At 37.6% G+C, this 72,089-nt stretch overlaps 1 long non-coding RNA gene across 1 annotated transcript; it reads right to left on the bottom strand.

The window, feature by feature from the left end:
* Positions 1 to 46,808: 46,808 nt before the first annotated feature.
* On the bottom strand, positions 46,809 to 47,950 carry LOC145167034 (uncharacterized). The gene is made up of 3 exons (XR_013740857.1): positions 47,743 to 47,950; positions 47,128 to 47,645; positions 46,809 to 47,017 (listed from the first exon to the last, which is right to left on the bottom strand). It is a non-coding gene; the product is annotated as an uncharacterized LOC145167034 (long non-coding RNA).
* Positions 47,951 to 72,089: the final 24,139 nt, after the last annotated feature.

Genomic DNA, 72,089 nt, shown 5'->3' with positions numbered 1-72,089 from the left:
AGTTATTTTTGGTTGAAGATGTGATGAAGACATTTACGATCGGTGTATATGATACACTTCGTGCCATACAAGTAGTGTCGCCAGATCTTTAAGGAAAAAATTACAGCTCCCAATTCCAAGTCATGGGTGGTGTAATTATTCCCGTGAGTCTTGAGTTGGAGTGAAGCATAAACGGTAACTTTGTCTCTTTGCATAAGTACACCTTCTATGCCTTGGTGTGATGCGTCGCAATAGATAACAATGTCTTCGGTTCCTTCCGGAAGTGAAAGAATTGATGCACTACACAACATGTATGATAGGATTAAAATCCTTAATGATCGATAAGATTCAAACAGGTAAATAACAAACACAAAGATAATCAAGCAAAGGCTGAATGATTAAAAGTCACGCCTCAGATGAACGCGATGAAGAATTTCAACTGTAGAGGCGTGCTAGGGTTACAAGATCGATAAAACAGTTAACCAAAATAAGATGCGTGCATGCACCATATATACTCTAACCCTAGAATTAAATACGGGAGGACATGCCCAACCCGTTTACAAAAAGGACTAATAACAAAGCCCAATGACGCAACACTTAAATATTCAACAATCTCCCCCTTTGCGTCAATTGAGTCTGTAGCCCATCATCCAGTGATTCGCTTCTACACTTCGTAGATTTTCGGAATAAAGCTCAGCAGCATCTTGCGAACATGAATGTACCACAGTATCATATCAGAAAAGCACTTGACGTCGTCCTTGTGGTTGCCCTTGAACTTAGTGATCAGGTCCAATATAAATTCCAGACAAGCAGTGTTGTAGAGATGTTTGTCTTCGAGATAGAAGTAAGACCTGCGAAATTCAGCTTCTGTTCGTTCTCTGGAATGATACACTACGAACCATCCTTCCTTGTATATCTTCCCTGGCTTTAATTTCTCAAAGTCTTTCGGAGCTTCCTTAGGAACGGCCGTTGGCTTCCTCTTCAAAACAGTGGCAATATCCACATCCATCGATCCAACCTCTTGAATATAAGACTTGATCACAAGTTGGAGATGGGACATAACAGGCTCGTACTTATCTTTCTCTCGCAGCAACATATTGTAGAGAACGATCGAGTCATTAGGATTCAAACAAGGCAAGTCTGCGAGGGTGAATTCGTAGGCTTGAAAAGTTGATCCTCTCGCAACTTTAAACTTCACATTTGGGAAGCTCTCAGTCTCGATTAGCCCAGTGACCTTCACGACAACGATTTTGTGCGCACTCCAAGTTTCGTACTGGGGCTTCATGTGCTTTAAGTAAAAATGGAACAGCAGTTGATCGTCACTACTGTCTGTGAAAGGAGCATTCGCAACCTTCACAAAAGCACAGAACCTGAATGCTTTTGGAGTGATTGGAAGATCAAGTTGCGAATCTTGAGAATTTTGACGATCAAAAGAAGCAACAGGATCCAACCAATATTGACTAGGCAGCTCCACAGCATCATGTTGAATCTTCTTCAAGGTCCACTTAGGAAATAATAACATTTTGCTCTTGAGAGTGGCATGAGCTTCCTTTTCTTCCCTTCCCTTCTCTTCTGCCTCTTTGACGATTCGCTGAGTTTCATTCAGTTCAGCATCGCGAGCCTTCCGCCTTTTAAGTTCAGCTTCATCAGGCTCTTCGTCTTCATCGTCATCAATAATGGGCTCATCTTCGATCAAATTTTCCTTCCCCTAAGACCACAACGCCTCCAGCCAGCGCCACCGACAACCAACGTCGTCGCACGACCAAGATCAGTCCCTCTCGAACTAAAGCAGAGAAATCGATGGTGATCTGTTGAAGCGGACAATCGATAAGCATCAGTGAGCGATGGAATTGGAGGGTGACGATTGTTTCTGATTGAATGTGAAGCAGCGGAGATAAGTGAGGAAGAAACTGGATTTGTTTCTGGTGTTAGAGACGGAAGCGGAAAGCAAAATGAAGGCGGTGAAGGAAGTAGGTAAACGGTGTAAATTTGTTGTCGATTCGTAATTGGATGCTATGGGAGGTGGGAGGACAACATAACACGTAACAATCTTGTATATAACACGTATCAAAAGGAACAGAGTAACAATCTTATATATAACACGTATCAAAAGGAACAGATGAAATCACTATGTAGGAAAAGGGGAAATAATTAAACAAAAACCAACAAAAAAAAGAAAAAAAAAAAAAGAAATTTCAGCCAATGACAGCGAAGTCCTGTTCACCAAGGAGTTCAAAATTAGTATATTATATAATAAACTAGCTGGGAAACCCCGCTCCGTGGGGTTCGGTTAAGACTAGTAAAGTATGTTGCTATTGTCTACAATTCGCTCATTTACAAATATATAATAGTCAAATATGTTGTAGTATGGCTCCAGTTGTACGGTATTCCTTTGTAAAGTATGTTGTTGAATTGTTAAAGTACAATATGTTCAAAAGGAGAACATTTTCTTAGATCAAAAGAACATACTTTAACCGGACCATACCACTACTCAACTGATCCGTTAAATGTTCTTCCTGGATGTTTACATTGATCCAAAAAAAACCTTCAGCCTACAAGTGGGAAAAAAATGTGTTAATACAATAAATAGCAACATGCTTCCATTTCTTCCTATTGTATCATGGTACTTTGGAAATTTTATTCAATTATAGCAAGTGAAAGTCTATCTACAAAATATATGTTTGCTTTAACAAAAAAAAAGGTTATTAAAACCCAAATAGGAATATAACAATTTTAATTTTTATTAGTAATTAGCATTATTAAAACAACCACTATGGTTAAAATAGTATTTTGTTTTATGTGATAACTATTTATAAAACAAATTAATAAAATTGATAAGCAATTATGTTGATACCGAAATTGTGATGTAAATTGTGATGTTAAATATGAAAAAAGCATAGTATATCACTTGCACTTTCATGGTTGTATTCTTACCAGAAAAGCATAATTGAAAAACATAGTAAATCACTTTCATTGTGCTTTAGAAAACATACCCGATTATGATATTGTACCTTAAAAAAAGGAATTCTAATTACGACATTATACTCTAGAATTGAAGTCACCTGATATGGACGCTATCATCTGATGTTATGTGGGTGTATGTTACCCGACCATAAAGCTCATACCGGTGACATGCTGCAAAAGAAGTTGAACATAATAAATAATAAGTATTGTTAACTACATTTAACAGTTATAGTGTTGTAACATTTTTATATTTATAATTTATAAATAAAAGGGATTCCCAAGTTGCGGGATTAGAAGGTATTGCTTTTGTGTGAAATTATGATATAGTGTCGGAATTAGTATCCACAATAAAGTATCTTGCTATTCTGAATGTATGATATTTTCGTTTAAAACAATATTAGCTTCAATGTAAAGAAATCACAACAGAAGGGCAATTTCATCACAGTTAAAGGAATCACAACATATTTGATCATAAGTTGCATAAATCTTGAGTGTCCATTGTTAAAAGATCACATATTTAACTTGGAATCGGAACAGAAAGTCTGTAAAAATCATTTTAACAGGTACCTGTTTCATTCATCTTAAGTGTAGACTTTTAGTTGTTTTAACTATTTATATATCTTTTGGGTACTTTGCCTAGGATTTATAAGAACCCTTTGAGCTATACCAACACTTTTGAAAAGTAATTTGCAAAATTTACCCTAAAATAATACAAATCTTAAAAAAAAGTATTTCAGTCAAAGAAAAGAATGAAGAAATAGTGAACCATATACCTGCTTCTTCAATGCCTCCAATCCTCCCCATGTTTAAAAAAAATAAATCAAAAGGTTCAAACCCTCAATCGTAAAACTATTATAGAAAAACTCATTAAAATTACCAGATGTGAAAAAGGCAAAGCCAAAGAAGCGGGTCTCGGATATGTAAAATGATGTAATTACCATATGACATGTATAGTCTATCTAACACTATCATTTGGCAACTTGTTGCTAATCAGATGTGATGATAAAAGGAATAACCAGGAAAGAAAAAAAAAAGACTAATTCGTTAACCAAAATTCGTAAGTAAAGACAGATTTTACCATGAATCCATGTGTAGAGTGACAGTGCAATGTAAACAGAGCTTTACAACACCTTGTACAAAATACAATTCAGATTTAAAAATCAAATGTAGAAAAAAGGAAAAAAAAAATATATCCACATCTGTAAAGAAATCAGAGGCATAAAGAGGAGTCATTACCACCATTAACTTCTGACTACCGATATGTGATCAGTCATAGCTCTGAGATAACCTGTGGACATCCACTCTTGTACCTCCCAGATGAGTATGCAGTGGCAATCAATTCCATATGATCAAGTTAAACAAAAGTGATAATAAAAAAGAATCATAGCTTAAGTTTTTAAAAAATTCTAGCAGTCCTATGACTGAGTGAATAAGTATGCATTCAAAATATGAGTGTCTTACAGTTTGTGTGAAATGTAATGGATGTACGTAGTCGCTGTAACACCCCAAAAAAATTTCAAACTTTAATATGCTATGGTTTTAAAAACATTCGGGTGCTAACCCACATTTAACAAAAACCGGTCCCACAAAAACATTTACAAATTTAAAACAGTGGGTGTTACCATTAAGCATTAATACAACCATAGCAAGCAAATAAGAATTACATCAATACAATTAATAAGGAACTTAACAAGTTCCACTTCATTCTCTATGACTTGACTTCTAACTTCCATCTATCGTTCTCTCTCTTAAAGTGTAACCTGAGATACATGGCATTAAAAAGAGATACGTAAGACAATAATGTTTCGCGAGCTACGTGGGTTTGAGACCCAAAACATTTATCACATTTTCATCAAAAACGTTTCATCTTTTCAAAGCATAGTTTTAGACCATAAAACATTTCAAGCATTTTCAAGGAAAACTCATTTCATTCATGTCATAAATATCATTTCATATATTCTCATTCCATTTCCTTTTATTTCATTTCAAAAGCCATATTTCCATATTTCATTTTCTTTTATCATTAAGGGCTAATTCTGATATTATACCGTTGCCATTTTTATACTTAGGGTCTACGTCCAATAAAGGAACCACTCTCAAGTCTAGACCAAGGTGGAAAGAACAAATCAATCCACCAAGGTATCATTTCCAAGGCCAAGGTGGAAAGAACAAATCAATCCACCAAGGTATCATAATAGGACATCTATCTCGCGAAGGGGAGGCGCCACCCCGATAGATTCCTCTAGTGCCTCTTACGAGGTATCATGGCCCGGGTAATTTTTATTTCATTACTTTCCAATTCCTTTCATTACTTTCCATTCCTTTTCATTACTTTACATTTCTTTTCATTACTTTCCATGCTTTACACATTTCATACATTAGTATCATAAAATCATTTCAAAAGTAAAGCATATATATTTCAAAACATTTCAATCATATTTTCAAAACATTCGATCTTCCAAAACGTTAATTCTTTTCTTTCAAAAACATTGTTTCCTTTAAGGCACTCTTTCAAAATACCCTTTCCAAAAACATTTGACGCTTTCGTTTCAAAACATATCATATATCAAAGCATTGCATTTCATTATCATAAAATCATTTTGCCATGCACCCCAAAGTGGGAAAAATGCCAACACGTACTCACCTCAATCACACGTAGGATAGCTAGTCTTCTTCTAGTTCCTTTCCTTATTGAAGCACTCTCATTCAACACCTATATAACATGGACACAAGTCATTAAAAAGACCGAAATACCGCTCAAAGGTTCCATTACTAAATTTTATTGTTTCATCTCATTCCTTATGCAAAAATATGAATGTAGGCGAAAATCGCGCGTAAATCCGTGTCCGTATGCAAAAGTTATGAAGAAAATAAGAAAATCTCCAAATCAGGGGACTACACGGGCCGTGTTAATTAAGCCTGTATTAACACGGGCCGTGTTTCCTTGTCTGTACACACACAAAACTCGTTTTTTCTCAATATAGCACTATACTTTGCATAGTTCTTGAAGGCCATTTTCCAAATCACTTTGTACCATTTGTATAGGTTCTCACACATGTTTTGGAGGTGTTTTATCATCTTAAAACACTCCACTTAATCCATTAAGTGTTCATTGAAACCTTAAGATCATGATGATCCTCAAGTGTTTAGAAGAAGAGTAAACTAGTCCATTTTTCACTTGAACATTCCAAAGCTCACAAGGTTTGTTCCCAACTTATTGAGCACTCAAGTAAATGTTGTCAAGCATATAAAACCCCCATTAATCTCATTGAAAATTCCCAATCCAACTATGGAATTCTCAATTCCATTCCATGTTCCAAAATTGCCCTTGGGTCATAACAATCACTAGAGATGCATATTTGCTAACATTCCTTCATGTTTATGTTTCACTATCACCTCTTGAGTGTCAATTCATGTTCATGAATATCATTCACCTCTTATATGAGATTCATTATGAAATTATCAATAAATTTCCCAAAATGCCCTTATGGCCAATTATTCCATAAATTCAACTATAGACCACCCAATCCTTCATGTTATTGCATTCAAATCATATTGTTAGTATCAACTCATGATTATGAGTATCATATACTCATCAAATGCTCACATTCCAAGAATTTCCTTGTATTCATCATAATTTCTCTCATAACCATCTAAAACCCATCTTTATGTTTGCTTCTACCATCATTGATGAATTTGATCATTCCAATTGGTTTTATTGCTATTAAATATCATCTAGGTCATAGAATCCAGTCTCATTTAGCCATTAATTGCAATATCCCCGATTTGGGTTTTCTAGGGTTCATGAGGGTTTGCACCCAAATCCTCAAATCCATCAATGGGATGATTGGATTGAGGTTGGGATCATCAAAAAACCTAAATGGAGGTTATAAAACCAAACCCTAATCATTTATTAAATCCAAATTCGACTTTGGGGTTAAACCCTAACCCATGAATTCGAAAATAGAGCTAGAGGAGGGGAAATTATACCTAGCAAGCCTTTGATTCCTCTTCCTTTTGCTTGGATGTTCAATTCCTCACTTGAATCAACCTTAGGAGCCCTTGAGAATAAAAATCGCCATCGGAGAAGTCTCAAGGATAAAGAACACGAATCTGGGAAATGAAATGAGAGGTTTTGCATCTTATTTTCCCATTTTTTTCACATTTGGTCCCTCTAGTTTGAGCATTTTGGCCAAAACCCACAAACTTCATTATTTATGATTTTAACATAAGTTTTGGAATACTAAGCACTTCCCCATCCTTTATATAACTTTTGTAGTCCTTTCCACTAACTAAGTCAACCCTTTTGGTCAACTCACTTTGCTAAGTTGACACTTTTGCCCCTTTAACTTCTAAAATGTTATTATTTTCCCTTCTAAACTTCCAAACTTCATATCAACTAACGATATGATTATCCCTTGATGATTTAATTATATAAATCATTTTTCATTTATTTATTTTATTAATTTAAGAACATGGTCTTAAATTTTAGGATGTTACAATTATCTACCCCTTAAAAGGATTCTGTCCCCGGAATCTCTTCATGAACCATCTCATTGGAATTTCACCCCATCACTTTTCAATTTATTTGATGACCGTATCTCATTGGTCATTTGTTCACAATTGTAATCTATTATAATGATTAATGATACATCATTATAGGTTATCAACCCTCTTAGACACTTGTACCCTTTTGTCCCTTTTTAAACTTTTGACAACATCATACAATAAGCTTATCAAACCTTAACTCAACATTTGTCTATTTCCTTTTTAGGTATTCTATATTGCCAAGGTATACCCTTTCGTGCCCAAGCACACCACTATTATTTCTTTATTTTCTATACTTATCATTCTCAATACTGTTGAGTCTTATTGTGTTGCGTCATGGGCCTATGTTTTGTATCCGGATTGGGCCTGTCCATCCGTGATTAGCTTGTAGGGTTAGACTATAAATAATGCATGCATGTATGCATTAAAGGGTTAACGTTCCTAATTATTATCGATTATTGTTTTGTAACCCTAAACACTTCTACAGTCGAAGTTCTTAATCGGGCTCTTCTGATGTGTTAAAGCATTAATCATACGACACATTCAAAGCCATTCTTGTGTTCATAATTACATTCTTAATTGTTTGTCTGCATAGAATCTATCGATCCTAATTGAACTTTGTTTCAAGAATTGGTATCAGAGCAGGAGACTGTGTGATCAATACACATTCCTTCTGTATTCAGAATTCTTTAGGGTTTTCGCTTTTATCGTATAAATAGAAGTTGTCTTCTTCTTATCGACGGCAACTCTGTTTCTGATAAAACCCTAATCTCAAGTTTACAGGTCTGATTCTAGCAGCTCACCATGTCTCACGAAGATTCGCAAACAAATCACATCAACATCTCAAACAGCATTGGATCCACTACCAGGATTCCCATTCTTTACACTCAAGATTATGAAGTATGGGCGCATCACTTTGAAGATTACGTGGTTGGATCTGAAGACAATGGCTATCTCATCTGGGAAGCTATCACACTTGGGCCATTTGTTCACTCAGAAATGAACACGACAGTTAAGTCCCAAAAGGAATATAACAAGTTGGTGGCGGATGTAGACAAGATGCCACAGGATGAGAAGGATAAGTTGCTGTGTAATGTGAAGGCCATGAGAATGATCAGATTCGCCTTGCAGTCTGACACTTTTCGGTTAGTTGGTTAATGCACGACGGCCAAAGAAATCTGGGATAGGTTGAAAGAACTTTATTCAACCGATGAAGATCTAGAACACTCTATTCAAACCTTGCTGCTGTCAGAATTTGGAGTTTTCGAACAGAAACCAGAAGAAAAACTGATACAAACTTTCGATCGGTTCAATCATCTCCTTAGTAAGATGATCAAGCATGGAATAGAAAGAAAGTTGATCGAATAGAAGGTAACCTTCATGAACGGTCTGAGACCAGAATGGATGGTTGTGGTTTCAATAGTGAAAGCACATGAACAGTTTAAATCTTACTCACTAGCGAAACTTGTGGGAATACTTAAGTCCCATGAAAGTGTAGTAACTAAAGAGGCGAAGGTAGTTTCTGGTGTGGGATCGTTGGCTCTTGTCTCAAAAGGAAAAAGCATTGCAGAAGAAGAAGAAGAGTCGGATATGTCTGAGTGTGACCTTACAAGCGAGGAGTATGCTATGATGGTCACCAATCCAAAGAAGTTTGCACGAAGAAAATTTCCTGTCAACAAGAACCGAAACTGGCAGGGAAGTTACAGTTCTGAGAAGGTAAAGGATGAAGCGAAAAATTCTTCTCAACAAGTTGAAGACAAGAAGGAGAGCAAGCTTGCAGGAGACTCTGGGTTCGACTGCAATTACTATCACGACAAGAACCACTTTACCAAAGATTGCATGCTGAGGAAAATGGCTGAGAAAAGGGATGGTGAAGACGATGAGGCGTACTACATGCGCAAGTTGGAAGAGATCAAGAAAAAGAAGGCAACTAACAGTTTCTATGACTGCCTTGATTGTGCAGGAGAATGCAGATGAAGATGAGTTCGGTGGCGTTGAAGTCTGGTCAACCGATTCTGAAGATGAAGAGGTGAGAAAGCCCACTCATGGAAGAGCTTATGTGGCAAAGGATGCAGGTTCGGCTGGAAAATGTTTGATGGTCACAGCTGGTGTATCAACTGAAAGTGCAAGTAAGGAGCCGAACCTAACTGAGGACAAATGCTTTGCAGCCAAGCCCGTGAGCGAGAAGATCAACGACTGTGATCGACTGATCAAAAAGGTACAATCAATCCTTGAATCACTTAAAATTCCAGTAACAGATTATGAAGAAGAATTAAATGAATTAAAATTTAAATTTTCTAACTTAAGTGGTAGTCTCATGCAAACTCGCTTAGCGAATTCTAACCTAACTGACCAACTCAGCAGGGTGTCTTTAAAAAGTGAGGAGAGAAGGATGTGGATTGAGCTGAAGGAGGCGGATTTAAATAGGGCTAGGGATGAAAGTATTTATTTGCAAAGAGATAATTTAAAGTTTTTAAAACAATGGAATGTTTTTTATTTATTTGCTAAGCACTTATATACTAATATTGCTCAATTGCATTTAAGTTGTGAGATAGGGAAAAAGATTCATAAGATGATCTTACCCTTCCTTGAATTTAAGGAGGATGAGGTCATTGCTGAGTGTGAATCAATAGTGTCCTCAGAAGAGACATCCATCCATTACAAAATCGGACTGGACAAGATAGAGACATTCATTGACTCTAAGGAACATAAATGTATGCTCAAAAATCTTTTAGATGAAAATGATAGGTTAAAAATAAAGTCCGAAACTATTCAATCATTTGACTCGTGTAACGCTAAATTAATTTCAGAAAATAAAATAAACTTAGAAAATACGTCTGAATTTGATGAGGAAAGTGAGATGAGCGAAATCTCAGTAGAAGACGTAGTTGATTGCTCTGAGTTTATGAAAAGCCAAACCGAGAATAAGAAACCCCTCATATCTGAAAATTCGGTTGAATTCGCTCGCTTGTCAAGAGACAAGTCACAGAAACTCAAAGAGAAATCCATGGTTTATCAAAAGGTTCAAACTGTGCTGAATCAAGTCTATGCAGTTACCGGTGTCACTGCAAAACAAACAGCATAATTGAAAATCTTGGTCGACAAAGACAATGCTGAAGGGTGTGACGAGTACTTCTGGTCAGCCCCTATTGACAACGCAGATGAAACCATAGGCTTATCTGAGCAAACATCATGGAGGGTTAAAGGAAGATATGTTGCTGAACCCATCAACAAACCCTCGAGTTTCGACAAACCAAGCACAAGTGGAACAAAAGAAATCCCTGAAGAACCAATGAAAGAACCGACTGTTCCAACTAAGACAACCGAAACTCAGAAGGAGAAGCCAAAGGCTAGATTTAATATCCACAAATCTCAGAAGGAGTTAGCTGAGCAGAAACGACAAAGAAATCAAAGATACATGAAGAATCTGAACGAGCGAAAATGCCATTGGCAATCTCAAAATCCCAACTACGTACCTCCTAAGAAAGAATCACTTGACAAAGGAAAGGAAAAGCTAAATGGAAAAGAAAATTTCAGTCTAAATTCCTACTATTCCAAATCTCAGAACCGAACATCTACTTTCGGTCCCAAGACTAGAGCTCAGAACCGAAAGTCAAGTTTCGGTCCAAACGTCAAGACCAACAGCTAAACGCCTACTTTCTGGTATCAAACATCTACTTTCGGTCCCAACAAAGGCACTCAGAACCGAAAGTCAAGTTTCGGTCCCAAGTCTAGTTTCGGTCCTTCCAACTCACAAAGCAAATCAAATTTAGTAAAGGACATCAAAGGAAAGGGAAAGCTTAAATCTGATTCTAATTTCAATAATAAGAAAAAGTCAGGTAACCCTAGAATTCTAAAGAAAACACGAAAACCATCTAACAACACACCATCAAAAACATCAAAAATTAAACAAGATAAAACCAAAATCAAGGTGTACACCATCAAAAGAAAAGATCAATCAACTCTAGTTAAACGAACTTATTTGGTTGATATTTCTACTGCAATTCCTTTTTCTGTAAAAGACTCACCAGGACCCAAGAAACTTTGGGTTCCTAAATCCGCTTGAATTTGCAGGTGATCAATGAAGAGCAGTTCGATGATGAATGGTATATAGACAGTGGCTTCTCGCGTCACATGACAGGAAGGAAGGAAGAGTTGAGGGAGTTTCGGTCCCTAAAGGATGGTGGATGTGTGAAGTATGGCAATAACTCGTATGGAACAATCAAAGGATATGGTATGATAACCAACGGAGACTTCTCGATTCGAAAAGTTGCGTATGTTGAAGGATTGCAGCATAACCTCATCAGTGTGTCACAATTAGTTGTGGGAACAGGTTTGAAGGTTTCATTTGATGATGACGGCTCTGAGATAATTGAGAAGAAATCCAAAAAGGTTCTGTTAAAGTCTGAACGCAAGGGAGAGATGTATCCTTTAAATCTCAAGCCAATTCAAGGAAAACCAGCAATATGTCTGCTATCAAAGGCGAATACTGATGAAAGGTGGTTGTGGCATCGTCGTCTATCGCACCTGAACTTCAAAGACATTAATAAGTTGGTGCTTGGTGATCACGTTCGAGGCCTTCCTCTTCTCAAGTTTGACAAGGAACATCTGTGTGCAGCGTGTGAGATGGGCAAACAAAGCAGAAAGAGCCATTCTACACGAATCAATACAAAGATTGTTGAAGCTCTTGAACTTCTGCACATTGACTTATGTGGACCTTCGGCTATCGAAAGCTTCGATGGTAGCAAGTTCATTCTTGTCATAGTAGATGATTTTTCTCGCTTCACCTGGGTTTTCTTTCTTAAACAGAAATCAGATGCAACTCCACAATAGAATAGGATTGTTGAAAGACGAAACCGTTCTTTATGTGAAGCAGCCAGGACTATGCCCAGCTTCGCCTCTCTTCCACTATACTTTTGGGCTGATGCAGTTGCAACCGCGTGCTACACTCAGAACCGATCTTTACTCAACAAAAGATTCTCAATCACTCCATATGAGATCTTAAGCAATCGAAAGCCCAACGTCAAATTTTTCCACGTGTTCGGTTCAAGGTGTTTCATCTTTAATTCAAAGGAGAACCGAAACAAGTTTGACGTCAAAGCAGATGAGGGAATTTTTCTTGGTTATTCACTCACTTCAAAAGCTTACAGAGTTTTGAACAAACGCTCCAAACGAATTGAAGAAACATATTATGTAACCTTTGACGATAATTACATGAAGAAAGTTCAAAGGAGTGAAAGTGCCTTAGGTGAAATATTTCCTGAATCAGGACAAGTCTCGGTTCCAATATCCAACTTGTTTGATGAGTACATTCGGTTATTTGATGAACCAGAGAAAGCAGCACACTCAGAGGCGAAAGCAGCAGACAACAAAATTGACAATCTTAAAAAGATCATAGATGAAGCTGCCAAAGAAATGGAAAGTGAACCTCCTAAACCGACAGGTGGTCAACCCTCAACTGACTCTCCAAACAATGGCTCAATGTTCAAGGGGGAGAGTTCATCAGCACCAAAGACAACCGAAATGTCTTTCGAGGGGGAGAATCCTATTTAATCCCCAACTCATAAAGGTCCAGGCGAGGGGGAGCATACAGCTCCAAACCCACCCCATAATAGTCCAATCGAGGGGGAGAATCCGACGTCCACAAAGGATGACAACTCTGGCCCTGACACAGGTTACACTTCGCCAGTCGAGGGGGAGAAAGAGAATACAACTGACGAAGGTGATCAATCAGAACTTGAAGAGGAAGTAAATGCAGAGTTGGATCTAGCCTATGACCCAAATTATCCTCCATTAGTGAAATGGACCAAGGATCATCCCAAAGCACAAATCATTGGTGAATCATCTGAGAAAGTTCTCACTCGTTCTCAATTGAAAGCGAAACAAACTTCATTATTCTCTAAAGTTGAATTATGTATGTTTAATTCGTTTGTCTCCAAAGTCGAACCAAAAACAGTTAATGTTGCACTTGATCATTCTGATTGGGTTCAAGCAATGCAAGATGAGCTTCATGAGTTCGAACGAAATCGAGTTTGGAGGCTGATTCCCACACCAAAGGATGCTTCAGTGGTTGGCTTGAAATGGGTCTTCAGGAATAAATTGGACAAAGAGGGGAACGTTATTAGAAACAAGGCTCGGTTGGTAGTTAAAGGATATTGCCAAGAGGAAGGGATAGATTATGAGGAAACCTTCGCTCCAGCAGCTAGGTTGGAATCAGTTAGAATCTTCCTGGCATATGCTGCTCATAAAAACTTCGGAGTTTTCCAAATGGATGTAAAATGCGCTTTCTTGAATGGAGAAATAGAAGAAACAGTGTATGTTGAGCAACCTCCCGGGTTCGTGAACGAGAAATTCCCTGATCATTGCTATGTGCTGGATAAAGTTGTATATGGTTTAAAGCAAGCACCGAGGGCCTAGTATGAAACTTTAACTCGCTTTCTGAAAATGTCAAAATTTAAGCAAGGTTCAGTTGACTCAACCTTCTTCCGAAAGAAAGAAGGCGAACATCTAATGATAGTTCAAATTTATGTCGATGATATCATCTTCGGCTCCACGAATCCTTGCTTGACAGCTGAATTCGAAGTTGATGGAGACTAAATTTGAAATGAGCGCAATGGGTCCGATTAATTTTTTCCTTGGTTTGAATATTAGACAGGGACCAGAAGGTATCTTTATCAACCACGAGGCATACACAAAGAATTTGCTGAAAAAATTTGGTATGACGGGAGATTCAAAAGTGAAGGGTCCTATGGCGTTTGGCACTAAGTTAACACCTTCTCTGGAAAAACCTACTATTGACATAACACTATATCGACAAATGATAGGGTCCCTTATGTATCTAACAGCTAGTAAACCGGACATTATGTTTTCTGTTTGTTATTGTGCCAGGTTTCAAGCTAATCCAAGAGAACCTCACATGGTGGCGGTGAAAAATATTTTCCGTTACCTGAAGCGAACTTCATCTCTCGGTCTCTGGTACCCTGCTAGATCTGGATTCTTCATTTAAGCTTTTTCTGATGCTGATCTTGGAGGATGTGGTCTAGACCGAAAGAGCACCACAGGTGGATGCCAATTCCTTGACGGTAAACTTGTTAGCTGGCAGTCCAAGAAGCAAACCTGTGTGTCACTTTCAATAGCCGAAGCTGAGTATATAGCTGCAACATCTTGTACCTCTCAGGTAATATGGATTCAAAGTCAACTAAGAGATTATGGGCTGAGTATGAAGAAGATTCCTCTCTATTGTGACTCAGAAAGTGCAATAAGGATTTGTCACAATCCAGTGCAACACTCTAAGACTAAGCATATTCCACTTAGATATCATTTCATCAAGGACCACGTAGAAGATGGGAACGTGGAAGTACATTTCGTTCGGTCCTCTGATCAACTGGCTGACATATTCACTAAAGCCTTACCTGAAGCGAGTTTCAATAAAATTTTACAAGACTTGGGAATGATGGAAGCAGAGTCGGTACCGAATCCTCAAATCTCTTACTAAAAATTAGACAAGCGAAATAAAGCGAACGCTCGGTCTATTTCGGTTCCGGATTTTTCGGGAACCGAAATGAACCGAACGCTCGGTCTATTTCAGCTCCATAATTTTCGGGAACCGAAATGAGCCGAACACTCGGTCTATTTCGGCTCTGGAATTTTAAGGAACCGAAATGAACCAAACGATCGGCTTATTTCGCTTCATTCTTTTAAGATAAGGTTTCGGTTGTACATTTTGTTTATTATTTTAACTTTTTTAGGGTGTTTTGTGCTACTTTATTTTTCTTTTTCTGTTTTTATTATTTTTTAGAAAACTTCAAAAATCCAAAAATATTTTCTTTTTCTGTTTTTATTATTTTTCAGAAAACTTCAAAAATCCAAAAATATTTTCTTTTTCTGTTTTTATTATTTTTCAGAAAACTTCAACAATCCAAAAATATTTTCTTTTTCTGTTTGATTATTTTTCAGAAAATCTCAAATCTTCAAAAATATTTTTTTTCTTTGTTTGGTTTGTTTGTTTGTTTTGTTTGTGTGGTGTGTTTGTTTGCTTGTTCTTTTAATTAGGTCACAAGTATACCAGTACAACAGAATTTGGAGCTAAGGTAGGTATGATCATTTCCATCTGAACTAGTTAAGAGTCCCTAGAAACATGCTGCTCCATGTTGACCAAAGCCTCTATGACTTAGAGCAAGGCCTTAATGATTAGATCTATACCTATCGTTTCTTCCCAATCAGGCTGATAAAATCAACTCAAGTCAAGAGCTACCTTACTCTTCTCAAATGAGTTATGAGTTTTCCTGCTTAGTCATGTCTTTATAGCAGAAGGTACTTTCGGTTCTTTAGCCACCCTCCTTATATTCTCCATCAACTTTCGGTTCACCACTGTAACCCTTGAGACTCTCGGTCTTTACCACTGAGGTTTATGGTTGCATTAATTTTGTGTTTGTGATCTTAGATACGTACACCACGTGCTGAGTGAAACCCACAATCCAACACCAACAATGAATTGACGGTGAATTATAATATTCAAGATCTTACTGGTTACCTAATGAAATCTCATTTTTATTTTTGAGTGATCTTTTATGAAATTGTCTAACACCAAGGCTTTTCTTCCCAAAAATATTCAGTTTATTTTTGTTTTTGAGATTTCCATCACTTGTATAGTCACTAACTCTTATATCCCACCTACTTGTTCAACAGACCACATCGGTCTCACAAGTACTTCTTCTAATGTTCGGTCTTATGTTAAGAATCGATGTTCGGTTGAAGATAAGCCACCCTAAGCCTATAAATTAAAAAGAAGCCTTTCAATGTTTCTCTACAAACACTTGATCGTTATTTCTCGGGAACCCACCCAAGCACTTCAAGTCTCTCTTGACTTTGAAGGAAGCGATTCTTGCCCGGAATCACCTACTTTCTGTCTTCTAATAGACATCACTCACATCCAATACACATTTTGCTGTATTTCTTTATCTTTTGTCACACTATTGCACGAAAATTTTTATTTTCCAACATTTTGGTTACTGTTGGTTCAATTTTTGTTTCTCTTTTGGAGCAACAGGGGTTATCCTAAATCTTGGTTTCAAACGACGAATTGAGGATAAGATTTTGGGCGCGTGAATTTGAACGGTCTTTATACCCATGCGTGCTGACGTATACCTAGGAGTAACCAACCTGTCACATCGCGCTTTTTCAGGCAACGTTTTAGTGATCGCGTCATTGTCATGATGATTTTTCTCTCTCATGGCAACGGTATATAAAGGGTTTCTAATCTTATTTGTCTTTTACCAGCAACAAATTCTCTCAAATTACAAGGCAATTTGAAACTGTTCATCTTCTTTCTTCAATCAACAATGGCGACTTCTTCATCGGCTCACGATCAAACTGCTTCATCCACATTGCTCTCGATCAAGCCAAATCAGAATATGATCATTGAACTCAATCCTTTTCTGTACGATGCATATATGTTGCAAGTGGTTGAGTGTTTAAAGTATTCACCTTTGGTTCTAGCCCTAACGCAGGTGGAATCCGTTCCTATGTCACTCCTCTCGCAAGTCTACACTACCGCTTCGTATGATAAAAACAAGGAACGAATTTACTTTCAAATCTTCTCTCATAAGGCGTCGATTTCGAAAGGAAGATTTTGTTCGCTGTTACAACTTGCTGTGGATTCCTCTGTAATCTCACCGGACTTCATTACCATAACTCAGTTGTTCTCAATGCTCTACGAGATGAGCTATACCGATGTACTAACTACGGTTACAAAGGTTAAGAAGTCATGCTTACCGCCCCAATGGAATGGTTTACTTACTCTTCTCATCAAGAGTTTGGCAGAGAGGAGTGGTGGGTCTGATGGTACCAGTAAGGGTTTCCTAACCCTTCTCTACGGCCTTTACAATGGTCTCAATCTCGATTATGGGACGATTATCTGGTCTCAAGTGGTGCAAAGCCTCAACACATCAATGAGGCACTCTGAAATCTCGTGTGCACACTTATGGACTCTCATTACACGAAGGGCGATTGATTCTTTGCAGATTCCGGTCATGAAGGATGCCCTAATTGCGTCTGTGGCCACGTTCCACACCAAGAAAATCATTATCTCTGATCCTAGAAAGTTTCCACATATTGGCTCTATCCCAGAGACAATGTACAGATGTGTCACCACTGAGAGCAAGGTCATGGCTGATTATCGCCAAATTCCTCCTAAGGAACCGAGAGTCTTATCTCCTGAACAACAGGCTGCCTTGGAAGCTGTGGAAAAGCCTGGCAATCGTGGAAAAAGGGCTACTACCAAGACAGGGACAACTGAGGATGATAAGTCTAAACCTGCTAAATCAAGGAAGCGAAAGTCTAAGAAAGGGGATTCTTCCAAGCCTAAGAAGTTCAAGAAGATGGCCAAGAAACCCAAGAGTCCCTCTCCTTCCGGTTCAGAAAACGATGAAGAGGAGGAAGAAGAAGAAATTCATCATGAATCACCGAGAGGTAACACTCCTCCCCGATCTCCTACTCCAACTGAATCTCTTCATAACAAACTTCCCTCACCACCTCCATCACCGAAACAGACAGTTCCAGTTTCGGTTGCTCCTATTCCACCACCTACCACATCTCCAACAACACCTTCTCTATCACCACCACCACCAGTTCATTCTATTCCTATTTCTACAACTCCCTTATCAACTCCTATAATTTCCCAATCCACTTCCACTACAATCCCTGAACCGACAGTAAGAGTCAACGTATCTGATACGGGGGCGACTACTGAAACAGAACCTCCAGTTACTTCCACACCACTTTCACCCTCACCTTCAACCGATTCTGGTGCTACTCTCGGTGGTGCTAATGATGAGTTTGATTCAACATACTACAGTCCCTATAGGCTTCCTACAGATGATGATGATGAAGCTCCAGTCACACGACAACAACTGCAAAGCATTAATGAGAAGCTTGATAAATTGCTTGATGACAACAAGTCCTACAGTGGTGTTATGCTAAAAGATTTCATGGATACTGCTCTTGAGCAATATACTGAGTCAATTGACAAATCCACATAGGCTGTTAATGAGTCTACTTCTTCTTGTAAGAAGGCCACTACTGACGCTGTTGAACTTGTTCATAGTACTCAAATCTTTTTTGAGTCACTCAAAGGGCATGCTGATAACAATGCAGCTAAGGTGAATGTCTCTGTGGATTCCTTATCCCAGTCCCTTCAAGAAGATCACACAAAGTTTGAGGCTGTACGTTCTTCAATACAAGCAGAGAACACTTCACTTATCAGTTCTGTGAATTCTCGGCTTGAATCTCTTCACGCTGATTTAGCAAAAGAAAGTGCTTTAAAGGAAGATCTTGCTCGTCAAGCCTCCACAATTGAAGTTCAGAAGGTGCAGCTTGCTCAAGCTGAAAAGGAAATTTCTTTGTTGAAGAGTGAAAGAGCTGTCTTTCGTAGTTGTGATGGAGATGTCAAGGATATGCTTACCAATATTCTTGGTGCTCATAATCCTATCCTTACTCTCACAATCAGAAATCATCTGACATCAAACCTTCTTCCTGCCCTTGCAATGTTACACGAGATGAAGGGTGTTTCGGAGAGATTCGGTGCTCCAAAACAAGGGGAGAAGGTGCTCAACCGAAAGTTAAAACCGAAACCGAATCTGCTCAACCGAAAGTCAAAGTTACAACCGAACTGAAGGGTAATGAAGCTTCAGGTTCTGGTTCTCAAGCTAAGAAGAAGGAGATTGATGATAACAGTAGTGACGAATCTGATGAGACTATTGCTGAGGCCTTTAAACGAAAGAAGAGGGATAAAGAGTTGGATGAAACCTTGAGGGTTGCAAGGGAAGAAGATGAGAGGGAAAGGAGGAACAAGGAAGAAGAAGAAGCTTTAAACTGCAAGAAATCCTTGTTTCCCCTGTGGACAAAAGAAGCACTTATCAATCAGGCTATAGAGTTTCCAAGTGTTTACTGGTTGGAACCTGTTGCTTCGTTTGATTGTGTCAATTCTAAGGACTCACAGTTCGACATGCCAATAACACAAAAGGCATTCACGTTTCATTGTTTTGATTTGATTGTTGAAGTTCCTTTCCCTCATCCAAAAGTTGATCGTGAGCTTATCGACTTTTATCTTAAGTATGGTCAACCGCAGTACTTGACATGGAGCGCACAGATGATAGTTACTGTCAAGGTACTAAAACCTACGCCTGCGGGGAAGTTCATAAATGTTAATTTTCAAATCACACGAGGATCAGCAAACTCGGTGTCGATTATTTCCCTGGCAGACCTTCCAAATCTAAATCCTCATGACTGGATCCTATTGTTTAACATTCTGCTCACCAATCCGAAGGAATATGAGCCGATACTGGATCACTTGAAGAGGATGTTGGCTTCTTACATCCATGAGGTTGCTGCTATGGATCAGGAGATAGCGAAAGTAATGAACAAGAAACCGACTATCAAGCCAACACCGAAACCAGGAGATGTGAATAAGATGAAGATGGGCCAAATCGATTCTACACATCTTACTGTGATGTTTACAAAAGGCGAAGCACACAGATTTTTATTCGCTCTTGTTGATAAACATCTGTTTTCAACAGACTGCTTGGAGCACATTATCAACATTATTCATCGGTGCAAGCAGAACTCGGAGACAGACAAGAAGAACTTCACAGACATGCTTCGGTGGTACATAACGTTTCGTCATCATCTATTAGCTATCATACCGAAGGTGTTCAAGACAATCAAGAAGTCTTCTGCAGCTCAACCAAAGTGAGCTTTCTGCTCCATTGATGCAAAGGGGGAGATTGTTGAGTCTTATTGTGTTGCGTCATGGGCCTGTGTTTTGTATCCGGATTGGGCCTGTCCATCCGTGATTAGCTTGTAGGGTTAGACTATAAATAATGCATGCATGTATGCATTAAAGGGTTAACGTTCCTGATTATTATCGATTATTGTTTTGTAACCCTAAACACTTCTACAGTCGAAGTTCTTAATCAAGCTCTTCTGAGGTGTTAAAGCATTAATCATACGACACATTCAAAGCCATTCTTGTGTTCATAATTACGTTCTTAATTGTTTGTCTGCATAGAATCTATCGATCCTAATTAAACTTTGTTTCAACAAATACATTACACTTAATTATGCCCTTAAGCATAAAACTATCCTTTAAACTTTCATGCAATAATGATTTATCAGTTTAGCTCCTGCTAATACATCTACCTTTCTTCCCAAAGGCCTTACTTTAAATTCATAAGAATGAAACTTTACACTCAACCAGGTCTGCAAGTCAATTTATACAATTCATCAAGATAATCCAATCATGTATATCATTCGTTGTGTACTACCTATATACCAACATGTACTATACTATCTGAGTCTATATATATATTTCCCATACAATGTCACTATCCTTCTTCATTCACTTTAACTTACATTTCAAACAAAGATTTCATCATAAGTTAGCACATTTCTTAGGTCAACAAGTCTAATCGTACCATAACAAGAAGTTCTAAATCACTTGGCGTTGCTTCAACTCAACTCTCAAAATTTTGTTGGTTCCAATTATCTCATCACTTGTAACTTGGTTCTTCCCAGCTATCTACCCCTTAAAAGAAATGAAGGCATTTCTTTTAAGGTTAATTCACAAGATGATCCTCATCATGTATCAGGATGTTTCTTTTATCTACTTGCATAAATTTTGTTGCCTCGCATTTACTCCTTCTGGTATTCAAATTCCACCTTCTCTTTACATGATTAATCACCTATAGCTTCTATCTAAATTTCATCATTTGTGTGCTCTTCATTAAATCTATTTGAGTACTCGGATCTTCCATTCATCACTTAGCCAGTTTAACTTCTCAAGTATCATGATACTTTACTTCTTTCTATTTCTTGTCCCTTTCCTATGATTTCACAACCAACTTTTATATCAATAAATTTTCGTCCTTTGGTCATAGTTCGAGTGGCCCATAGTGATGTAAGGCAAAGTCATGTCTTCTATATTTACTCATAATAAAAGCTCCCATTATCATAAATCCATCTGCTCGTTGCCTGGTTTTCGATTCCAATTAGCAACAAAACTCAACCCTAGTACTAAATTGTACTTGAGTGTGCTTGGTCCGCATCATTAGGTTGCATAACTTGGTAGCTCTAAATCTTGTATCATTGGTTTGTTTTTGTCACTTATAATTTCAAGCGCCATGTGTTGTTCTTATTCAACCCCTATAGTACTGTGAGATCTTGTAACATCACATCATCACATTTCCATATCCTTCTTACCATCTACCCCTTAAAAGAAATGAGGTCATTTCTTTTAAGGTCCAAATTACCCTTTTGATTCTCACGTAGTTGTAGTTCTTCTTTCTTACTTATTCATGGAAATTTCAAAAATTTCCTTTGCTCAAATCTTCTTATTGACAACCGTTTTCAATAAACTTCAAGTGTTTATTCTTGCCCGCACATTCTTAGTACTATAAAATTCTTGAATTTCAATTTGCATTCTCCAATAGTCTGTCATGTGAAATTGTCTTCCTATTTCTTGATCACATAATACCTTCCAAATACTGCTCCTTCATCATCAAACTATTACACATTGGAGTCTTATTTCTTCTTTCATCCTCATCACATTCTATGTGTAAATTTTAACTTCTCATAAAAATTTATAGGACTTGTAAGTAGAACTTACAAAGTTTCTCCTATAATTTTTTTTATCACAGTAGTCTAGTACCTTAGGTTAAGGTACTCTCATAGACTCGTCATCATCACTTTTAGTTTCCATTATTGGCATGGTTCAAGGCAGTCTTCATCTAGGTTGTCTTCCTTTAAGGCTAGAGAAATACCCCCACGTATCTTACACTATTCTTCTTTCCATGTAGTGATTTCACTCACGAGTCTAGTGCATTAGGTTAATGCACCACTGCTTGCCTTTTACTAGTGTCCAGGTGTCACCAGGACACTCTTCTTCCATAGCTACTATCACACTTGAAGTTTGATAATGTTGTCATCTAGTCGCCAACTCCTTAGGATCCCAAAAAATCTCATCGAGTCAACATTATCATGCTCCTTCCCAAGGTATCTTGTTCGCACTTTCTTGCATCATCTCGCTTTCGTCGTCATATCATCCTTTTGCCAACTAGCCATTGGCTCGCCTTCCCGTATCAACAATCACATCAAGTCATCATCTTTCATCTAAGAATGGAATTCATGATTCCATTTCGTTCATTTCTCAATCAATTTACTTGTAACTTGAAGTTATCACTCTCATGCTGTAACATAAGCTCGTTCCCAATTACCAACTCCAAATAATTTTCTTAATCATGACTTTGGAGTTCCAGTTCTTGTCCCATTTTAGACTTTTTCCAAAAGTCAACAATGTCCCTTTTGAGTTAAATGTTTGTTAACGATTTAAATAGATCAATTCAATTCCTTCCTTGGTGTTTCTAACTCATTGCCAATGATTCTAAAAGGGTATAACTCAATTCAACCATATATCAAATTTATCCCAAGTAATTTCTCATTTTCATGCTAGTTGTTTGACTTTGATAGAAAAGTCAAAGCTGTCAAAATTTTCCATTATCCATTAACATGTATTAATCTCCTTCATGACTCTTATTTAATACAAGGCACGTGTTCATTAAGACCCTAACTCATTGAAATCCTTACCATATTTCACAAAACCCCTTCATGTTTCCACCAAGTACGGGTATGTATCATGTGTGTATAATAGTACGGGCCCTATACTATTATACCCACATCATACATAACCGACCTTGACTTCACCACTAAAAGGTTTTGATCCACTAGTTGAGATTGTCCATACACTAGTCTTACTTCCATTGCTCACTATAGAATCACTCAATGTAGCACTCTATGATTTCATATAGACTTAGCCAAAGTGTCATAAGCATCTAACCAAGGCAATTCTTATCATCATTCATTGCATAGGATACTACCTACATTAAGGCGTAACAATCCTATGTATCATTCACACATTTCATAACCAAAGTCTAAGCCTAGGAGTGGAATGATCCAATCCTAATTCGCTTAAACTATAGCTCTGATACCAAACTGTAACACCCTAAAAAAATTCAAACTTTAATATGCTATGGTTTTAAAAACATTCGGGTGCTAACCCACATTTAACAAAAACCGGTCCCACAAAAACATTTATAAATTTAAAACAGTGGGTGTTACCATTAAGCATCAATACAACCATAGCAAGCAAATAAGAATTACATCAATACAATTAATAAGGAACTTAACAAGTTCCACTCCATTCTCTATCACTTGACTTCTAACTTCCATCTATCATTCTCTCTCTTAAAGTGTACCCTGAGATACATGGCATTAAAAAGAGATATGTAAGACAATAATGTCTCGTGAGCTACGTGGGTTTGAGACCCAAAACATTTATCACATTTTCATCAAAAACGTTTCATCTTTTCAAAGCATAGTTTTAGACCATAAAACATTTTCAAGCATTTTCAAGGAAAACTCATTTCATTCATGTCATAAATATCATTTCATATATTCTCATTCCATTTCCTTTTATTTCATTTCCAAATCCATATTTCCATATTTCATTTTCTTTTATCATTAAGGGCTAATTTTGGTATTATACCGTTGCCATTTTTATACTAGGGTCTACATCCAATAAAGGAACCACTCCCAAGTCTAGACCAAGGTGGAAAGAACAAATCAATCCACCAAGGCATCATTTCCAAGGCCAAGGTGGAAAGAACAAATCAATCCACGAAGGTATCATAATAGGACATCTATCTCGCGAAGGGGAGGCACCACCCCGATAGATTCCTCTAGTGCCTCTTACGAGGTATCATGGCCCGGGCAATTTTCATTTCATTACTTTCCAATTCCTTTCATTACTTTCCATTCCTTTTCATTACTTTACATTTCTTTTCATTACTTTCCATGCTTTACACATTTCATACATTAGTATCATAAAATCATTTCAAAAGTAAAGCATCTATATTTCAAAGCATTTCAATCATATTTTCAAAACATTCGATCTTCCAAAACGTTCTTTTCTTTCAAAAACATTCTTGCCTTTAAGGCACTCTTTCAAAATACCCTTTCCAAAAACATTTGACGCTTTCATTTCAAAACATATCATATATCAAAGCATTGCATTTCATTATCATAAAATCATTTTGCCATGCACCCCAAAGTGGGAAAAATGCCAACACGTACTCACCTCAATCACACGTAGGATAGCTAGTCTTCTTCTACTTCCTTTCCTTATTGAAGCACTCTCATTCAACACCTATATAACATGGACACAAGTCATTAAAAAGACCGAAATACCGCTCAAAGGTTCCATTACTAAATTTTATTGTTTCATCTCATTCCTTATGCAAAAATATGAATGTAGGCGAAAACCGCGCGTAAATCCGAGTCCGTATGCAAAAGTTATGAAGAAAATAAGAAAATCTCCAAATCAGGGGACTACACGGGCCGTGTTAATTAAGCCTGTATTAACACGGGCCGTGTTTCCTTGTCTGTACACACACAAAACTCGTTTTTTCTCAATATAGCACTATACTTCGCATAGTTCTTGAAGACCATTTTCCAAATCACTTTGTACCATTTGTATAGGTTCTCACACATGTTTAGGAGGTGTTTTATCATCTTAAAACACTCCACTTAATCCATTAAGTGTTCATTGAAACCTTAAGATCATGATGATCCTCAAGTGTTTAGAAGAAGAGTAAACTAGTCCATTTTTCACTTGAACATTCCAAAGCTCACAAGGTTTGTTCCCAACTTATTGAGCACTCAAGTAAATGTTGTCAAGCATATAAAACCCCCATTAATCTCATTGAAAATTCCCAATCCAACTATGGAATTCTCAATTCCATTCCATGTTCCAAAATTGCCCTTGGGTCATAACAATCACTAGAGATGCATATTTGTTAACATTCCTTCATGTTTATGTTTCACTATCACCTCTTGAGTGTCAATTCATGTTCATGAATATCATTCACCTCTTATATGAGATTCATTATGAAATTATCAATAGATTTCCCAAAATGCCCTTATGGCCAATTATTCCATAAATTCAACTATAGACCACCCAATCCTTCATGTTATTGCATTCAAATCATATTGTTAGTATCAACTCATGATTATGAGTATCATATACTCATCAAATGCTCACATTCCAAGAATTTCATTGTATTCATCACAATTTCTCACATAACCATCTAAAACCCATCTTTATGCTTGCTTCTACCATCATTGATGAATTTGATCATTCCAATTGGTTTTATTGCTATCAAATATCATCTAGGTCATAGAATCCAGTCTCATTTAGCCATTAATTGCAATATCCCCGATTTGGGTTTTCTAGGGTTCATGAGGGTTTGCACCCAAATCCTCAAATCCATCAATGGGATGATTGGATTGAGGTTGGGATCATCAAAAAACCTAAATGGAGGTTATAAAACCAAACCCTAATCATTTATTAAATCCAAATTCGACTTTGGGGTTAAACCCTAACCCATGAATTCGAAAATAGAGCTAGAGGAGGGGAAATTATACCTAGCAAGCCTTTGATTCCTCTTTCTTTTGCCTGGATGTTCAATTCCTCACTTGAATTAACCTTAGGAGCCCTTGAGAATAAAAATCGCCATTGGTGAAGTCTCTAGGATGAAGAACATGAATCTGGGAAATGAAATGAGAGGTTTTGCATCTTATTTTCCCATTTTTTTCATATTTGGTCCCTCTAGTTTGAGCTTTTTGGCCAAAACCCACAAACTTCATTATTTATGATTTTAAAATAAGTTTTGGAATACTAAGCACTTCCCCATCCTTTATATAACTTTTGTAGTCCTTTCCACTAACTAAGTCAACCCTTTTGGTCAACTCACTTTGCTAATTTGACACTTTTGCCCCTTTAACTTCTAAAATGTTATTATTTTCCCTTCTAAACTTTCAAACTTCATATCAACTAACGGTATGATTATCCCTTGATGATTTAATTATATAAATCATTTTTGATTTATTTACTTTATTAATTTAAGAACCTGGTCTTAAATTTTTGGATGTTACAGTCGCTAGTAACAAAACTAATGAACTGAGAAACGCATTCCTGAATTGTGTCTTTAGCGTCTTTAGCTATCTTCCCGTTACCAGGCAATGCCTTTTTCATAATGCAGCTTATGTTAGAAATCGGGAGGAACCTGTCCTGCTCCCTGATGTTCGAGTTCAACTGTGGACTCTGTTCGCCACCGCTTTCGTGACTCCCACCGGCGGGACTCCCTGGACCATCCGCCATTACAGCCGATGAAAATCCTAAACATATCAGCAATCATCACCACAAACAAAGAAAGAGCACAAAAAACGTCAATTAAAGAAGAAATCAACGGAAATAATCCGATAGTGTAAGGATTCGTTGCGCAACAAAAGGTTTGTAAAATTGGGGATTTCGACATACCCGGAGAGACACAAAATTGGAGGGAGGTTGGAGATTTGACTCTTCAAAAAGAAGAACATTGATTCTTCTTCTTCTTTGTGAAGAGTCAAATGAAACAAACCCAAACAGCTCCATGTTTCAGTTCCAGTCAACAACACAAGAAAAAACACCCATGAAACCCCATTCACTTACCTGGTATCGAACTATGAAGAGGTATGTCCTAATCATAATCGAATTTTGAGAACGCAACATATATAGAATTTCCTTATGTTGAACCATTCCAACATAACATTCTTATATATCCTGGACTAAAGTAGATTAAAATCTCAATCTAAGCTTGTAGAATTGGAATGAAGTATAAAATCCTCTCCCTTAATTATAGCAAAACAACTTTTTCAAGGCGAATTGAAACTTTTGTTTTCTATAATTAACATTGCTAACTTGCAACATAATCATCATACTCCCACTAGCACAATGATTATTATCTTACTAGCATAACACTTATGATGCCACTAGCTTTGACATGTATTCAGAAATCAGCTGGACCTCTAGAAAAACAATACTTTATTAACTTTCTTACCAAAGTTCAGATTCCTGATACGAGATGCTTTGATAAGACTTTATCAAAATCATACACCTTTCCTTAGATAGATCACTTGTGTTTCTAAACAATTATGAAGAGGGATGTCGTAATCATAATGTTTAGACCTTTTGTCATTCTCACAACTGCTATCTACTTAAAATCTACTTAGTGAAAGAGTTTCCTCACCATCATTTTCATGAATCGGATAGAAACCTTATGACACTTAGATTTAATGGTGTATGTGTTCCTATCCATGTGAATTTTTCAAAACCATAATCCCAAGACAAGGTTAGTGGCAAATCCAAACACATATGGACTGAACTTGTTCAATCTTAATTTCTTGCCACCCGGCAGCACAAGAGCCTACCATTGCTTCCAGGTTGTTATGCAAACAATTGAGAACTCATAGAACTCACAAGCATAGTCAACTTTTAACTGGAATAGACACAGAAATAAGAATATGTCAACACGATAGGTTACAAACCTCAAGTCGTGGGCTAGTGATTAACAAAACTCTTGATTAGTTCTTGAAACTATTTCAGGATCTTTTAAACTCCTACTGTCCTCTTGACATATAAGACTCTCTTGCCTAATATTCAAGAGATAGTGCGGATTCTTTTACAAACACTTCACACAATTGGCCTTAGTTGGTCTTTGTTTTATCCAAAACATCACAACTTACCAATTTCAAATGTACAAGAGTAAGAAAACATTTTACTCTACATTTGACAAGTGTTTTAAACATTTCTTAAGATTATGTCACTCAAGGCTCAATCTTGGAGTATGACTCTAAGATATTATTTTGGAACGAAGTATGATTTATCCTTTGATTTAACCATTTCCACAATTCACGGTTCCTCTCCTTAGCCAACAAATGCACTAAGGTGTCCTTAGAGGATCAATTGTGATATGGTTCCATAATCACTAAGATAATCATAAAACAAGATACACAAGTACTCTCCCATCTCTTCAGATTGGAGAAACTTTTATCTTTCTGCCTTATTTGATTCTTCTTATTCATTCTGCCATATATTGAAACTTTTCCAATGTTTCAGCATTACACTTAACTTGCAAGCATAATCATATTTACTAAACTTTTAGTAAATCATAACGAATAATCTTATCACCCTTTGTGGTGGACCTGACTAGTGCACAACCTGATGTACCCGATCCTTTAGTCCTTCGCTTGACTCACATGTGAATGTGAACAAGGAATTAGTCTTAATTTACCAAAGATGAAAAATCTCATTCATCACACAATACAACTTGCATGATTCCAAGTTTCTATCCAACTGAAACTTGGGTGATGAGAATCTTTCCTTATTTGACAAATTATGACACTACCACAAACGAAAGAATCAAATTCATTTTCCAATATTACTTATCAATGGAAACATATAAATAACAATTTTTCACAAATGCCTTTGTAAGGATACTTAAAATAAATAAAATCAAAACTTTTCTTTTATTTTAAAACTTGCGGAAAAACTTATCCTTACAATGCAAATTCATATGAAAACTTTGTTGTTATCTATTCCTAAGCAATATCTCATAACTCTTATGCAGTGGCTTAAAATTCTGGTCATCGAACCATATGATCAGAATCAGCACACTTTTTCTTTAAGCTTCCTTTGATTCTTCAAAACATCAAAATGTAATTACATTACATCATGTATTAAGAATCTCCAAAAGAGACTTAATAGAGTTAGATAATGGACTTTACCTGAAGTAGAGTCAAACTTTTGACTTTACCATCCTTATGAGGTTTCAGGTAAATTTGGCAGCTTCGCAACCAATGCCCCTTTCCTTTGGCAATAGGCACATATGGACTCTTTGGTAATGGTACATGGGACTATCTCAGACTTAGCCTTTCTCTTTACCATTTGGTCAACCGAGTTGACTATAGCCGATCCCTTTCCTTTGGGAAGAGAAAGTTTTTCTGGATTTCCAGTGTTACCATTGTCAATGTCCATGAAGTTATGGGAAGTCGATCTTCTAATCGAATTTGCTTTACCAGTGTTCCAAATCATTGCTGATTCAATAGCACCAAGCAAATAGATAAGATCATTAAAAGGGTCATGTCGTGATCTGTCATCAGGGAGTGACTGAAGAACCAAGTCAACAGCCAGCTACCTCGAGACTTCGACACCCGACTCTCCCGGCTTGTCAATATGTGACTTAATCTCCAAGACCTAAGCACATAGACTTTGTTTGCTAATAGGGATTGAGTGACTTAGAACTTATCAAGTCTTGAAACGTGTGGGATAGGGAGATTTATTGGAGGAGGTGGAGGAAATGAAGTATGATTTCCAGTCCCATTAGTGCTCAATAAAGGGATTAGTCTTTCACCTTGATTGCCTTTTGGGATATCATCTTCATTAGGAAGCTTATTCCTAAAGATATGGGAAGACCATAGTTGTCTAAACTAGACATCTATAAGGGAGAAATTCAAGTTAGTTGATTTAAAGTCCTTAATATAACACCCAATATGAAATATTAAGGCTAGGACCCAACAACCTATTTATAACTGGAAGAGGGATCTCGTAATCCAAATTATAAAATAGTTGAAGGTAGGTAAATGATGATTTACCAATTTCCACCATGAAAACGAAATATAATTAAGTTTTAATTGGATTTGAAACTCCTAGATCTTTTGAGATACATTGAACTTTCAATGGCATGTTTGAATCTCGATTGTGCCCTCTCAAGTTTGTGACTGGGATGCCGAGGATCACAAACAAGGTGTGAATAACCATGAAAATTGACTTGGTACCCTTAACTTTATCACCTAATCGGTGTGCCGGTTAGCCACACAGCTCCACCGATCTATAATAAGGTCAAGTTACCCTTTGTCACTCTTACTAGTCCTTATTAGCATGCCGGTTAACCACACACGCTCCACTAATCGACTTGGTAAGGTACAAAGTGTAATTTCATGGGTTAGCACCTATTTCACATTTTCCTAAGTAACTAAGATTGGGAATTTATAAGTGTTTAGTTACTTTGTATTTTTCATTATACTTTTAATGAAGGGAGAATTATAGTCCTTTCCTACCCGTTCGGCTAACGACCCTCCACCAGTCAAGGAAGCGGTGGGTGAGAGTGGACACCCATTAAACTGCCATTTTATAGGCAGTAACCTTATATCCCCCTTATAGACCGGCTTCGTGAATGAGGCCTACCAATGGTAAGATTGACTTTATCTTATACATATCTATATAATTAAAATTATAATAATAGTATAAGGGTGTATTTTAAACATTTAAAATACTTGGTGGTTTAATCTATTAATTAAACTATACTCTTAATTTAATTAAACTTAAACCGTGCCTTTATGGAATTATTAACTCTTTTAATTAAACACTTTAATTAATTTAATGAAGTCCATAAAGTTTGAATTTTAACTTTTAAAATTGTAGAGTTTGGAATTAAAGCATTAATGTGTGTGTGACTTTACAAATTCCAAAACTTGAGGGCAAGTTTTGAAACTATTCAAAACCTTTCATTTCATAACTTATGAGTTTAATGGTTCATTAAAATGAAGACTCTTCATTTTTATATAACTTCTTATTCATTAATAACAATTTTAAAGAAGTGACTCTTAAACATCCATAACTTGAAGACAAGTTATGGAGTCATGAAATAATTAAATGAAAAAAGACTCTTCATTTTTATTTAACCTATGGCACTTTTATGATTTTTAAGATTCATAAATGTGACGTTTTATGTAACTTGAGGACAAGTTACAAAAACATATTTTATGAACTAACTCTAGATTAATTTGGATTGAAAACAACTAAAACACAAATTTTTCATTAATCTAAACGAACTCATAAATCAAGGAAACATAAAACTCTTGGTAATCCATAATTTGAGGACAAGTTATGGACTCCATACAATTTCATTGAGATCAAGAATTATACTAACAAACAATTTGCACATAATTCCTATGATCTACCAAAACTCAGAAGCATGAACATTCATAATCAACATTTTTCAAGAATTACATAAACACATAAAACTTGAAACTTTGATTATAGCATTGAAATTGGTTTAGCATAATCATTACCACTTAAAAAATAGGTTTTATAAGTCCAAAACAGTCAAAGGTAATGATTCTAGACCAATTCCAGCACCAAAACTCGAAGATATGCTGTTTAGGGGTCCAACTCGTCGAGTGCATGAACCAACTCGGTGAGTTGGATGCATTTTGTATTGGACTCGTCAAGTCCATCAGTGAACTCGGCGAGTCCACTGTCCCAGTAGCAAAAAAACTTCGATTTTAAGCAGTTTGCATCAAGTATAAGTGAAAACAAGCCTAGGCTCTGATACCACTGTTGGGTTTTGAGCATTCTAACACTCCTATGGTGTACATGCAACCCTAAATACCTTGGATCTATGTTTTCTCTATTATACATGCAAATATCAATTTTCCAAGGTATTGTTCTAACTAGCATAATATAAAGTACACATAATATAAATTCTAGTAGAATTACATACCTCTTGTTTGGTGCTTCATTCCATGGAGCTCAAGATCCTAGTGCCCCAAGTGTGACACCTCAAATGGTTCACACAACATCATAAACACTTGGAATAACTTGAGAGAAAGTACACACTTCATGAAATCGGTTTGCCCTCCACACATAGACTTAGTGGCCGATTTTGATAAGAATGATATGTTTGTATAGTGTCACACTATTAGGGTAAACCCTAATTGTCATGGCTTTCCATTTCCTTGGATCCATGGGTTCAAATACACCATGGATTATCCTATGGGTTTTAGCCCAACTTGGTAATCCATGGAGTCTTAGCCCACTATACAAGTATGGATGATTTACACAATCAACCCATATATTTAATTAGTCTTCTTTTGATCACTTAATTAATTCTAGATTAATTCTTGATCAATACTAATTAAATAATCTTATTAATATATTAGAACTTATAATATATTAATAAACCTTAAGTGTTATTTCTCTCATTTCAGTCTATCCAAATGCATGATGACATGCAACCCAAATGGACCATGTCGAGTCGGGTCAAGTATATACCAATTATAGTTATGGACTTAGACACTAATCCAATAGTCTCCCACTTAGATAAGTCTAATAACTATTATTGCAAGTACGCCTTCACAACCTGACCAGCAATCGTAGCTCTTAAAAGTTTATGTCGAACTCTGAACAAATCAATGACGCGTCCATTAGATAAGTGATCATATATTCCTCCATTCTAGATATCATATGGACTGAGACATGGATTATAATCATTCTCTCTGTCCATTTGTTGTTTCCTGATTTCCGATTTATGATAACTAACTAATTGAACAAATCAAATCAGTCCAGGCCCGGCGGAGCACTTACATTTTTCATCACTAAATCATCGAGGGGCCCACAGATATCGCTTTTATCCCTTTGAGGGTAAAAGGAATGGATAAACTTCGACTCATATGCTTGTACTGACTACTTGTTGAATCATACACAAAGGCACGTTTTATAACATCGAGTTACCAATGCGTTTACGTGCAATCAATGTATAACCAACTCGTAGTCAACAACTCATATCTCTAGGTTTGAAGAATATAAGATATTATCGTCTCACGATTCACTCGTGATAAAATCCATGAAGTGAATCCAAATGAGTGTGGGTTGAATCCAATACTCAGAACTTATGAGCACTCATGAATGTTGTAGCAACCACTGCTATGTCTAATACACATTAGACAAATCATACAAGTCAAATTCATGACAGTATTGATTCATATATACTTCCAACATATGACCGACTGTGGATGATTTGAATAACTTAGTCATTCGGGAAGAATGGCCTAGTTATTCTGGAAGTCAAAACATGCAAAGTGAAACACAAAAATAATACTAAACCTGTATGGCCCCAACACTTTGAGTGTAAATAAAAACACCTTTTATCTAAGCACCATATTGATTACTCATTATTCATGTTTCGATTAATCAACTTCATGCTTGAATTGAAACAATAGTCATGCCATGCACCAAGCATACATACTATGTTTACTAATGGTCTTTTCTTTTGTGAAATAGATCAATTGAACACGACTCCAACGATGCTCATTTCACAATCCCAATCCTCTTGTCATTTACTGTAATATGTTAGATTCTAAACTTATATGTAATGATCCTCTTGTAATGACTATACCCAAAAGTCACAAAGACTTGGCAACAAACATTACAAAGAATTCCAATGGAGATCAATTCCATGGAAACGAAGTCTCAAATTCAAAGTACATTCCTTTGAACATCCTTCTTGCATTAAGTTCTCTAATCTTACACAGATTCAAAGAATAACTTCCACCTATGGAAACAATTCCATATTACCATTTTGACCATCACTTCTGAACAAGAGTTGCCTCTTTTCAAAATATGTCAATATGGTCCTTCTAATTGTCCATGAGCAACCAATCTTTGGTAAACCTCAGATTGTCCTCGACAATTTGCTTAATCATTTTAGTCATTTCCAGTTCTATTCCTTTTCCCCTCTTAATGTCCTAAGCATTAGGAAAATTTAGAATGGATGAATATTATAGCACATGCAGTCGATCCTATATCCGAAGCATATGGGACACGATTCATGCTAGAAAAATTTTTATTTGCCATGTTCTCACAATTCAAACTATGAAGAGGTATGCTGTAATCATAATCGAATTTTGAGAACGCAACATATATAGAATTTCCTTATGTTGAACCATTCCAACATAACATTCTTATATATCCTGGACTAAAGTAGATTAAAATCTCAATCTAAGCTTGTAGAATTGGAATGAAGTATAAAATCCTCTCCCTTAATTATAGCAAAACAACTTTTTCAAGGCGAATTGAAACTTTTGTTTTCTATAATTAACATTGCTAACTTGCAACATAATCATCATACTCCCACTAGCACAATGATTATTATCTTACTAGCATAACACTTATGCTGCCACTAGCTTTGACATGTATTCAGAAATCAGCTGGACTTCTAGAAAAACAATACTTTATTGACTTTCTTACCAAAGTTCAGATTCCTGATACGAGATGCTTTGATAAGACTTTACCAAAATCATACACCTTTCCTTAGATAGCTCACTTGTGTGTCTACACAATTATGAAGAGGGATGCCATAATCATAATGTTTAGAGCTTTTGTCATTCTCACAACTGTTATCTACTTAAAATCTACTTAGTGAAAGAGTTTCCTCACCATCATTTTCATGAATCGGAGAGAAACCTTATGACACTTAGATTTAGTGGTGTATGTGTTCCTATCCATGTGAATTTGTCATAACCATAATCACAAGACAAGGTTAGTGGCAAATCCAAACACATATGGACTGAACGTGTTCAATCTTAATTTCTTGCCACCCGGCAGCACAAGAGCCTACCATTGCTTCCAGGTTGTTATGCAAACAATTGAGAACTCAAAGAACTCACAAGCATAGTCAACTTTTAACTGGAATAGACACAGAAATAAGAATATGTCAACACGATAGGTTACAAACCTCAAGTCGTGGGCTAGTGATTAACAAAACTCTTGATTAGTTCTTGAAACTATTTCAGGATCTTTTAAACTCCTACTGTCCTCTTGACATATAAGACTCTCTTGCCTAATATTCAAGAGATAGTGCGGATTCTTTTACAAACACTTCACACAATTGGCCTTAGTTGGTCTTTGTTTTATCCAAAACATCACAACTTACCAATTTCAAATGTACAAGAGTAAGAAAACATTTTACTCTACATTTGACAAGTGTTTTAAACCTTTCTTAAGATTATGTCACTCAAGGCTCAATCTTGGAGTATGACTCTAAGATATTATTTTGGAACGAAGTATGATTTATCCTTTGATTTAACCATTTCCACAATTCACGATTCCTCTCCTTAGCCAACAAATGCACTAAGGTGTCCTTAGAGGATCAATTGTGATATGGTTCCATAATCACTAAGATAATCATAAAACAAGATACACAAGTACTCTCCCATCTCTTCAGATTGGAGAAACTTTTATCTTTCTGCCTTATTTGATTCTTCTTATTCATTCTGCCATATATTGAAACTTTTCCAATGTTTCAGCATTACACTTAACTTGCAAGCATAATCATATTTACTAAACTTTTAGTAAATCATAACGAATAATCTTATCACCCTTTGTGGTGGACCTGACTAGTGCACAACCTGATGTACCCGATCCTTTAGTCCTTCGCTTGACTCACATGTGAATGTGAACAAGGAATTAGTCTTAATTTACCAAAGATGAAAAATCTCATTCATCACACAATACAACTTGCATGATTCCAAGTTTCTATCCAACTGAAACTTGGGTGATGAGAATCTTTCCTTATTTGACAAATTATGACACTACCACAAACGAAAGAATCAAATTCATTTTCCAATATTACTTATCAATGGAAACATATAAATAACAATTTTTCACAAATACCTTTGTAAGGATACTTAAAATAAATAAAATCAAAACTTTTCTTTTATTTTAAAACTTGCGGAAAAACTTATCCTTACAATGCAAATTCATATGAAAACTTTGTTGTTATCTATTCCTAAGCAATATCTCATAACTCTTATGCAGTGGCTTAAAATTCTGGTCATCGAACCATACGATCCGAATCAGCACACTTTTTCTTTAAGCTTCTTTTGATTCTTCAAAACATCAAAATGTAATTACATTACATCATGTATTAAGAATCTCCAAAAGAGACTTAATAGAGTTAGATAACGGACTTTACCTGAAGTAGAGTCAAACTTTTGACTTTACCATCCTTATGAGGTTTCAGGTAAATTTGGCAGCTTCGCAACCAATGCCCCTTTCCTTTGGCAATAGGCACATATGGACTCTTTGGTAATGGTACATGGGACTATCTCAGACTTAGCCTTTCTCTTTACCATTTGGTCAACCGAGTTGACTATAGCCGATCCCTTTCCTTTGGGAAGAGAAAGTTTTTCTGGATTTCCAGTGTTACCATTGTCAATGTCCATGAAGTTATGGGAAGTCGATCTTCTAATCGAATTTGCTTTACCAGTGTTCCAAATCATTGCTGATTCAATAGCACCAAGCAAATAGATAAGATCATTAAAAGGGTCATGTCGTGATCTGTCATCAGGGAGTGACTGAAGAACCAAGTCAACAGCCAGCTACCTCGAGACTTCGACACCCGACTCTCCCGGCTTGTCAATATGTGACTTAATCTCCAAGACCTAAGCACATATAGACTTTGTTTGCTAATATGGATTGAGTGACTTAGAACTTATCAAGTCTTGAAACTTGTGGGATAGGGAGATTTATTGGAGGAGGTGGAGGAAATGAAGTATGATTTCCAGTCCCATTAGTGCTCAATAAAGGGATTAGTCTTTCACCTTGATTGCCTTTTGGGATATCATCTTCATTAGGAAGCTTATTCCTAAAGATATGGGAAGACCATAGTTGTCTAAACTAGACATCTATAAGGGAGAAATTCAAGTTAGTTGATTTAAAGTCCTTAATATAACACCCAATATGAAATATTAAGGCTAGGACCCAACAACCTATTTATAACTGGAAGAGGGATCTCGTAATCCAAATTATAAAATAGTTGAAGGTAGGTAAATGATGATTTACCAATTTCCACCATGAAAACGAAATATAATTAAGTTTTAATTGGATTTGAAACTCCTAGATCTTTTGAGATACATTGAACTTTCAATGGCATGTTTGAATCTCGATTGTGCCCTCTCAAGTTTGTGACTGGGATGCCGAGGATCACAAACATGGTGTGAATAACCATGAAAATTGACTTGGTACCCTTAACTTTATCACCTAATCGATGTGCCGGTTAGCCACACAGCTCCACCGATCTATAATAAGGTCAAGTTACCCTTTGCCACTCTTACTAGTCCTTATTAGCATGCCGGTTAACCACACACGCTCCACTAATCGACTTGGTAAGGTACAAAGTGTAATTTCATGGGTTAGCACCTATTTCACATTTTCCTAAGTAACTAAGATTGGGAATTTATAAGTGTTTAGTTACTTTGTATTTTTCATTATACTTTTAATGAAGTGAGAATTATAGTCATTTCCTACCCGTTCGGCTAACGACCCTCCACCAGTCAAGGAAGCGGTGGGTGAGAGTGGACACCCATTAAACTGCCATTTTATAGGCAGTAACCTTATACCCCCCTTATAGACCGGCTTCGTGAATGAGGCCTACCAATGGTAAGATTGACTTTATCTTATACATATCTATATAATTAAAATTATAATAATAGTATAAGGGTGTATTTTAAACATTTAAAATACTTGGTGGTTTAATCTATTAATTAAACTATACTCTTAATTTAATTAAACTTAAACCGTGCCTTTATGGAATTATTAACTCTTTTAATTTAACACTTTAATTAATTTAATGAAGTCCATAAAGTTTGAATTTTAACTTTTAAAATTGTAGAGTTTGGAATTAAAGCATTAATGTGTGTGTGACTTTACAAATTCCAAAACTTGAGGGCAAGTTTTGAAACTATTCAAAACCTTTCATTTCATAACTTATGAGTTTAATGGTTCATTAAAATGAAGACTCTTCATTTTTATATAACTTCTTATTCATTAATAACAATTTTAAAGAAGTGACTCTTAAACATCCATAACTTGAAGACAAGTTATGGAGTCATGAAATAATTAAATGAAAAAAGACTCTTCATTTTTATTTAACCTATGGCACTTTTATGATTTTTAAGATTCATAAATGTGACGTTTTATGTAACTTGAGGACAAGTTACAAAAACATATTTTATGAACTAACTCTAGATTAATTTGGATTGAAAACAACTAAAACACAAATTTTTCATTAATCTAAACGAACTCATAAATCAAGGAAACATAAAACTCTTGGTAATCCATAATTTGAGGACAAGTTATGGACTCCATACAATTTCATTGAGATCAAGAATTATACTAACAAACAATTTGCACATAATTCCTATGATCTACCAAAACTCAGAAGCATGAACATTCATAATCAACATTTTTCAAGAATTACATAAACACATAAAACTTGAAACTTTGATTATAGCATTGAAATTGGTTTAGCATAATCATTACCACTTAAAAAATAGGTTTTATAAGTCCAAAACAGTCAAAGGTAATGATTCTAGACCAATTCCAGCACCAAAACTCGAAGATATGCTGTTTGGGGGTCCAACTCGTCGAGTGCATGAACCAACTCGGCGAGTTGGATGCATTTTGTATTGGACTCGTCGAGTCCATCAGTGAACTCGGTGAGTCCACTGTCCCAGCAGCAAAAAAAATTCGATTTTAAGCAGTTTGCATCAAGTATAAGTGAAAACAAGCCTAGGCTCTGATACCACTGTTGGGTTTTGAGCATTCTAACACTCCTATGGTGTACATGCAACCTTAAATACCTTGGATCTATGTTTTCTCTATTATACATGCAAATATCAATTTTCCAAGGTATTGTTCTAACTAGCATAATATAAAGTACACATAATATAAATTCTAGTAGAATTACATACCTCTTGTTTGGTGCTTGATTCCATGGAGCTCAAGAGCCTAGTGCCCCAAATGTGACACCTCAAATGGTTCACACAACATCATAAACACTTGGAATAACTTGAGAGAAAGTACACACTTCATCAAATCGGTTTGCCCTCCACACATAGACTTAGTGGCCGATTTTGACAAGAATGATATGTTTATATAGTGTGACACTATTAGGGTAAACCCTAATTGTCATGGCTTTCCATTTCCTTGGATCCATGGGTTCAAATACACCATGGAGTATCCTATGGGTTTTAGCCCAACTTGGTAATCCATGGAGTCTTAGCCCACCATACAAGTATGGATGATTTACACAATCAACCCATATATTTAATTAGTCTTCTTTTGATCACTTAATTAATTCTAGATTAATTCTTGATCAATACTAATTAAATAATCTTATTAATATATTAGAACTTATAATATATTAATAAACCTTAAGTGTTATTTCTCTCATTTGAGTCTATCCAAATGCATGATGTCATGCAACCCAAATGGACCATGCCGGGTCGGGTCAAGTATATACCAATTATAGTTATGGACTTAGACACTAATCCAACACAACCGTCAAACATAAAGGATGAGGCAGTGGTTGGCGGTGCAGGGAGCAAAGAGTAGAAGAAGAGAGGAGAGTCGATCTGGGAGGTGGTGGAAGGATCGTGAATCAAAACAAATAAACATCAAATACTGAGAGACCGGCGACGATGACCAACACGTGGACAGACAATACCATACTTTCCATAAAATACCCGTATACCAAAAATAATCCCAAAATGCAATATAACCTATAATCAACGGACCATTTCTGCCAAAAAATGGACAGTTCACTATTCATGTTGGTGCACAAATGAATACAACTATGACATTTGAGTGAGATATATAAAGGTAACCGTAAAAATATCATCACCAAACTAATCCTAAATAAAGGCACCACTATACTTTGTTCTAATACTAACTACGTGTAAGATCCATGTGTTACATGGGTTAATTAAAAAAATTAAATATAAATGTCTAAATATTTATAATTTTAGATTTATAAGAAAATAAGAAAAATAATGAATTATTAAAATTGATTTTTTTATCTTTTAAATTTAAATAAATAAACAAAATAAACTAATGAACTTTAATTTGGGAATTTTGAAATAAGAAGGTAAGTCATTCGTTTATTACTACATTTATTGTAATTATTACATTAAAGTATTATGTGAAATTTATTAAAATAGAAAACCCCATAAAATGTCATGTGGAAAAGAAATTAATTTAAAATAAAAACAAAATGACATTTGGCATATTGAATGAGAGTGTGACATGGGCAAAAAAACCTTCGTTTATTAGAATTGTAACATCCCAAAATTGAGGCCAAAAATTTCATTTTTGAATTAAGTAAATCATAAAATATGTTACCAAAACATTGTCGATATTACATCTTTTATAAAATCATAAAGTCATGTCTCAAAACCATATCATCAGGAACAATGAAAATCAGAGTACAATCCCAGAAAATCCGATGCGGAAACCATGTGTGTGATGCACAGCTACACCGCCGGCTCTTTCCCCTTAGACGAAGAAGTACCTGAAACCAAAACTGAAACTGTAAGCACAAAGCTTAGTGAGTTCCCCCATCATACCACATACCATATAACATCATCGGTATCTTTCAACCGGTAACTGCCATCGGTATCTTTCAACCGGTAACCATCATCGGTATCTTCCAACCAGTACATGCCATCGGTATCTTTCAACCGGTAACTGGGGACTATTTCACCCCTAGCACTAGCATACAGTAACAAGAGATAATCATACAGTCAGACATAACTGGGTACTGACCTGCCCTTCGATCCTAACGACCGATGTCAGGGACAAGTAATCCCTTCTACACACATAGCATATCGCACAAGCATATCTCATGACCAAAACACATAACCACACCAAGATAATTATCACAAAGACAATCATCTACCAATTACCCCTGTTGGTGGGCCGGCATTATGGCCGTAGACCCACCCCTACTGGAAGGTAACTCACCTCGTAGTAGTAGCTGCTGATCTGTGCGGGAACTCTCTGTCTGCTGCTGCTGCTCCGGAAATCCTCCGGCTATAAATCCCACTCAATTAGAGTCTGATAACTACTCTTAGGGTAAGATGACTATTTTACCCCTGACCAAGTCAAAGCCGAAGTCAAAGTCAACTTCCAGTTGACCTGACTCGCCGATTTGGGCCGCCAACTCGTCGAGTCCCTATCCTTTCAACTGTCCTCAATCTACTCCTCTACTCGTCGAGTTTGGCGATGACTCGACGAGTTCTCTCCTATACGAACAACGAATGGTCCTTCATCCGACTCGACGAGTTGTATGAACAACTCGTCGAGTTCACCTTCATCAGATGAACTAGTCCTGCCTTGACTCGCCGAGTTGTATGAACAACTCGTCGAGTTCACCTTCATCAGATGAAATAGTCCTGCCTTGACTCGCCGAGTTGTATGAACAACTCGTCGAGTTCACCTTCATCAGATGAACTAGTCCTGCCTTGACTCGCCGAGTTGTATGAACAACTCGTCGAGTTCATCTTCAAATATTGGGAGATTGCCTTGGACTCGCCGAGTCTGTTCTAGCACTCGTCGAGTGCCATGAACTCCAGCTCTCCCAACACATCTAAACAGCTATGGGACTCCCTTTTCTAACAACTGACCATTACAGAAGGGTTTGGGGTGGTCGAAAGCTCACTAACTCGCCAAGTCCCAAGAACGACTCGTCGAGTCTATACTATCCAAGTCCATTTCTTCGATTTCTGGCGTACAACCCCTGATCAAAAGGTGGATCTAGGTCCCTAAAATCGTTCTAGCATGTAAAGTTACAAACTTTACGTGCATGCATGGAAGAATGAGCCCAAATGGCTCAAAAAGGGACTCCCAAGATGCATGAGGCTTTCCATGGGTTCTAAAACAGTTGCTTTCTGCCTTAGGGTCCTTCAAGAACCCTGGATCCGAAACCCTAGCCCCCAACCATTCTTGCAATCATGGTTGGTTGCCAAAATGGCTCTTAGAAGCCCTAACTTCCTTCAAGAATAGATCTATGATAATAATGAGCAAGGTATAAGCTTTATACCTCAAATGGACTGTGGAAGATGTTCAAACTCGGATCCCTCTAGCCTCTTCTTGTTTCTTCAAGCATTTCCTTCCTTTCTTAGATCACAAAAGCACCAAAATCACTCAAAAGCCTTAGATCTTCACTCACACGATTAGGGTTTGTTATGGGGGGTCTTCTGGGAGCAAATGGGACGAAGGGTGGCTGAATGAGATGTTTAAATAGGGTGCAAACCCTTAGATTAGGGTTTTGTCCAGTCAGAGTCTACTTGCCAAGTCTGACCGCCGACTCGACGAGTCCACCATTTAAACCCTTAGTCTAAACCGCTTCTACTCGACGAGTTGGGCCACCAACTCGCCGAGTCCCAGGCCAAAATGCAAAACTCTTAAATAAAAAATACATACCAGAATAGATTACATTCGATGGACATTAAACTAACCAGCTGCATTTGACAAAATAGAACAAAAAAAAAAAACACAATACCTTCATTCAAGAAAGTCATCAAGACTATTTCAAAAAAAATATCAACAACATGAGCTTGTTATTTTTTTATAACTTCACTAGGTTACAACCCGCGGAAACCATGGATAAAAGATCTATAAAAAACAATTTAAATTAATAAGATATAAGTTTTATTTGGAATTTTATATTGATTATTTAAAGTTAATCCCTAATATAATAAAAAGTCATTTTGTCACGTGTCTATTCTACATCCATGTGACAACCCGATATTTCAAACCAACGTAATGGCCTAAAGTCAAGTATTGTAGCTTATATTTTGTAATAATAGATTTATATCGTCAAAAATAAAATGTTCTGGAATCTTAAATGGATGGTATTAAGTGGTAAATATCGTTTCAATGTTTTCAAAAACATAAAGTACGCTAAAATCCGAGTTATAACGAGGAAGTTATGACCAATCGAAGTTTCGCAACAAAACCGATAAAATACTGTAAGTGTAAAACGCGAAATCCCAATAAAATACTTTTTAGTCTTAGGTATCTAAATGAGAGTCGTAGAAAACATTAAATCGCGAATATACATAAAAAGAACGTCCAAATCTGACTTCGTATGGAGAAGTTACGATTTTCCTAAGTTTCGGATATAGCACTAGCCAGCTAAAAACTCGAAATAGAGATCGAGCGACTTTTAGCCAACACAACCTAAACGAGAGTTGAAGATATCGACAATAATATCACAACGGTAAAAAGACAGACGAAAAAGGTCGTCGGACGAAGAAGTTATGGATTTTTAACGGACTTTTCCAGTCCCGGCCTGTTAAAAATATATTATTAAAAATAAAGTCAAAACTAGCCGACAGAGTCTAAATAAAGTTGTAGAGTACAGTCTCACCTACGCGTGGATATAAAGAACGTCGAAAACGCAGCTTGTATGCGAAAGTTATGAATTTATGAAGATCGGGGCACAAATATCGACAATGTGTCAGAGTTCACGACGTGAACATAGGGTTCACGACGTGAACTCAGAGAAGTGACACCATTCAGAACAAGTGGCTGATGACGAACGCCATGACCTGGGCAGGACCAAAGCCACGACGTGAACACATGGTCCACGACGTAAACCCTAAATTCACACTCTATAAATAGAAACCGAAGGTCTTGGATTTTGGCTGTTCAATTCTACCTTCCTTGCCACTTTTACTCTGTGTTTAGCATCCCGAGACTACCCCGACGCCCCAGTTACGTGTCCAAACCCCGACGGAAGTTCGAAGCCCTGAGATTTCCGAGAAATCGACTTCTTCCCGGTCGAAGTGCTGCCCGATCAAAGCCTCATTTGCATCAAATCGTCACTTCAACCAAGTGAGTTCATACCCCTATCACAACACTTTTAAATGCTTTTTAAGACACTTTTAGGGGGAGAATACAAGTAAACACACGGTTATTATCGGGTGAAAACGTAAATCTTTTGCTATACTTTTCACACTGTAGTTTTAACTGTTATATGAAGTAGTTATCATGAAAAACACTTTACAAACACTTCTTTACCCTCTTGGGTTACAATGCATTTTATAAATAAGAAATATGTTTTATTTATAAGTATACACTCATCGTATCAAGGATAAACCTTTCATACAAAAGATTTTCATAGTATTACTCGTGAACTTGTTGTTAGCAATCATGTGATGTCATATGGCTTTGTTTGTACCAAACGAAAGTCTCCATCTATAACCAGAGTCTCCTGGAGGGAGAGCGTGAATTTGTGTATAGATCTATACGGGGCTGACGACCCTGCGCCCTGACTGTTAGCTACAGTCCTCGGGGTGAACAAATGTCAACATCGGTACTCCAGTTAGCATGGTTATGAGAAACTCACAACGCGGAAACAATAACTCATGAACATAGTAATACTCCTATCGAATACCTTCGTTTTAACTCAATCATGCTCGGGGGTAATAACTATGCAATAGGGTATTATCGGCATGTTCCGAATTCAGGATAAACACTTTCTTAACTAGTTTTACTTAAATATGCAATTATACATCGTCAGTTTTTAGCATGGCATATTTGCTTACAGGTTACAGTCTTGGTTAATTAAGACTGCATCTCACTTATAGGAAAATATCGGATTTTCCTGGTTCAAATACATTCATTTTATACAACAATGGTTTTTTACAACATCATTCTTAAGAAAATATCGGATTTTCTGAAATCAAACGCGGACTTTCAAATGGTATACAATTACTCAAATGAACTTCTTGTGAACTCACCAACTTAAATGTTGACACTTTTTCTTTGAAATAACTTGTATTCTCAGGGAATCATTAACCCAGGTTAGCAACTGCTTTTGAAGACTTACGCCCCGGCGTTAGTTTAATCTTTTGAACATCATAATGTAATTGACTTTTGCAAACATGTAATACTACAGTCATGTAAACTTTTCAATTATGTATATGATGGTTGTTCGTACTTTCTTTACTATTCATTTGTTATGATATTGTACATGACGTCCTCCGCCCCCGAATGTTTCTGCCGTTCTGGTTTGGGGGTGTGACAATCCATTTATCCGAAAATGTTAAATTACTATTATACCCGTGCTAATATTCACAATATATCCTACATATTCGTTCTTATGTAACTAATAGTCATTATTCATAGATTACAAAGATTATAATTACAATTCGTATCTACATTAGGAGATTACATATCCAATAATTTTACATTCCTCAAATAATGGGCCATCTATTATTCAAAATCATTCATAAATAGAAGGGTAAACCACACGATTCCCCTGTTATGTTATTTCATGTTTCATGCTGAATGCAGCAATGCATACAAAGTGAAAAATAAGACATCATAAACAACTTTTAATTTATTGCTTTATTTATGTGTTTGATCCTGTGAAAGTAAAATTATTTACACATGTGAGTTTCTTTACCAATGAGTTTTTATAGAACCCAGTTTGTTTATGATTACCCTCAGCACATCTCCGGAAAAAGTAAATGAAGGGCATTTTTGGAAGAAAAGGAAAGACAATAATATTATTTGGAGGATAGTATCGGTGGGCATATCATTAAAATCAAAATTAAAAAAGTGACTCAGGATTACAAATGATCACACGTTAAGTCTAGAATTGATAAATGGTTACATCTCTGGTTAATTTAATTTAATTTTTTTTTGAAGAATAACATCATCTTTTTAATGTAAAATGTGAGATCAAACCTCAAAACGGTGTGACTAAAAAAAACCCTAAGGAATGAAGCAAACACCGAGGGGTTAACCAAATAATCAAAGTTAAGATTCAAGCACATTACAGCAAAACGTTTAAATTTATCTGAAGAGTAATAAGCCAAACATTGCATAACAATTTCAAAATTATATTATAAAAATTAAAACATTTAGTGGTTCTAGTTTTCAGATTTGCGAGCTTAGAAGCAGGTGAAACAAAACAAAAGGGTAATCAAAACCTCCATAAAAAACTTAACGTGGAAAAACAGAACAAATAACATCACTTTATCAAAATTGAATTGGGAAAACAATATTCCCCTATTTTCACTGGAGTACATAACCAATGCTCCGACTCTTATTTTTTACCATTATACCCCTTCCATACCATAAAAAAAACTAACAATCTTCTTTTTGAGATTTCAAAGTTTCATACCAGAATTACAAAATATCAATATAAAATGCCTACAGAGAGAAGTGGAAATTAGATTCGAACCTTAGTAATCCTTCAGAAGTTATTTCTGCAGTGAGTTGCTCCAACCGCTCTCTTAGAGTGCCAACATATTGCAAAACTAACACTCTATATGAGCATGATCAAGCATCATTTACACGAAAGTTGAACTATTAGCGGTGTTATATGAACATGATATATAACAATACATATTAAATCCGTACAAGATGTGACTCACATAGTTTTCTGCCGATGAAAGGTGGTGCTCATTCCACTCACCAAACAGTTAAAATGAAAAAAAAAAAAAAAAAAAAAAATCAAAAAGTTTACATGTAAAGCTTGGTTAATTTTACACGAACTGGACAAACCATCTATATTGGTGGACTAACCATGGACACACAAGCCACTTCGTCTCCATTTTGACTCCAAATAAGTTGATATTTACATCTAATGAGTTCCTATAAAATACATATCATTTAAGATTTCAATAAAAATAAAAATAAAAAATTATAGTTCTTCCTACCTGATGTAAATAGAAAAACTACAATACTTAAATAAAAGAAACGTGATTAATTTTATCATTCACTTAAAAATAAATACATTCCCAACATACAACATATTGTCATCTGTTACATTACAGTAAATGTAGATCCATCAAAAATAAAAAAATAAAAACGAAACCGATGTCAGGTACAAAATTGCTTGAGTAAGTTTTTTTACCGGTGGATACTCTGTGTTAGGTATCTTTGCTTCTTTGCCTCCACCTATAAGCCAATAGTTTGAAACTTTGAGATAATATTTGACCCCGAGAAACCCAAAAATTCCAAGTTGTGCACAAAAGAAAATACATGAGAAATAAAACAAAAGAAAATACCTTGACCCCAACAGACATTTCATCAAACAACTGACGTGCACCCCTATTGTAGTAAAACTAATAAGAAAACTATGAAAAAATTGTTAAACCACTCACGTTAGCAGCTAAAAAATCAAGAGGAAAATAATCAAACAGTAGAGAGAGAGTTTACTTTAGACCGAACCAAAAAATCAAGGGAAAAAGAATCAAACTTTTTAATGTAAAATGTGATATCAAACCTCTAAACGGTGGGACAATGGCGGATTACAGAGAGGAAAGTGGTCGTGGTGGTTGGCTAAATCGTGTCGGTGGTGCCTGTTAGAAGCAAAAGTTGTGTTTTTTTTTCCTATTTGTTCGCTGTCGCTTCTTGCTTCTTGAAGTAGAAGGAGATTAATGATCTTTGGTGCTAGGTTTCGTTTGGAAAACAAAGATAGAAGGGGGAGAAACGGATTCAAATTTTAAGAGTAAGGTGAAGAGAAGGAGATAAAGTGCCAAGCAAAAACCTCCCAATTCCATCCAAAACTTCAACAATGCCAACCCTGCAAAACCACAAATCCTAAAACGTTAATTGCTATGTAGAAAACAAAATAGGAAATCAACACTTTGCTATTAATGAGCGGTTAAACAATTGACAACCTCAAGAGTGGAGAACCAGTGAATTCCCCATAGGGATTCAAATATCGTCATACGGGTGTGTGACTAAACTAAGAAAATGCAGTAGTGGTGGTCGGATGGTGTGGTGCAGCAAAGTAGGTGATGGTGGAGACCTGGTGGCAAAAGAAATCGTCAAAATGGGGAGGAAGGAATGAGAGCGAGTGTAACATTGAAGAAATTAGAAATTAGAAAAGAGATGTTGTCCAAGTTTTAGTACTTTTTTTTACGACCCTAGTAAATTATTTGATTAAAAACATCGAGTAAATGTTTTTGTAAGGATTTAATATATTAAGTATTTATAGGAAGAATGCTAATAACCAAATTAACTTCATTTTAAAATTGAACATATATTAAATCAAGCCTATATTAAAATGTTCACATACTTTACCATCTTTAAGTAGGTGTTTGAAATTATTATTTTATTCATTGTCGCACGTATAAAAGCGAAGCGAGTATTTGGAGTCAGTGGCGGAGCCAGGATCAAAGTAAAGGGGTATCCCAAATTGTTTTTAGGGTAACTTATTTTTTTTTTTCCGAGGTACTTGGGTTTCCCCGGTTCAGTTTCGGTTTTAAACCCAAATCTTAAACGAATCCTAAGCTAACCTCAACTCTTGTTACCTAAACATGAAGTTGAAGTATACTCAAAGTAGATATCAAATAAATCATGAATATAATAGGTTTATATAATAGAAAAAAATGTTGAGTTTACATGTGTTTAGCGATGTGGGATAGAATAGTTGAGAAAATAAAACAAAAGTAAACAAAGTTGAAGTATACTCAAAGTAGATATCAAATAAATCATGAATATAATAGGTTTATATAATAGAAAAAAATGGTTGAGTTTACATGTGTTTAGCGATGTGGGATAAAATAATTGAGAAAATAAAACAAAAGTAAACAAAGGTTATGTAAGAAACAAGAATTGATCCTGAGACCTTTACTTCAATAAGCCAACATCTTAACCACTAGACCAATTGTTAGTTTGTGTTTATAATCAGAGGGATGCGTATATATATACACTATACCGAAATTTTTTTTGAAGGATACGTAAACAAAAATTACACTACCAAAAAAATTTTGAAGGGTATCCCGGGCTACCCCGGGATCCCCTTGGATCCGCCCTGTTTGGAAGTTGCATGAGAAGACAGGTGTGGACACTGGACAATTTTTTAATTTATATTTTTTAAAAAAAGGTACTAAAAAAATAATATATTTAAACCAATCAATGAAGCTTCTAGGTATAGCATTAGGTGGCCATCGGTTTATTGCCTTACATTTGAATAAAGATAAAATATTGTAGGATGGGCACACGGCTGAAAAGACTCTTTTATTTTATTAGAAATTAGAAAAGAGATACTGTCCAAGTTCTACAACAACCGTCCGTAATGATTGGGTCATGCATGCCATAAATTTCGGTTGGCTATTTCACCATTAAAATGACACACATAAATTATTCCAAAAACTGTATAAATTTAATGAAAACGGCAAGAGAGAAACAACAGTAAGTGGTAAACCCGAAGAGGAAATTTTGAAATTCTCTGTGAGATTTAAGGTAAAATGTCGTACGAATTATTATTATTATAGTGATCGTTTGGTTGATTTTGGTTCCATGTATTGACCAAAAATCGAATTTGTTTATAATTGATTTATGTATGTTAAATTCTTGGATTTGTACATAGTTATTGCATCCCGTTTTTCTTGAGTTAACCGAGTTGGTTGTTGCTATTGATATTACTAGGGTCTAGGAATGGAGATATGTAATGTGATTTTTAATAAAGCTATTTAGTATGAATTAGAGACAACCTGAGATTGGAACTCGTTAAGAATGGAGGGTGTAATCTCAAAGATGACAGGACTCAGGATGTGTTAAGGATCATACGAGTTTTAATATGGGGCGTAATTCTAAATATAATTTATCCCTTGTTCCCATATATGGTTTAAAAATTATATTTGACTCTAAATCTCACAACTTGTGATATTAGCAACCAGTCTTTATTCTTAATCTTTTTTTCTTTTCTTTTTGCAGTTTTTCGGTTTTAATGGACATTACTGATGATGTTAAAGAAGAGATTTTGTTGTGATTTATTTGAATTTTATTTTTGTAAGCGTATCTATCTATAATTTATGTAATTAGTTGTTATGTGTGAGTGTCTAATTTTATTTTTATTTTTCAGGTTGACAAGATACCTTCTTGATTTCTTTAGGGGACTTGGGTTAAAAAAAGCCGCCGATAAATTTGCCAACGAAGCAGCCATTGATGAACAACATCGTATATATATCTTCACTTTTCTCAACTAATTTCTTCTACCTTTTTTTTGTTAATTATGTTTTTGGTTGACATAGTAATGTGATCTTGATTAATCATGTTTTTCGTAATTCTTTATTGGCCTTTTAGGATTGGTGTTTTCTTGGTTTACGAATATTATGTTTCTTTCATTCCTAAATAACCAAGTTCATTACATACTCATTTTTGGTCTCCTCATGTTATTTTATTAAAATGGTTGGCATTTTTCTTTTGTATTTCATAAAGGGCATCTGATTTTATGATTTTCATTTTTATAGCGCTTGATGGATCATAGGGATATATACACTAAAGTCCTAATATTTTCATCGATTTGACAAGAAAGTCCTAAACTTTATTTTTTTTTACAGTAAAGTCCAAATTACCAGCAGTTTTTGACACTTTTACCCTTTTCCGGTTAGCCGGTAATTAGGACTTTTTTGTCAAAAAAATAAAGTTTAGGACTTTCTTGTCAAATCGTCAATTAGGACTTTACTGTCAAAAAAATAAACTTTAGGACTTTCTTGTCAAATCGTTGAAAACATTGGGACTTTAGTGTATATATCCCTTTTTTTGGTTAGAAATTTAATGGTATGATACTCTTTAAGCATAAGAGTTATTGAAACCTTCTATAGTCAGCTAGATCCTATTGAAATCTTTAACATTTGCTTCTTGTTAGTTCAAGATTTGGCGGCGAAGCAAGAAGAAAGTTTTACTAAGTTTTTTCACCATTTCTCGCTCTCTCTCTTTTGCATATGTTTCTCCTGATCGTGATTGTGTCAGGGTAAAGATGATGATGGTAAGAAAAACAGTGGTTGTAACACCCATAAAATTTGAGCCAAATTAAAACATTTTAATTCATTTCAAAACCATTAAGTTCATACATCTCGTTTTCAAAATAGTTTATTATCAGAGTTTCCCTCAGGACCATATCTCATAAATCATAGAACATGAGGAGCGGTACGATCACGCCTTCGCCTTGCCACGATCTCCTGAAGTACCTGAAACATAACACTACAACTATAAGCCCGCAAGCTTAGTGAGTCACCCCCAAAATACCAACCACACATAACATACTCATAACATATCACAAATAGAACAGCCACGCACATCGGGTCTACTGTGTGACTGGTCCGCCCGCACCGGGCCTTCAGTCCACCTGGTCCACCCTCCGAGTCTAGCCGTGTACATCGAGTCCACCGTGTGATTGGTCCGCCCGCACCGGGCCTTCAATCCACCTGGTCCACTCTCTGAGTCTACAGTATGACTGGTCCGCCCGCACCGGGCCTTCAGTCGGCCTGGTCCACTCTCCGAGCCTCGGCACGTCTGGTCCGCCCTCTCGGGGCCTTCAGCCTATCCAGACCGCTCGCTGGGCCTTCGGAATGTCCGGTCCGCCCTGGGTATGTTGGCCTACAGCACAAAGCAGGACCCGCCTCAACCCAACCCCAGTCCAACAACCATGTGCACATAAACATATAATCATATACAATCCTCAACCAGACAAACAGTCTAACAGATCACATAGCATATCAATATCCTAACCAGGATTCCGACCTAACCGGTCACTAGCATAACATTACCCTATATCCCGGGTACCGACCTTAACCAGGTCTCTAACACATACCATCCTAACTACCAGGATGCAAACATAGCAAAGCAATAACATAACAACAACTACCCGGATTTCCATCCGATAAAGGGTCGGCCTTGGTGCCGTAGATCCTGTCGATATAGTGAGGATAACTCACCTCGCAATTGCCTACTGCAAGGATAAGATCAGCTGCTCCGATCACCGACACGAACTCCACCACCGAACACTACCAAAGAATCAATTCCATAAATACCAATAATTACCAAAATACCCTTGGAAGTCAAACTGGTCAACCCTTGGTCCAAGTCAAAGTCCTCAGTCAAAGTCAACCTTCCTGGTTGACCCTACTCGCCGAGTCAACCTGTTGACTGGTCGAGTCCCTATGCTCAGAAACTCCCATGCCACGACTCAACTCGCCGAGTCGCCCCAAGACTCGTCGAGTCCAACAAGTTCCGAGTCCCTTCTTGCTCAACTCACCGAGTCATCCCCCGACTCACCGATTCACAACTCAACCAGAAAAGGCTAGGGTTCCACGACCAGACTCGCCGAGTCCAAGCATAGACTCGCCGAGTCCCAGGAAATCTTCAACAGACTCGCCGAGTTGTTCTTCAACTCGTCGAGTTCATGCACATATTCATACTACTCGTCGAGTGCACTCATGTGACTCGCCGAGTTCAAACGTGACATCTTCATTCAGACGATTTCAGGCCATTTCATTGCTTCCAATACATAGATCTGGACTCCTAGGGCCAGATTCACACGTAAAGTTTCCAACTTTACGTGCATGCAAGGCTCAACAAGCTCCAACCAAGCTATAAGAGGATTTTGGGACAAAGGCACTCTCAGTCAAGCTCCAAGACTGATGCTTTCTGCCCTCATGGCTCCAATATAACCTAGATCTGAAGTTACAACTTCAGATCTAACCTCTAAACCCGAAATGGATCCAAACTATGCTAAAGAATCCCCAAACCAACCACCATGGATGACAATAAGGAAAAAGGCTTAAGGAGGTGACTTCTTACCCCAAAGATGAGTCTAAACTGATGTAGACTTCAGATTCACAAGCTCTCTTGATGCTATCCTCAACTTCCTCCAACTTCTCTTCACCAATTTCTTCCTCCAAGCTTCACTCTTCTCAACAATGGAGTCTCTCACGATTTAGGGTTTCTCTGGAACACTCAGGGAAGGTAGAGGCTGAAATGAAGGCATATTGTTCTTTAAATAGGGTGCAAACCCTGAAAATAGGGTTTCACATTCCAGTACAGACTCGCCGAGTCCATCCCCGACTCGCCGAGTCGGGTCACTTGTTCACGCGGTCCATCCGCAACTCGAATCGCCGAGTTACCTTCCCAACTCGCCGAGTCCAAGCCTCCATTTTACACTTTTACACCCTAAATCTCTTGCTCTGGACTTGGGATGTTACAATTCTCCCCCACTTAAATTTGGCTTCGTCCTCGAAGCCTGCTGCAGCACACAATTCCAGATAATACTCCCACTGAGCTCCTGCCAAGACACTAATCCATCTCTCTCCGCCCAACAAAATTTGGCGATAACCCTGATAACTGCAACCTGGGACGAATCCCCTCGGGTTCTATCCCTTACACTCTGACAGGATGACGCATCCTTCAGCTCTCATAACCCATCAACCAACCATAACACGCAACCATTCATACATGGCCTACACAGCCTCGGTCTGGAATACCAACACACCGGGCCCAATCAATCATAGGGTCCGGTCGTCCTCATGACGAAATACCCCATACTGAACTACCTCCTCATACACAACTCAAGCCTGCAACCATACTCGGAACCAAGGACCTTGTCCTTGCGTCACCCACGAACCCCTCGGTTCGACACAACAGAGTGCAACCCACTCACACCTCTCTATCACGATCTCTAGGTCCTTGACCTCTGACTGTAATATCCCCATACAGTCCTCAGCACCGGTCCAGACTACTCTCAAGTCTGTTAACCTGTTGTCTCACCTTCCTCTGTCCCAATCTCCAATCGGGAATCCCTTTCCTCCTCCTCTTCCAAGGAGACCGAAAACATGCCTGTGCATCATCCAACATTGCCACAATCTCAACGGGCATCCAACCCGCATGTGCTTCCACATACCTGCTACAATCCCAGTGCTTACTACCAGAAACCAAAGCACTTCTGATCATCCTTTTACTCTGCCGCCTCCCTCTCAGAGGACCCACACTCCTTCCGGAGCTACATACCTTTCCTTTCCAGGAAGTCTACTCCCCATCCATAACCGCACCTATAAGTGCCACTGAGCTAAACTCCACTCTACCGATCCACTAACACATATATAGTCTTCAGCATGACTGGACCGCCCTTCCAGGCCTTCAGCCTATCTGGACCACTCTCAGAACCTTCAACATGTCTGGACTGCCCTCCTGGGCCTTCAGCCTGTCTGGACCGTTCCCTGAACCTCCGGTCTACTCCGTCATCATGATCAATACTTGGGGCCAGACCATATCGATTACTACTGCACGGCGACATATTCACTCATTCTCCACATACCGGTCTCCTAACACATCCAGAGTCTTCAGTATGACTGGACCGCCTTCCCAGGCCTTCAGCCTATATGGACCACTCTCAGAACCTTCAGCATGTCTGGACCGCCCTCTTGGGCCTTCAGCCTGTCTGGACCGTTCCCTGAGCCTTCGGCCTGACTGGTACGCCCACCGGCCTTCAGTCTATCCGGACCGCTCAAAGATTGTCGCACATCATCCTGATCCCTTCTTCCCGGGAATCTCTCCCATGCAGACTGTTCTAGCCCTCTCGGGGCTCCGAACTCCAGTTCCATTCCCGGAATCCTTTCCATGACCTAAACCCAGGCCTCACATCGACCAACTACCTTAACTGAAACCATGGTCTGTTCTCCGCCCCATCGGCCTGTCGCTTACTCATACCAGCCCACACTCTTGGCTGACTGAAACACTGCTGAATTCCAAATAGCTAATCATCCTCTAATGCTTGTCGATCCTCCTGAGAATTTTCCAATTCTCCCCACTTAGAGCACTGACTACCAACCACCGGTGACTCAACCGACATAAATCAATCATCCCCACTCAACATACTCCTCTTGTCCATGAACTGATTTCCTCTTAAACGAGCAACTTCCACATAATCACTTCCCTACATCGCACATCACGAACTCTAAGGGAGTTCGACTCTCCGTTGAACACTTCTCAAATCGTAATTTCTAATTCTAGCAGCGAGATCACATAACTTGTCTTCCGACCATAATCCTCCTGGACGCTAATCAACTACAACTCCTAACTGCTAAGATCCTCAATCGTACTACGAACAAGCGGAATAATGCAGACAGATTTACCATACCACACAATAACAAGATAACAAGATGGAAACATACCCGCAGCTGCATCCGGCTCTGCCCTGACCTCCTCTGCTGTAAGCTGGAATGCGCGTCCCTGAGCCCTCGGAGGCTCCGCTCCACCCTGGCCTCCGCCAGTAATCCTTAAAGTGGCCGGTGCTGGAGCCTGCACCGGTCCTGCAACAAGCTGTGGACAGTTGGCCCTTAAGTGCCCAACCTGATGGCAATGATAGCAAATCCTCATATCCTGCACCGGGGCTGACTGTCGGTAATCCCTCGCATAATGCCCCTCTCTCCCGCACTTGCGGCACGCACCACCGGATCTACAAACTCCGGTATGACCCTTCCCGCACTTCTCACAAGTGCGGCCAGTCTGACTGCCCAACCTGGAATCAACGGTCTTGGACCGTTTCGGCGCCGGCTGCGACTGCACCGGGGCCTGCCTCTGCTCTCGCAACTGCAACTCAATCTCCAACTCACGCCGTCGGGCCGCCTCCTGCAACTCGAGTAAGGTCTCGCACCTCTGCATGGACACAAACTGCCTGATATCCCTCTTGAGCATACTCAGATATCGGGACATCTGAGCCTGCTCCGAAGCAAACTCAGGGCAAAACATCGCCCTCTCAGTGAACATCCTAGTGATCTCCGTCACCGACTCCGAATCCTGCTTCAGTTCCAAGAACTCCTGAGCCAATCTCTCCCTCTCAACCCGTGGAACATAACGGGTACTGAACATCTCCCGGAACTGATACCATGAAACCGCAGCCCGCTGTGCATCCGAATAAGATCCCGTAGTCAACCTCCACCAATCCTTCGCTCCGAGCCTCAAAAGGTTCAGAGCACACCTCACCCTCTGATCAGCAGGGCATGAACACGTGAAGAAACAACCCTCCACGTCTGACAACCATCTCATAGCAATGATCGGATCCTGAACTCCATCGAAAGTAGGGGGCTTCGTATTATCGAAGTCCCTATACTGAAAACCTCGACCGGCTCCTCCCCCTACCACCGCTACAGCCGCTGTAGCAGCCGCCTCCACAAGGGCTGCATAGCGCTCATCAAAGTACTCAACCATGGCAGTCTTGATCGACCCAAACATTTCCGGCAACTCGGCCCGGAACATAGCAGCAACCTCATCATGCAGGATCTCACGAATCCTGGCATCCAACTCGTCCGTACTCATCTGACCAATGACCTCGGGTGGTACTGACCCATCCTGACCACCCTCTCCCGATCCTGATCCCGAACCGGATCCTGCCCCGAAACGCCTCGTAATCGCCATACTGCAATACACCAACAAGACCCTTAGACACATCACATATTCACCCGGGGACTATCTCATAACCGATACCCTAGAGAGTTGTGACTTCCTTGATACACGTATGGGTCTTGTGCTTTCAGTAGTACGGGCCCATACTACCTTCCACACCTACCCATATTTGTCTCAAGTATCACCACAACACTCTAACCATACATACACACATCCGCTCAATCCTCACCCCTAGAGGAAAGCTGTATATCTCATATAAGGAAAACCCTAGGCTAATGGGCATCACATAATCATGCAATTCTATCATGCAATTCCTGAAGATCCCTAGCCTAGTACTAGCATGCTGTTCTAACATATCACATAATCAAATAACTTGCATGGTATTTTGGGGTCTACTTACTGGCTCTGGCTGATCGTACCCTCTGCATCCTCCTTTACTTATTTCAAAAACATTTTGAAAACCATTTTGAAAATCCCTCCTTGATTTGAGACTGGATTCACACGAATGTTCCTCCAATTCACTCAAACCAAGGCTCTGATACCAACTTGTAACACCCATAAAATTTGAGCCAAATTAAAACATTTTAATTCATTTCAAAACCATTAAGTTCGTACATCTCGTTTTCAAAATAGTTTATTATCAGAGTTTCCCTCAGGACCATATCTCATAAATCATAGAACATGAGGAGCGGTACGATCACGCCTTCGCCTTGCCACGATCTCCTGAAGTACCTGAAACATAACACTACAACTGTAAGCCCGCAAGCTTAGTGAGTCACCCCCAAAATACCAACCACACATAACATACTCATAACATATCACAAATAGAACAGCCACGCACATCGGGTCTACTGTGTGACTGGTCCGCCCGCGTCGGGCCTTCAGTCCACCTGGTCCACCCTCCGAGTCTAGCCATGTACATCGAGTCTACAGTGTGATTGGTCCGCCCGCACCGGGCCTTCAATCCACCTGGTCCACTCTCTGAGTCTACAATATGACTGGTCCGCCCGCACCGGGCCTTCAGTCGGCCTGGTCCACTCTCCGAGCCTCGGCACGTCTGGTCCGCCCTCTCGGGGCCTTCAGCCTATCCGGACTGCTCGCTGGGCCTTCGGAATGTCCGGTCCGCCCTGGGTATGTTGGCCTACAGCACAAAGCAGGACCCGCCTCAACCCAACCCCAGTCCAACAACCATGTGCACATAAACATATAATCATATACAATCCTCAACCAGACAAACAGTCTAACAGATCACATAGCATATCAATATCCTAACCAGGATTCCGACCTAACCGGTCACTAGCATAACATTACCCTATATCCCGGGTACCGACCTTAACCAGGTCTCTAACACATACCATCCTAACTACCAGGATGCAAACATAGCAAAGCAATAACATAACAACAACTACCCGGATTTCCATCCGATAAAGGGCCGGCCTTGGTGCCGTAGACCCTGTCGATATAGTGAGGATAACTCACCTCGCAATTGCCGACTGAAAGGATAAGATCAGCTGCTCCGATCACCGACACGAACTCCACCACCGAACACTACCAAAGAATCAATTCCATAAATACCAATAATTACCAAAATACCCTTGGAAGTCAAACTGGTCAACCCTTGGTCCAAGTCAAAGTCCTCAGTCAAAGTCAACCTTCCTGGTTGACCCTACTCGCCGAGTCAACCCGTTGACTCGTCGAGTCCCTATGCTCAGAAACTCCCATGCCACGACTCAACTCGCCGAGTCGCCCCAAGACTCGTCGAGTCCAACAAGTTCCGAGTCCCTTCTTGCTCAACTCACCGAGTCATTCCCCGACTCACCGATTCACAGCTCAACCAGAAAAGGCTAGGGTTCCACGACCAGACTCGCCGAGTCCAAGCATAGACTCGCCGAGTCCCAGGCAATCTTCAACAGACTCGCCGAGTTGTTCTTCAACTCGCCGAGTTCATGCACATATTCATACTACTCGTCGAGTGCACTCATGTGACTCGCCGAGTTCAAACGTGACATCTTCATTCAGACGATTTCAGGCCATTTCATTGCTTCCAATACATAGATCTGGACTCCTAGGGCCAGATTCACACGTAAAGTTTCCAACTTTACGTGCATGCAAGGCTCAACAAGCTCCAACCAAGCTATAAGAGGATTTTGGGACAAAGGCACTCTCACTCAAGCTCCAAGACTGATGCTTTCTGCCCTCATGGCTCCAATACAACCTAGATCTGAAGTTACAACTTCAGATCTAACCTCTAAACCCGAAATGGATTCAAACTATGCTAAAGAATCCCCAAAACAACCACCATGGATGACAATAAGGAAAAAGGCTTAAGGAGGTGACTTCTTACCCCAAAGATGAGTCTAAACTGATGTAGACTTCATATTCACAAGCTCTCTTGATGCTATCCTCAACTTCCTCCAACTTCTCTTCACCAATTTCTTCCTCCAAGCTTCACTATTCTCAACAATGGAGTCTCTCACGATTTAGGGTTTCTCTGGAACACTCAGGGAAGGTAGAGGCTGAAATGAAGGCATATTGTTCTTTAAATAGGGTGCAAACCCTGAAAATAGGGTTTCACATTCCAGTACAGACTCGCCGAGTCCATCCCCGACTCGCCGAGTCGGGTCACTTGTTCACGCGGTCCATCCGCGACTCGACTCGCCGAGTTACCTTCCCAACTCGCCGAGTCCAAGCCTCCATTTTACACTTTTACACCCTAAATCTCTTGCTCTGGAACTTGGGATGTTACAGTGGTGCTACAACAAAAGTCACAATTAAAAGTTCTTGGGTTACGAAAATACACTAAAGTCCCAATATTTTCAACGATTTGACAAAAATGTCCTAAACTTTATTTTTTTGACAGTAAAGTCCTAATTGATGATTTAACAAGAAAGTCCTACACTTTATTTTTTTGACAAAAAAGTCCTAATTACCGGCTAACCGGAAAAAAAGGGTAAAAGTGTCAAAAAGTGCCAGTAATTTGGACTTTACTGTCCAAAAAATAAAGTTTAGGACGTTCTTGTCAAATCGATAAAAATATTAGGACTTTTGGTTGAAAGGATGCACTCAAATGTGTTATTGGACCTTTTTCTGTAATAAAAATTTGAAAACACTCAAAGAACACAATTCATAGGTGATCCCTTAAAAAAACCTTTTAGTAGTTATATTTTGTAGAGTTTGTGCTTCTAAAATCTCATATTTATTATGTCTTCTACTTCATTGTCAAGGTAAAGCCTTAACTGTTACAACTCCAAATCAGCCACCCCTGAGTGTTGATCAATCAAGCTTTGGACTATTGGGTCAAAAATATGGTTTATACTTTGCTTTTCTAGGAAAATGTAATTATATACGAGCACTACTAGGTGATTTGTTGTGTATATTTGATGTAAATAATGTAAAAAATTGATGAATTAATTGATTCTTTTGTTGTCAAGAGTACAAATAAGATGATTGCTTTTAGCTGTTGCAGAATGCATCTTTCCCCTCAACAAGGTGGTCAAGATTATGGCCATGTCATGCATTCAAAACTAGACACTTTAGATTCAGGTTTGCTAAATTTAGTTCATATGATCAAGATTTTTAAGACTATTTTGAGGAGCGCATTCATGAATCTTTGTTCCAATTTTTTAGTGGGACAAAACATTGTGATTTTATGTCCCTTTGACATCACTTCTTCTGGTGGTGCTATTTTTTTTTCACAATTATGAGCATCTTTGGTGCACCGAGGTTGCATATTATCATGCTATTGATGATTTATGCGTAATACTTAATAATTTTACTTTACAGGCATGATCTCTGGACCAAAAATGACTTTATTTTTCATGTGAGTCATTTGAATTTTATTATTGATGATCTATGCATTCAACTTGATTTTATTGCTAAAGATAAAATTTTGATGAGTCATCTGAATTTTTATTTTTAAGCATATTCGTCTATTGATTATGTAGTTAGTTTCTATTTATGTGTGTGGCTTTGTTTTTGACAGGCTGAAATGATACATTGTGAATTACTTCAAAATAAATGGGTATAAAATATCAAATGGTTGTATTGTTATAGACTCGGATATTAATGAAGAACAACCGTATGGTATATATATCTTGGCCTATTGCACTTTTAATTTCTTAATCTTTCTCTTGTTAATTTTGTTTACATTTGGCATGTAAACAAACTTTTGGGCTTTGGCATCTTTGATTAATTGTGGTTTTCATGGATCTTTATTGGCCCTTTTGGGTTTGCTTTTTCTTGGTTTATGAATTTTATGCTCATATTCCTAAAATAACCAAGAAATTTTAATTTTTAGTACACCTACGTTGCATAGTATCATGCTAATTAAAAGTGTGTACAAAATGATGAATTATGCATAACGTTTTTCCTTTTCAACCAGTCCATCAGGAAGTACAAGTTCTAACTGTGAATCAAGTAAGTATTGAATTGTTAAAAGTGACAACTGACTGCTTTAATATTGACTCGTAAATAATATGAGAATTGTTCATTGTATATTTTTTTTAGTTGCGTCAAGAGTAAAGAAAAGACGCAGATGCAGTGGTGAACAATGTAATGATTGAAAGATGAGGGTACACATAATTTGAGGAAAAAGGGTGGTTAAGTAGTATTTAATAGTGCCGGAAGGATGGAAGATATGAAATGGAAAATAAGAGTCTAATATGATGTTATTCTTGTTCTTTCTTATTTAGTCTAGCATTTGAAGTCTTTTTGTTTTTCAAAATGTTTTTTAAACCTGGTCCATGTATTTTTTTTTAATATTCTTCTAGATTTTAGAGTACATTGTTATTTCTTGTATTTGTTTTCTCTTAGAATTTTCATATAAAAAAAACAAATATATTAATCCTAGAGTGAAAACTCTTGACAAAGACAACCAGCAAAATATTTCCATTGGTGGAACTAAATTTATTGTAATGCCCATACCATCTATCTACAACAAAGTATAAAACCTATTGGTGAATCATGTAATAAACAGAAACACAATTTCATTCATTTGTTCATTATAGCATGCTACTTTCATTTTATTCCCATTATAATGTTGTAGTTTGAAAATTGTACCTAGTTATAGAAATGTCATCAGAATACAAAGAAATTGTCATTGATATAATTATGTAGATTTTTTAAAGTAAGGTGTCTTAATAAGAAAAAAGTTGGAAGTATGATGTTATAGTTGGGTAGGTCTTTCAAAGTAAGGTATCTTAATTGTTAGATTTGAAACTAACTCTGATCATAAGAATAATTCACGAACAGGAGATGAAGATAGAACAAATAGGTAACAAAAGAAATTTATGGAAAATTGCTTGTTTTCCAAGCTTTTATTAAGAAACAAGAATCAAAAGTTGATTAAAACTACTTTTAAATAACCTCCTATTTATACTGAATGGAAACAAACTCCGATTCTAACTCAAATACTTAATATAAGGAAATTTCCCAAATTTCCCCTGGGACCAATTTGTCCTATATTCTGAGTTATCCTAACACCCCCCCCCCCCACACACACACACACCAATTCAGAACCTATTACTTTCTTCACTCCTAACAGTCCCCTCATCACCTTCTTTTCAAACCATCTCGATTCTTGATCTTTCCTAGACGCCCGACCTCCACCTCTGTCACATCCAAATTCTTATATCAACCCCTTTTGATTGTTTACAACAACTGTAACATGTAACATCTCATCAACCACATCCAAAGTCACCCGATTTGAACTTCCACCGCCATAATGTCCACATCATGTTGTTTCTCCATTCCCTCTTGTCTTGATAGTCGTAGCTTTTCCGATGAATCCTATTTTGAGAGACTCTTCCACCGATCAAGAAAACGAGGTCACCACCACCTTTATTGTCTTCTATCACATGCTACACGAACCGAACTCAAAGCCACCTGCTTTTATTTCCTTCTACTCGTCTTTTTTGCACCTTTGTTTACTTAATCTCCCTTTATCACACAAACAAGTTGATTAAGGATGGAACTTGGTTTCAAGATTTCAACCTGTAATCATAACATCACAGTCCCTTTAAAATAAAATTTGGGTCCTTGATGTGTGTGCCCTACAACAAAGGCTACACCTTTTCTTGAAACCAACTCTTAAACCGCCATTTTACGTCTTTACGAGCCCTGAGCTCTGATACCAAATGTTAGATTTGAAACTTGCTATGATCACAGGAACAATTCAAGAACAGGGGAAAAAGAAAGAACAAACAAGGAACAAAAGAATTTTTTGGAAAGTACAAAACTTAATCCAAGGAAAATTTTCCAAATTGCCCCTAGGACCAATTTGTCCCAGATTCTGAATTATCGTAACATTAATAATAACAAAATTGAAAGTACAATTTTGTATTAGAAATAAATAAAAGTAGGATGTTATACTAAACTAAATAATCAAAGTACATTGTTATTTCTGGAATTTAGCCTAATATCAGACATATTAACCATTTTCCTTATTCCAAAACTAACCTAATATTTCCTCCAAGTTTTAACATTGAGAACTGCCAAATACACCATAAATAACGCCACGAGTAGGGAAATTATGAGCCAAAATAAATAAGTTAGCATAATGAATAAATTGTCAAATGTTAGGGTTTCCTTGTTTCTACCGAATGAGCGATTGTTGGAGCCGAAAAAAATCAACCCAGCCCATTAACTGAAACCAAACCCAACCCTAAGTTAGCAGGTTGGCTTGAGACTTTCAACTCATTTAAGTTAAATGGATCAACCTATCTAACCCGTTTAATTAAATAGGTTGGGTTGGGTAAAAGTTATCAACTTGTTTGCAAAACCCGCCAACCGGTTTAACTTTAATATATACTTAATTTAATAATTATTTAAATATTATCAAGTATTAATCTAAGTATTAATTTATAAATTATAAGCTTATATTATTATTAATGTTTTATAAATCTATGCAATCTTAATTCGCATCTTTATTCTTAGTACCTACAACACTAGCCACTCTCCAAAATCTCTTCGAAATTAAACATTTTTAAATGTTATTTGAACAATTTATTTGTATTTGTGAATTGGGTTTGTGTTTCTGTCATACTTTGGAATATTATTTAAGTTAGGAACTAATTTAAGTGATGTAATCTTTAGTTAATTTATTTATTGTTTTTATTTTAAATGAGTTAACCAAGGTTTAACCCAATTTATTTATTCTGTTAGGTTGGAAAATACATAAACATGTTAAAACAGTGACAACCCATTTATCTGAAAGGTTGGGCTAGGTTGGAAATATCAACCATTTAAATAAATAGGTCGGGTTGGGTTAAAATCTTCAATCCAGTTAATAAATGGGTTGAACCTGAACCCAATCCGGGTCGACCCATTGCCAGCTTTAGCGATCGCGATGCTGACATGAATTATATTTAAGGAGTTCTTCAAACATCTAATCTAGGTGTGTAAGATTTTAGTGAACAAGCTATGATTTATGTGTGTGTGTGTGTGTGTTTTTGTGAAGTTGAAGTTAGTAACTCTCTACTCAATCGCATCGTCATATTGCAAGCATTTAATATGGGCAGGATCGACCTTTGAGGCTTCGACGGGTGTATCATTTGTCATAAAGGCCTTAATTTTTATTTTATCTTTACAAAATCTCCCTATTAGTATATTACCATTAGGTTATATTATAGTTTCAGTCTTTTAGGAGCGTATTGTAAAAATTGGAATCCCATCGTCATCAACTTACGAATTGTGATATTTGGAAATATAGCATAAGGTCTTGTTTGTAAAATTTGGGAGTTAAATACAATTATGAAATTGAATGGTGATTGATGTGTATTTTTATACACTAGTTATACATTTATAATTCCTAGTCTATCACATCTATATCAACACCCTACATGCAGTGAACCTGATCAAGTATAATATAGTTTGATATGAAAGGGTGTCAAACTCAAGGGAAATGGGTATGATTAATGATACTAATTAAACAAGGAACAATACTTTAAATGGGTTTTTTTAATCTGATTTTACAAGTTTAGAAAAACTTAATTTATTAACTTGAACAATTAAACTAACAATGATTACTTTAACTAAAGCAAGCAAACAGAACATGATTTTAAATCAATATCAAAGAGCACTTTCGTTTAGCTTCGAATCACCTTTACCATATGGTCGATTTCTATTACAATGGATTATTTAGTTTGTAACATCCCAAAAATACTAGTAAAAATTTTCATTTTCAAAACACCAAAAACAATACAACCATTTGTTTCCAAAACCAATCAAAGTATAAAATATTCTCAAAGATCATAGTGAATCAAAATAAATAGTGCGGAATAAACTTCAGGGGATGTTGTGCGATCATGTCGAGCCCTTCCCTTTGAAACCATAAGTACCTGAAACATTTAAACCACAAAATCGTAAACACAAAGCATATTGAGTTCCCCAAAATACTACATAACCATACGGGCCCCATCCACTCAATTCAAGGGCCCCCGGCCCGCTTATCATACACAACGATCCTCTCCCAATTCACGTAACGGGCCCCACCCAACATACATGCAAGATTCATAAAGCTAGCTAGCATCCTACATAATATAGTGAGTAAACTCACCTCACAAACGCAGTCAATAGCTAACAGGCTTACACAGTCGAAAATTGGATGCTACACACCTCCTAATAAATCATACAAGGTAAACTCTTAGAGGCTGTTTATTTTTTTGTGAAGATCTACGTAACCACTTTTGTCTGCGCCGCGTAGACAACGCGCAGACATATGCCCTCGCAGAGTGTTTGTTTTTTGGAAGTGCAGAGATCAAAAAACGTCTGCGCGATGTCTTCCTGGCGCAGACATGGACCACTGTCTTCAAAGGTCTTCAGACCCCATTTTAACCTAAAAAGAAACATGGGCCACCGTACAAATTTTTTTCTTTCTTTTTTTGCTGAAAATGCATTTTTAATGTTTATGATATGAAATTAAGTTTGAAAAATCAATTTATTTCAACAGCTGCAGACGTTAAAAACAAACAGTCTTCTTATTGCAGACTGCAGACATTTGATCCACCTCTTCTACCGCAGAGGGTTGCAGATGTGGTCCGCAGACTGCAGACATTTTGACTTAAAAAAAACAGCACCTTAGCCCACCTTCTATAACTAACATTTGACTAAAAGTCAACCAAGGTCAAAAGTCAACGGTCAAGGTCAAATCCAGCTGCCTTCAACATTGTGTCCAACCAATGGCCACACCGTGGTTATCCAACGTAATCCCGATCAAACTCCGCTTACCATGCCATGGCAACCCTACTACCACACCATGGAAGAATCCAAACAATATAGTCGCGGCTAACCCAGTCTCCACGTCATGACAAGCAAGTAACCACGTCGTGGAAATTGTACAGGGATAACTTAATGAGTTAAGCACTTAACTCCAAACCCCAAGAGCCCTAAGGCTCATATCCGAATCTATACAAGGTCTTGATGGATAAAGTTTCCAACTTTACCCATTAAGATACCTCAATATGTAACGACGTAAATTTTCAAACAAATTTTTTCATTTTTCAAAACACAATAAAACTCATTCCATAATTCTCAAAATCACATATGTCTCAAATGTCAACAAAGTAAATCACAATCCAAGAATCATAAAAACAATCTCTCGCCAGTGTGTACAATCATGTCGGTGCCTTTCCGCGGTCCTTGGAATTACCTGAAACACATAACACATAACACGGTAAGCATAAAGCTTAGTGAGTTCCCCAAAATACCACATACAACACATTAGCCACTCGAGGCTATAACTCTGTAGGACCCTCCGGTCAATGTGTCTCAGTGGGACCCTCTGGTCCCACAACTCAGGTGGACCCTCTGGTCCCTCAACTCAGCAACTCAATATAATACACAGTAAGCATATCACAAAACAAATAGCAGGATATCTCAATACATAGCACATGCACATAAGACCCTCTGGTCACCCATAAGTTACCACTCAAGGTAAGTATAGTGAGAAGACTCACCTCGTAAGCTAGCAAGTGAAAACCTCATACTCGGAAATCTTGAACTCTAACCACCGGTCTAGCCTCCGCCTAACACATAATAATTATCCCTAATTAATATTGGCCCTCAAGAAGCTAGACTAACCCTTCTACAACTCATAGAAGGGTAAAAGACCATTTTACCCCTCCATAGGCTTAATAGTCCCCAATTTTGACCAAACCCTAAAAGTCAACAAAAGTCAACGGCAGGGAGTACGCTGCACGTACTCAATCTCTACATTGCGCGTACTCGGCTGCCATGTAGGCATCGGGGATGCGCAACCCCTACGCCGCGCGTATTGGATTTACGCCCAGCGTACTCTCCAGTTTCCTCTTTCTCACTCATTTGGTCTTAAACAGTTAAGACCTTGGCTCATCTCGTGGATCCAGACTCTCTAATAGCTCCTAATCCATAAAGTCAGTGACTTTAAGCCTTTGCATGGCTGAAATGGTCACCAACCTCAAAATATACACTCTTTTGCCTCAAGGAGCTCATAACTCATGCATGGAGTGATTTCAACTACCAAGATTGGATTTTTATGACATTACACCACTCATATGCTCAAAAGGGGTTGGTCCTAGTCTCTGGAGTTCAAGATCTCATCAAGTCTCCACCTTTTTGGGACAAAACCCTAAAATACTCAAATAAGATGCTCATAACAAAAGAGAGGCAAAGTTTGAAGCTTTATACCTCAATAAGAAGCTCCCCACTCAGATTTGCTCGGATCTACAAGCTTGGACTCTAACTCCTTCTTTTTCAAGACCTCCTCTTCTCTTCAAAAACACACAAAAACTCTCAAGGCTCAAACACACACACACAAGCTCTAAAACGAAGGTTAGGGCACTCTTAGGGTTTGCTCTCTGGGAATGGTGGCCAGAAATGAGGCCATCATATCCCTTATATAGGGGACTCACCCTAAATTAGGGTTTGCACTCTGGGCCTATTACGCCCAGCATACCTACGGGTACGCCCAGCGTACTAAGTGGTCTCCGTGTCACATACACGCTGACGAGTACGCTAAGCGTACACCTCAGGTACGCCCCGCGTACTTGTTTTTCACTCTTTTTATATTAAGGACCAAAATAGACAACAGCTCAATAGATCAAGGTTCACAAGGTATACCTGGACTCGGGATGTTACAAATATCCCCCACTAGAATCAAACTTCGCCCTCGAAGTCATGCTCCTCAAATAGCTCCGGTTTTCTCGAACCATTGAAGTAATGCTATGACACCTCCGCTCCCATTGAAAGTTTTGGGTTTGGCATTAGTAAAGTCTTTGTAGGTACACTCTCTCGAGCGTCCCTGACTGTCCCCGTTGTTAGAATTTGTGGGACCATTACTCGCACCACCCGCATTATTGGTGCTGATTTGGGACATTGCGGCTGCTACTGCGGCTGTTACGGCAGCCTGGAACATTATCGGGTCGAACTGAGGGGGTGGTGGAGGTGGTGGTGGCGGATTTGTTTGCGTTCCGTTAGTGCGTCTAACAGACCTTCGAGGCGGCATCTTTCTGTTATAGAATTTCAAAGACGAAATGAGTATACGTCTTTTAGTACTGGTTATTAGTCGGGCGTCGTAAAACTAGGTTATTAGTTTTCAAGTATGGCATTTCCCGATTTTTCGAGTGTGGAAAACAATTCATACCAGAGGTCTATATAAATAAACTTATGAATTTAGTAGGAATGACTCGATTGTAATCTTGTGATTTGTTCCATGCCCGATCCACCCCTAAGATCACCCAATGTATACCAGTTGTGTGTAATTAAGGTCTGATAGGCCGTTGAACTTAATGAGTCTGCCCTAAGCCCACAACCAAACAAGGAACATGACCTAAGGCAGACTTACCATTTCTAAGCCGATCGTCTCTTAATTACACATAACCTTGAGGTATACATCAAGTAATCTTAGAGTTACCATAAGCAAATTGTTTGTAATAACAGGTTATGAAATATGTGGTAAACTCCCACTGAAATAAAATGCATGCCAATTTTTATTGATATACTTTGGTTATATCCTTACCATTTATATACACACGTAATAAATTTCGCACTTTACTGAACTATTCTTGGTGTTTCTGCTAACGTCCCTGAGACGGAGTTATGGTAGTGGGTAGAAATGGGTTTTGTACGGGCGTTAAGATTTACCCATCACGTTGCTCGTGCGAAAATAGGGGTACAAGAGATAGTTAATAGACGTCTAATCCTATAATTACTTATAGGGGGTGATCCTTATTAGTCACGTCTATAATCACATAGTGCATACCAGTTATACATGACATGAGATAGAATAGACCTTCGAATAAATGACTCTACTCTAAGTCCACAACCAAACAAGGAACAGGAAGTAGATCAATAGTCATAGATTCTGAGTCTATAATATCGTTAATTATGTATAACCTTGGCGTATGCACTTAGTCATTATAGACCCATTAATAGGGGTCTTTAGTTTTCACGTAAGTTGGTTATAGTATCACAAAATACTCCTATAGTATTTTAATGTTTGTCTTATGTTTTCGATGTTTGTTTGTAGATGCAGTTGGTAAGTTTTTAGACTTGTTGCAACGCCACAACCATTCCTGGGCATATGCTAATCAATTCTGGGTCAGACATAGTTGATCAGGCTATGTCATTCCCAGACCCGACCATACATCCCCAAGCCTACTTGTGTCATTCAACAATCACAACTTTTGTTTTGTTCTAGTATGATGCTAACCTTAGTATGTATGCATGCATGTATACTTTCAACAAGAAACTATTTATTTCTAAAAGTATAGTTGATTGAAAAAAAAATGTTAAATCAGAGACCTTAGTCCCAATGCATTTATAGTTTGTATATCTTATGTGGTTCGATATACTTAGTTCACTATAAACAATGCTCTGATACTAATCTGTCACACCCCCAAACCAAGGATGGCGGAAACGTCCGGGGGTGGAGGACTTCATGTATAGTATCACAACAACGAGTATAATAGTGCTCAAAGTAAATACAACCGTCATAAATATAATTGAAAAGGTTACACCATAGTGTATGTTTACATGTTTCAAACTCAATTACATTATGATGACAAAATGAACTGTTGACGATTTAACGTCCCATCCTCAAAATGCTGAAGTTTTCCTGTTTCACTGATTTCCTGAGAATACAAGTAGTTTTGAAAAGTGTCAACAATTAAGTTGGTGAGTTCATAAGAGTTTTGTTTGAGGAAGAAACCGTTTTCCTTGTAAAAGCGATAGAGTATGATCTCCAGAAAATCCAATATTTTCTTAGTTAAGTGTGGAATGAATGCTCCTATGTTATGCGATAATGAACCCTAGAAAGACCCATAGATTCCTCCTATAATCGCCCATCATATATAAGTTATATAAAATTTAAGTTAAATAAACCGTTGAATATAATGGGTCTGCCCGAGGTCCACAACCAAACAAGGAACATGAGATAAGGCAGGCCTACCAGTTCTAAGTCGATTTTGACTAGATTCTTATATAACTCTAGCATATACACTTAGCAATTATAGCTGAAGTCTAACAATTCTAGATGAAATGTAGTTTTAATAGAAATATATCTCCAAGAAAATCCAATATTTTCTTTATAAAAGTTATGTAGCCCTAAATCCCAGGACCGAGAATAAACAAGTATTTTACCATACTTAAAGTAATTCATACAAGTTTAAATCGACATAAACTCGTTTAGTTTAGAAGTAAAACCCCTTTTTGAAGTAGAATTTTCCATGTAAACTTGAAAGATTGTTAACTACCTATGTGAGTCGCTATAACCATACTATGACGAGAAATAACCTGCACAACGTTTTTCAGACGTTAAGATACTATGACTCTTGTCACCCGTAGACCTGCCGGTCCGGCTGTAGCTAGCAGCGAGGTGTGGGGTGTCAATCCCAATATAGATCTATACACAATTATCACGCTCTCCCTACAAGAGACTCCGGTTATAACTTACAGAAATTGGGATCCCGTACTCGAACGTACGGGGAGAGAATTGCCTCACAACCTAAGTTAACTAGTTTACACATAGTTTGATATTAAAACCTCTTCTGTGGAGGAAGTGAAATCACCTTTTATGAAAATACATTAGTGCTATGAATCCATAAACTATTACTATTATAGTTTATCAAGTACTATGTGAAAAACCCCTTTGTTTTGAGAGTAAAACCTTTTTCATGTAGTAAAAATCCATAAACATGCTTAATGTAGTTTATTATATGTGTTCGAAATGAATGAAGAATCCTTTTTATGAATGACTAAATTTCAGTTTATGATGATAAACTAACAAGAAAAATACATTCAATATGTAGAACTTAATGTTATACACTTTGCTCAACATATTACAAAGTGTTATGAAAGTTATAAGCTGTTGACTAGTTTTTAACCTTTCAACATTGTTTTAGAAAAATCATAGAAAAATCATATGAAGTCGAAAACTGATTCCGTAAATTCTGAGAGTTCATAAAATGTGTCTAGTTTGTTCATAATTTTTATTATGATTTTTGGAAGTCTTTAACTTGTGTTAAAATATTCATATTCACATACTGGTCTGAATTCGTTTCTGAAATGATAGGCAGTTTTGTAAAAATCACCATAAATCGTAAAAAAATCGTATGGAGATGTGCAAGTAGTCATTTTAAAGGTATGAACCTGAACTATTTGCATATTATACAGTTTTGAAAGATATTAAGTTTAAGATAGTCAAAATAGTCCGTGAATAAGACTCAACTTTTATGATGAAAGCTGTTGTTTGAGTTTAGTTAAGTTTTTGGTATTTTAACTTGTATTCCCCCCTGAAAACTGAAGAAAACATGAAAATGTAGGGGTATGAACTCACCTTGAGTGATTCTTGGAAGAGTGGAAGGTCGAAGGCGAGGAGTATCAAGTCAATAACACTTGATGAACACGTGAGAGTTTGGATGATTCCTAAGAACGATTTCGTGTTAAGATATGAGTCGATGATCCAAGAGTGTTATGAAAACATGTAATAACACTTGAGTTAGAAGGAAATACTTACCAATAAGTGAAATAAATGACTCAAGAATACATCAAAAGTGTGGCTGAAAGTTGAGAGAAAAGAGGCCCTCTTGATGGTTTAAGAAGTGTATAATGTTTGATGGTGAAGCAAATGATCAAGGAAAATCCCAGGCATTTTCTTATATGGAGGGTTGCTGGAGCAAGTGGATAAGGTGAAGGGATGTTTGCCTTGGTTTGTGTGATGTGGATAAGGTTGGACCAATGAGAAAGTGACACATAAGAGGCAAGTGGGCACACTTGACCCACTTGTGGTGTAGGATACTCTTCCTAATGTAAAATAATGATTTTTAATTAATAAATCCTTGAAAAATAATTAAAATAATAGTTCTGGGGGTTAAAAATGATAAAAATATGAATTTGGTGAAAAAAATCCCGTCAAAAACGGGTTTAGGAGGCGAAAGTAGTCAAAAACCGGCATTAGGAACCGAACCTGCGAGGTTCGGCTCTAAGGAGCTAGGAACCGAGAGTAGGGAAAAGAAGAACCGAGAGTAGGTCGAAGGTCCGAGGGTCCGAAGGGGGAAGCCGAAGTCCGAGGTCTCGCATGGGGGGGGGGGGGGGGGCGAGGTTCCGTCCTCGCTGCTGAGCTTCGGTCCGAGATGGCCTCTGACAAGTTCGGTTCTGACACTTTCGGTTCCTAAGAGGAGTTTCGGTTCCTAAGAGGAGTTTCGGTTCTATATGGCTGTTTTTCGAGAAGTCTTTCCGTTTTGCGTGATTTTTGACCAAGTTAAGGGTCGGGATGACCCGGATGACCATAAAAAGTTTGAGAGAGATTTTGGGAGAGATTTCACATACTTGGAGAGATTTCACATACTTGGAGAGATTTCACATA

Source organism: Lactuca virosa, chromosome 1 (genome assembly GCF_052849685.1).
Source record: "Lactuca virosa cultivar CGN04683 chromosome 1, Lactuca_virosa_CGN04683_v6, whole genome shotgun sequence".
NCBI classification, from domain to species: Eukaryota; Viridiplantae; Streptophyta; class Magnoliopsida; order Asterales; family Asteraceae; genus Lactuca; species Lactuca virosa.
The sequence above is the reverse complement of the archived record's forward strand: the minus strand, read 5'-3'. Positions and strand labels throughout refer to the sequence as shown.